At 45.2% G+C, this 72,089-nt stretch overlaps 2 protein-coding genes and 1 pseudogene across 3 annotated transcripts; 2 read left to right on the top strand and 1 right to left on the bottom strand.

Annotated features, from left to right (window-relative positions):
• The first annotated feature begins 17,152 nt into the window (after positions 1-17,152).
• On the top strand, positions 17,153-19,870 carry LOC123080729 (6-phosphogluconate dehydrogenase, decarboxylating 1). 2 transcript variants are annotated; one of them, XM_044503667.1, is made up of 2 exons: positions 17,153-17,303; positions 18,162-19,870. In XM_044503667.1, the coding sequence occupies exon 2, from the start codon at positions 18,169-18,171 to the stop codon at positions 19,606-19,608; it is 1,440 nt and encodes a 479-aa protein (XP_044359602.1). In that variant the 5' UTR covers positions 17,153-17,303; positions 18,162-18,168; the 3' UTR covers positions 19,609-19,870. The 2 variants fall into 2 exon arrangements, with proteins under 2 accessions (XP_044359602.1, XP_044359601.1); XM_044503666.1 differs by having other exon boundaries at positions 17,174-17,307.
• A 128-nt stretch (positions 19,871-19,998) lies between these two features.
• LOC123080728 (membrane protein of ER body-like protein) lies at positions 19,999-23,328 on the top strand. Its single transcript, XM_044503665.1, has 9 exons — positions 19,999-20,270; positions 20,360-20,528; positions 20,722-20,874; positions 20,966-21,229; positions 21,556-21,651; positions 21,743-21,841; positions 21,999-22,220; positions 22,338-22,399; positions 22,524-23,328. The coding sequence occupies exons 1-9, from the start codon at positions 20,145-20,147 to the stop codon at positions 22,995-22,997; spliced, it is 1,665 nt and encodes a 554-aa protein (XP_044359600.1). The 5' UTR covers positions 19,999-20,144; the 3' UTR covers positions 22,998-23,328.
• A 1,855-nt stretch (positions 23,329-25,183) lies between these two features.
• On the bottom strand, positions 25,184-38,957 carry LOC123080727 (disease resistance protein RGA5-like; annotated as a pseudogene).
• Between the last annotated feature and the right edge of the window lie 33,132 nt (positions 38,958-72,089).

Genomic DNA, 72,089 nt, shown 5'->3' on the forward strand with positions numbered 1-72,089 from the left:
AAGCCCACAAGATTAAGCGCTACCTCGCAGAAGGAAAGCCCTCATTCTTCACCATTGCTGAAGATGGCACCCTATACTTCAAGGGCCGCCTAGTGGTGCCATGTGCAGAGAAAAACCTGGATATGCCTCAGGAAGTTATGAAAGAAGCTCATGATACGCCTCTATGTATCCATCCTGGTAGTACAAAGATGTACCAAGACATCCGTCAGAGATTCTGGTGGTCTAATATGAAGCAAGAAATTGCTCGATATGTTGCTGAGTGTGACATTTGCCGTCGTATCAAAGCAGAACATCAAAGGCCTGCTGGAACTCTGCAACCTATCTCTATTCCTGAATGGAAATGGGACCATGTTGAGATGGACTTCGTCACTGGATTTCCCAAGTCACAGAAAGGTAATGATGCTATTCTTGTCGTCATTGACCGGCTTTCCAAAGTTGCACATTTTCTGGCGGTCAAAGAAACGATCACTGCTAGTCAGTTGGCAACGCTCTATATGTCCAGGATTGTTTCACTCCACGGTATTCCATTGGTTATCAGCTCAGACCGTGGCAGCTTATTCACTTCAAGATTCTGGGCAAGTTTCCAAGAAGCTATGGGAACTCATCTGTCATTCAGTACCGCGTTTCATCCTCAATCGCAAGGGCAAGTTGAACGCGTCAACCAAGTTCTCGAAGACATGCTTCGAGCTTGTGTTATTTCCTTCGGCAAGAAATGGGAGGAATCTCTCCCGTATGCTGAGTTCTCTTATAATAATAGCTATCAAGCTAGTCTGAAGATGGCCCCCTTCGAAGTGTTATATGGACGAAAGTGCCGAACCCCTCTGAACTGGTCAGAAACTGGGGAACGTCCACTCTTTGGTCCGGATATTATCCAAGATGCCGAAGAACAAGTCCGCATTATCCGTGAGAATCTCAAGACTGCTCAGTCACGTCAAAAGAGTCAGTATGACCGTCATCATAAAGACATGGTCTATCAACCTGGCGAAAAGGCTTATCTTCGAGTCACACCTATGAAGGGTGCTCACCGCTTCGGGATCAAGGGCAAACTAGCTCCTCGCTATATTGGCTCATTCACTATTCTCGAAAGGCGTGGAAAAGTGGCATACCAACTGGAGCTACCGCCGAACCTTTCTCAGGTTCACGATGTGTTCCATGTGTCACAGCTCCGCCGTTGCTTCAAGGACCCAATCCGAGCTGTGGATCACGAAGTGCTCGAATTGCAGCAAGACCTCTCCTATAAGGAGCATCCGGTCCGCATTCTCGACCAAGCTGAACGCCGCACACGTCAGAAGGCGATCAAGTTTCTCAAAGTCCAGTGGTCGCACCATTCTGAAGATGAGGCCACTTGGGAACGAGAGGATCGTCTGCGCGAAGAATACCCCGCACTGTTTCCTTCTACCTCCTAAATCTCGGGACGAGATTTCTTGTAGTGGAGGAGATTTGTAACGCCCGGATAATCATGCTACAGTAATCTCACGCTAATCTTGCCACGTCACCTCCGTTACTGTTGCTAACCTCGCAGCATTTCGAAACGGAGTCAAATTCAAATTTAAAATTAAATCAAACGATAAAAGTTTTCAAACATCAAAACAAAAATGTTCGGTGGGTGCCAAATAATACACTTGTAATTATTGTGGAGAAAACTCCTTTTTGGAAAATGCCTAAGTATTTTAAAATGGATTAAAAGGTGAAAGAAAATAAATAAAAGAAAATGCAAAACAAAACAGAAAACAAAAAAAGGAAACAAAAGCCCCCCCCACTGGACCTGGCCCAACTGGGCCAAACCCCAGCCGCCCGAATGGGCCGGCCCACCCCTCTCCCCTTATCTACCCCCACCCCCGCCGACACCCCCACCCCCGAAATATCCCCCCCTCCTCTGCCTCCCCCGATCTGGATCGAGGAGGCGCTCGACCCCGCCGCCACTGGAGGCCGTCGCCGTCGCGCTCGACCCCGCGCCGCCTCGCCCTCGCCGGAGCACGCCCCCGCCGGCCTGCTTCCCCCTTCTCCGCCTCGCCCGTCATCCCCGTCACCCTCCCCGCGCCCCGCTGCCAGACCCCCTACGGCCACAGTGAGCACCGCCGCGCCTCGCCCCTCCTCTCTCTCCCTCGCCCCCTCTCCTCTTGGTCACCGCCGCCCCGCTCGCGCTCCGGTGCGCCCAGACGCGCCCCCGCCACGCCTGGCCACGCACCGCGCTTGCCCCGACCGCGCGCCCGCGACGACCTCGCGCCGCAAGCCCCCCCTTTCCCCCGTGCGCCCCGCGCCCGAGCTCCGGACGGGCTCGCGTTCGCCGCGCTCCTCTCCGTGCCGCCCTGCCCGCGGGCTGTGCCGCCGCCGTCCCGCTCCAGCCACTCCGGCCCCGACGCCCTTCCCTCCTTCGGCGACCCCGCCCGCACGCCCGCAGCCTCGCCTCCGCCGTTCGCCTCTGCTCTGCCCGCGCTGCTCCGCCGCTCCGGTGGCTCGTCGGAGTCCCGCCTCCCCTGGCCCTGGCCGCTGGCGCCGGCGTGCGCCGTGCGCGCCCAGCGCCCCGCCCCGTTGCTCGCCCGTAACCCGCAGTGCCCCCTGGGCCACTGCCAGTGGGCCTCGCCCCCTCTGGGCCACTGCCAGGTGGGCCTCGCCCCACCTGAGCCACTGCCCACTGGGCCTGACCCCCCTGGCCCAATGACAAACGGGCCCCAGCGCCCCAGAACGTTTACAAAATAATAATAATAATAATAATAATAATAATAATAAATAATAAAATAAAAATAAAAATAAATAAATAATAATAATAATAAATAAATTAATAAAAATTAATAAATAAAGAATATAAAAATAAAACTAATTTTAATTAATTAATTAATTAATTAACTAAACTAATTAAGTTAATTAATCCTGTTTAAATTAATTAAACAGTAATTATTTAGCTAAACACTAATTAACCTAAACAGAGAATGACAGGTGGGTCCCACTGGACCCACATGTCAGTTTGACTTAGTCAACCCCTGTTGACTGCTGATGTAAGCATGACATCATGCTGATGTCATAAATCCAAATTTCGAATTAAATTAAATAATTAATTAAATTCCAGAAATTAATAAAATCTTTAGAAAATCATATCTTTTAATCCGTAACTCGGATTAAAATGTTTTCAACATGAAAGTTGCTCAGAACGACGAGATGAATCCGAATACGGAGTCCGTTCGTCCACCACACCTCCCTAACCTATCGAACTAGCAACTTTCCCCCTTCGGTCCGTCTGTCCGAAAACGCGAAACATCGGGAATACTTCCCGGATGTCCCCCCCCCCTTCGCCGGTACCACCTACTGTCGCGTTAGGACACACCTAGCACCGCTCATTGTCATGTCACGCATCGCATGCTTATGTTTGCATTGTATTTACTGTTTCTTCCCCCTCTTCCCTCCGGTAGACTACGAGACCGACACTGCTGCTGCCCAGTTCGACTACGGAGTCGACGACCCCTCCTACTTGCCAGAGCAACCAGGCAAGCCCCCCCCCCTTGATCACCAGATATCGCCTATTCTTCTCTATACTGCTTGCATTAGAGTAGTGAAGCATGTTACTGCTTTTCGATATCCTATCCTGATGCATAGCCTATCCTTGCTACTACTGTTGATACCTTTACCTGCAATCCTACATGCTTAGTATAGGATGCTAGATTTCCATCAGTGGCCCTACATTCTTGTCCGTCTGCTGTGCTATACTATCGGGCCGTGATCACCTGGGCGGTGATCACGGGTATATACTTATATACTACATACATGACACATGTGATGACTAAAGTCGGGTCGGCTCGTAGGAGTACCCGCAAGTGGATCTTTGTGGTGGAGCGACAGGGCAGGTTGAGACCGCCTAGGTGAGAGGTGGGCCTGGCCCTGGTCGGCGTTCGCGGATACTTAACACGCTTAACGAGATCTTGGTATTTGATCTGAGTCTGCCCATTTGGTCTATACGCACTAACCATCTACGCGGGAGTAGTTATGGGTATCCCGGCGTCGTGGTATCAGCCGAAGCCTTCTTGACGTCAGCGACTGAGTGGCGTGCGCCGGATTGGACTGGAACGCCACTAGGCTAGGTCTGCTTCCGGCCGCGTACGCAACGTGCAGGTGTGCATAGGGCGATGGGCCCAGACCCCTGCGCGCTTAGGATTAGACCGGCGTGCTGACCGCTCTGTTGTGCTTAGGTGGGGCTGCGACACGTTGATCTTACGAGGCCGGGCATGACCCAGAAAAGTGTGTCCGGCCAAATGGGATCGAGCGTGTTGGGTTATGTGGTGCACCCCTGCAGGGAAGTTTATCTATTCGAATAGCCGTGTCCCTCGGTAAAAGGACGACCCGGAGTTGTACCTTGACCTTATGACAACTAGAACTGGATACTGAATAAAATACACCCTTCCAAGTGCCAGATACAACCCGGTGATCGCTCTCTAACAGGGCGACGAGGAGGGGATCGCCGGGTAGGATTATGCTATGCGATGCTACTTGGAGGACTTCAATCTACTCTCTTCTACATGCTGCCAGATGGAGATGTCCAGAAGCGTAGTCTTCGACAGGACTAGCTATCCCCCTTTTATTCTGGCATTCTGCAGTTCAGTCCACTGATATGCCCCTTTACACATATACCCATGCATATGTAGTGTAGCTCCTTGCTTGTGAGTACTTTGGATGAGTACGCTCCTTGCTTGCGAGTACTTTGGATGAGTACTCACGGTTGCTTCTCTCCCTCTTTGCCCCCTTTCCTTTCTATCTGGTTGTCACAACCAGATGCTGGAGTCCCGGAGCCAGACGCCACCGTCGACGAAGACACCTACGACACTAGAGGTGCCTACTACTACGTGCAGCCCGCTGACGACGATCAGGAGTAGTTAGGAGGATCCCAGGCAGGAGGCCTGCGCCTCGTTCGATCTGTATCCCAGTTTGTGCTAGCCTTCTTAAGGCAAACTTGTTTAACTTATGTCTGTACTCAGATATTGTTGCTTCCGCTGACTCGTCTGTGATCGAGCACTTGTATTCGAGCCCTCGAGGCCCCTGGCTTGTATTATGATGCTTGTATGACTTATTTATGCATTAGAGTTGTGTTGTGATATCTTCCCGTGAGTCCCTGATCTTGATCGTACACATTTGCGTGCATGATTAGTGTACGGTCAAATTGGGGGCATCACAGAATGAAACTCAACATAAATGATGGTAATAAAATAAAATTGTGAATATTATTGCTTACGCACTTCATATTGTTTGTTAGAGTAGCCCCGCTCACAGGTCGTGTGGTGGATGGACTCGCAAACGTAGTATCCACAGTAACTATTCCCGGCTTCCTGCCACAACCACTTTACAAGAAATAAAGGTCAATCAAACTGATAAGCAAGCATGCTAAATGGTATTGGTGAAACTAGCGCTTGAATCACTAGGAGATGCGCGGAACTAGCTAGTAGTACTTACTTTCGGGTGTGTAAATTGCAGCTTCTTCGGCAGTCCCGGAGCTTTTGAGGTGAATTTTTTCCAAACCCTGCCAGAAAAAAAAACAATTACTTGATATCAGGAAATGAACAAAGTTGCCAATATGGTGCGAGAATGATCGATTTAACTTACTTCTCGAGCACTTCAGTCATGTCCGCATACTCCTGGGGATCTTTTCGTCTCGAGTCTAAGACGGTTACTAGTCCCTGCTCAAGCTTAATCTCTAGGAGAATATAGTGGAACCTGCACACGCGTGCATAACTCATCAATTACATTACTATAACCTCGACTAATAAGGGAAACCGAATATGCAAAAGACAGTAACACTCACTTGAAGTTGTAAGGAAAGAGTATTATAGCTTTGTTTTGATTTAATACCAACGATCGTAGCAAGTTGGCCTCGGTTTCTTTGGCATGAAATTCAATCGTATATGCATCTATGAGATTTGTGTTCATGAACCCAATATCACCGATTTGTCTTTTCTTCAATTCGGCGATCTTCAACCTACATAATATAGTGAGGATAATTATATATACATGCAATGAAAGAGCTGACCTATATATAGAGACTTAATGACAGAAGTAGTACTTACAGACAGTAGCAAGTGACCGTTAATTTTCCGAGGGCCTTTTGATTGAAAAACTGGAAGAACTCCTCAAATGGAACAGACAATAGTTCAATTCCAACGAGGTCATGCTCCTCTCTAACTCTCAGCGTCAAAGTATTCGTCCCCCCAGACTCTCTGCAGGTTTTCATGTACCAATCATGGAATCTTCGCATCATCGTTGTTAGAGATCTTTCATCTTTGACAAGAGGCTTCCCGTAATGGTATTTGTGTTCGTCCACCTCCAAGAAATCATAATGTACATCGTCGGGCATGTAATCTCCAAGATTGGTATTGGGCAAAATATTCGGATGATTAGCGACGATATTGCTGGACACCTTGAGCGGGGGGCACGATTGGTTCGCTTGTTCGCCAAGCTGGGCAATTTTTTCCCAGCTCGTCGTTCTGCTACCTTCGATCACTGATAGTACTTCCCGACAGCTCCGCTTCGATATATGACCTTTCAATAATGCGATCATAGTTGTTTTTCGGCAGAGACAGTGGTGGTTTCTTCAGGGCATCGATAGTGCACTTTGCTTTGACCAGATCTATCTTCTCCTCCGGAGGTGGATGTTTCTTTGCTTTCAACCCTTCAAAGAAGTCCCTCACTTCTTTTTCCACGATCTTCGCGTTTTCCTCCACGGTCCTCTCGTATGGTAACTTCTCTAGAGGCTTGAGAGATGGACCGAATCTGTATTGCCTCCCGCCTCTGGCTGTACTGCTAGATGCCGGAGCAGACGGAGCGGCTGGGGCTGTCTTCTTTCGTGCTTGCTTACGAGGCGGAGGCGAAGGACTACGACGCACCGGAGCAGCCGGAGCGGCGGCGAGTCTCTTCCGCCCTTGCTGCCAAGGCGAAGAAGGAGGAGGCTGGCTGCTCGGGCGCGCCTGGAGCTCCACCTTTAGTCCCGGTTGGTGTCCCGGTTGGTAACACCAACCGGGACTAAAGGACATTTTTTGAAAAAATTTTGAATTTTTTCCGATTTATAAATTTTTGAATTTTTTTACAATTTAATCTCTAATCACCCCTCATCCTTCCTCAATTTAACTTCTAATCTCTAATCACCCCTCATCATTTCAAATCATCTAACTTCCCGGCCGGTCACCCATCCTCTCACTACCCTAGCCTGAGCACGCTTAACTTTCGGGTTCTATTCTCTCTCGTTTCCAAGTCTGCGCTTGTTGTTTTCCTGACAATAGTAAGATGTCAATCCTATTAACCCTCAGGAGTTTAGCTTGAGCATTAAGTCACACATTTCACTGTTTGAGTTCGGAACTATTATTCTAAAAAACAATAATTATTTAGTAACACTAATATTTTTTGAATAAGTAGTTTGACCATGATTTGACCACAGTTTGACCAGATTTGACCAAAATTCAAAAAAAATGAAATAATTATTTAGTAACACTAATATTCTTGAATAATTATTTAGTAACACTAATACTTCTTGAATAAGTAGTTTGATCATAGTTTGACCAGATTTAACCAAAATTCAAAAAAAACTGAAATTTGAGCATAACTTTTTTTCCTTTTAGACTTTGAGGATTCTAAAAATTTGCAAACAGGCCTACGGCGGTCGACATTGGATGCGGATTTTCGTGCTGAACATTTTGATATATTATACATTTTTGTCGAGATTGTATGCAAAAGTTATAGGCGTTTTACTTTTTCATAACACTTTTTTGCAAAACATGTCCAAATTTATGTTTTTTAATTTTCCTAACTAGTAGATGTAGTAACATAACTACATCTCGAAGAATTTTAATTTTTGAAGTTTTTATCATTTTCTTTTGTTTTTTTCAAAACTGAAATGGCAATACACAGGGGGGTAGAATTTGAAAATTGCACCATTAGTACCGGTTCGTGGCACCAACCGGTACTAAAGGTTAGACCTTTAGTACCGGTTGGTGCCACGAACCCGTACTAATGCCTCAACCCCATTAGTCCCGGTTGGTGGCTCGAACCGGTACTAAAGGTTAGAACCGGTACTAATGGGCATCGCACCCTTTAGTCCCGGTTCGTGGCACCAACCGGGACTAAAGGTCCCATTTGAACCGGGACTAATGCCTGTAAGGTGCCCTAGCCGCTCGAACCGAGACTAATGCTCACATTAGTCCCGATTCGTAATGCAACCGGGATTAATGCTCTTTCCTGGCCGAACCAAAGCCCTGTTTTCTACTAGTGTTCCGCCATAGGCATGGAGTCTTCAGAGAAGAACCCAGCCGAGTCTCCCCTTCACCCGTAGGGTGGTCAAGCTCGAGGTCCTCAAATCCATCCGTTATTTCATCCACCATCACCCTAGCATATCCTTCTGGAATCGGCCAGCAGTGAAAAGTTGCGCCAGGTTCAGGAGGTGCAACAGAGCCAACAGCCGCCTTGACTTTCAATTTGAGCCATTGCGTCATAAGGTGGCAATGTTGAGACTCCGTGATAGCATCCACGGGGTAGCTAGCAGGAGCCGTGAAGACAGGCTCCTGAAGCAGCTCGGTGGAAGCCACGCTGCTTCTCCGCTGAGATGGCGGGGTAGCTTCGGGGGTAGTTTCGGCAGGTCGCTTGCTGCGAACTGTGTCTCGTTCCTCTGGCGCTTGTACCCTTGCGTGCAGCGCCTGTAGTTGGGTCAACTCCACTTTCTTCTTCCTCTCCCGGTGTTTGTAACCGCCTGCGCCGGGAAACCCAGCCTTCCACTAAATGGAGCCTGGCGTGCCTCGTGCCCATCCGGGGTGCTCAGGATTCCCGAGGGCCTCTGTGAGCTCGTCGTTCTCTCTGTCCGGAACGAGCGTCCCTTCCTGCGTTTTTTCGATATACTCCTGAAGCTTCGTGATGGGTGTATTCAGCTGCTCGTCCGTCCAAACGCACTTCCCTGTTACAGGGTCCAATGTTCCCCCAACCCCGAAGAACCAAGTCCTGCAACGGTCTGGCCAGCACAATGTCTCTGGTTCGATCCCTTTATCAAGCAGGTCATTCTCAGCCTTGTCCCACAACGGTCGGGCTTTCAGGTAGCCACCTGACCCCGTGCGATGGTGATGCTTCTTCTTTGCAGCATTTATCTTGTTTGTCGCTGACATCTTCTTGGCCTTCTCAGGTTTCTTTTGGGTGACAAATGCGTCCCAGTGATCTTTGATCTTCTCAAATCGGCCGATGAATTCTGGAGTCTTGTCATGCTCGACAAACGTTGATTTCAGCTCATTCTTCCTCCTCCTGAATAGCTCAGCCATCTTCTTAAGAGCATAAGCCTTGATCAATGGCTCTTTAACTGGCTTCTCCGGATCCTCCTCTGGCGGTAGGCTGAAATTTGCCTTCAGCGCGGTCCAAAGATCAGCTTTCTACCTATCGTTGACATAAGACACCTCAGAGTCTTCGTCCTTAGGCTTAAACCATTGCTCGATGCTGATCGGGATCATGTCCCTAACAAGAACCCCGCACTGAGCAGTAAATGATTGCTTGGTCCGGAGGGGTTCAATTGGTTGGCCAGCGCGATCGATTTCGGTGATCGTGTACCTTTCATCCGAGCGCAACTTCCTCTTCGGGCCTCGTCTCGTTACCGAAGTGTTGCTCGATCTGGAGGGCTAGAAAAGAAGAAAGAAGAGAGTTAATATGTTTACATACCAAAAACAATTAATGCATCAATTAGCTATAGTCAGCACATGCTTAATTAATATATATACCTGGCCGGACTCCGTTCGGTCACTGGAGCCGTCTTCACGGTGTCCTTCTTCCACCGGCATTCGGTCACCGGAGCTGTCATCACGGTGTCCTTCTTTCACCGGCATTCGGTCACCGGAGCCATCATAATCATGTCCTTCCTCCTCCATTGTTCGATCACCGTAGCCTGCTTCTTCACCCTGTCCTTCCAGACCATCGGTGTCGTTCAGAAACGACAGGACGGCATCACTTCCGGCTGCGATTATCACCCCCAACACCGCTTCTGTTGCTTCGTCTCGGGGGTGCTCCATAGTTTCTGCAAATATTTACAACATGGCAATTATTATTCAAACATGACAGATGGATATATTAGTGGCAAATGTAGAACTAGCTAGCTAATCACAATAAGGAATCATATTAGTGGCCTCGACACTTCTCTAGGGTTTGGGGTGGCCTCTGCAACGCTTCAAGGTTTTGGGGTGGCCTCGACAACGCTTCAAGGGTTTGGGGTGGCCTCGACGACAACGCTCTTTTAACTTGGTAAATTTGGGTGGCCTCTGATACGTCTCCAACGTATCTATAATTTTTGAATGTTCCATGCTATTATATTATCTGTTTTGGATGTTTAATGGGCTTATTTATACACTTTTATATTATTTTTGGGACTAACCTATTAACCGGAGGCCCAGCCCAAATTGCTGTTTTTTTGCCTATTTCAGTGTTTCACAGAAAAGGAATATCAAACGGAGTCCAAATGGAATGAAACCTCCGGGAGCATGATTTTTGGAACAAACGTGATCCAGGGGACTTGGAGTGGACGTCAAGGAACGAACGAGGGAGCCACGAGGCAGGGAGGCATGCCCCAGGGGGGTGGGCGCGCCCCCCACCCTCGTGGGCCCCTCGTTCCTCTCCTGATTGACTTCCTTCGCCTATATATACTCATATACCCTGAAAACATCCAGGAGCACCACGAAACCCTATTTCCACCGCCACAACCTTCTGTACCCGTGAGATCCCATCTTGGGGCCTTTTCCGGCGCTCCGCCGGAGGGGGAATCGATCACGGAGGGCTTCTACATCAACACCATAGCCTCTCTGATGATGTGTGAGTACTTTACCTCAGACATTCGGGTCCATAGTTATTAGCTAGATGGCTTCTTCTCTCTCTTTGGATCTCAATACAAAGTTCTCCTCGATTCTCTTGGAGATCTATTCGATGTAATCTTCTTTTGCGGTGTGTTTGTCGAGATCCGATGAATTGTGGGTTTATGATCAAGTTTATCTATGAACAATATTTGAATCTTCTCTGAATTCTTTTATGTATGATTGGTTATCTTTGCAAGTCTCTTCAAATTATCAGTTCGGTTTGGCCTACTAGATTGATCTTTCTTGCAATGGGAGAAGTGCTTAGCTTTGGGTTCAATCTTGCGGTGTCCTTTCCCAATGACAGCAGGGGCAGCAAGGCACGTATTGTATTGTTGTCATCGAGGATAAAAATATGGGGTTTATATCATATTGCTTGAGTTTATCCCTCTACATCATGTCATCTTGCCTAATGCGTTACTCTGTTCTTATGAACTTAATACTCTAGATGCATGCTGGATAGTGGTCGATGTGTGGAGTAATAGTAGTAGATGCAGAATCGTTTCGGTCTACTTGTTGCAGATGTGATGCCTATATACATGATCATCCCTAGATATTCTCATAAGTATTCGCTTTTCTATCAATTGCTCGACAGTAATTTGTTCACCCACCGTAATACTTATGCTATCTTGAGAGAAGCCGCTAGTGAAACATATGGCCCCCAGGTCTATTTTCCATCATATAAGTTTCCGATCTACTTTTATTTTGCAATCTTTACTATCAATCTATATCATAAAAATACCAAAAATATTTATATTATCTCTATCAGATCTCACTCTTGCAAGTGTCCGTGAAGGGATTGACAACCCCTTTATCGCGTTGGTTGCAAGGTTCTTATTTGTTTGTGTAGGTACGAGGCGACTTGCGTGTGGTCTCCTACTATATTGATACCTTGGTTCTCAAAAACTGAGGGAAATACTTATGCTACTATGCTGCATCACCCTTTCCTCTTCAAGGGAAAAACCCAACGCAAGCTCAAGAGGTAGCAGCCTCAAGAGAGTTTGTCGGGTAGGGGCGCGGCGGGAGGAGGGTAGGAGACCGACATCGTTATCGGGGAGGGGGTTATATATATCGACCGCCCCTCATGTTGAAGTTATCGGGGAGGGGGTTATATCGGCAACGACGACATACATACATGGGAAAATGATGTTATCGAGGAGGGGGTATATCGACCCCCCCCCTCATGTTGAAGTTATCGGGAGGGGCTATATCGACAACGACATACCCGATAAAAAATAAGAAGACGAAGAAGAAATAAAAAGAGGAGAAGAAGAAAGGAATAGAGGCTTTCTTCTCCTCTATTCCTTTCTTCTTCTCCTCTTCTTTTTCTTCTTTTTTCCTCTTCTTATTTATTTCTCCTCTTCTTCCTCTCCTCTTCTTCTCCTTTCTTCCTCTTCTTATTTCCCTTTTTCCTCTCCTTCTTTTCTTCTTCTTCCTTCTTCCTAGCTAGATATATAAAACTTTTCTAAAAATGTAACTTTTGCATATATAAAACTTTTTCTTCTTCTTCCTTCTTCCTTCTCTTCCTTCTTTTCCTAAATATATAGAACTTTTCTAAAAAATGAAACTAACCTAAAATGTACTAAATCAGAGAACATATATAGATAAAACTTTTCTAAAAATCTAACTTTTGCATATATGAACATACACAGAGAACATACATACATATATACATTTTTATAAAAAAGCAAAAAAAACAAATCATCATATATATGAACAAAAAATCTGAAAAAAACAGGACATATAATCATATATACACACATACATATAATCACACATATGCACATAATCTGAAGAAAAAAAACAGAGAGGAAGGCCGGCGGCCGGACCGAACGTGGCGGCGGCGTGTGGTCAGGGCAGAGAGCGTGGTCGGGGCAGGCCGGGGGCGTGGGGCGGCGTCAGTGCAGGGGCAGGGCCGCGGGCTCGGGGCAGGGGCGCGGGCGACGGCGACGGCGACGAGAGCGACGGCGACGGTGGGGGCGGGCCGGGGCAGGGGCGCGAGCGGGCGATGGCGACGGCAACGAGAGCGACGGCGATGGCGGGGGCGGGCCGGGGCAGGGGCGCGGGCGACGAGAGCGACGGCGATGGCGGGGCGGCGGACAGCGTCGGGGAAGCCTAGCGGCGTCGATGTGCTCGGCGTCGTCGGGGGCAACTGGTGATGAACTCTACAAAATTCTGAAGTGCCACTTATATACCAAGAGCATTGGTCCCGGTTGGTGGCATCAACTGGGACTAATGCACCCTTTAGTCCCGGTTGGTGCCACCAACCGGGACCAAAGGTCTCTTTTCAGCAGCCCAAAGGGCGGGAAGCAGAGGCTTTTGGTCCCGATTGGTGGCACCAACCGGGACTAAAGAGGGGGTATTGGTCCCGGTTGCTTCCACGAACTGGGACCAAAGCACCCGTTTAGCCCCGGTTGGTGCTACCAACCGGGACCAAAGGCCTTGTGCTGCCCCGCGTCAAAAGTTTAGTACCACCTCGCTAGCTGAGAGAGCTCGACAGTGGTTTATAAGCGCTGCTGCGCCCACCCTCTTGAGCTCCTCTCAATTGCAGGCTTTCGGGCCTAACGTACACTGTGTGCTTGTGGGCCTACAGGGCCTGTTGCGGGCATGCATCCTGGCCCATGATTGGGTTTCTAGTCGTATTCAGGCCGTGGTGGCCCAGTAGGTGGCACTTTTTTTTTGTTTTCCTTGTTGCTTTATTTATTTTGTTTTGTTTTCCACTTATTTATTAAACTTTATTTTGTTTCTACTTATTTATTTTATTTTGTTTCTACTTATTTATTTTATTTTGTTTCCACTTATTTATTAAAGTTGATTTTGTTTCTACTTATTTATTTTATTTTGTTTCTACTTATTTATTTTATTTTGTTTCTACTTATTTATTTTATTTTCTTTTTTGCTTATAATGTTTTGAACAGAAAATACTTTGATAATTTTAGTTTCATAAATTTTATTTATGTTATGAAAGTTATTTTTATTTTATTTTTTTCTACATATATATTTTATTAAAGTTTATTTTATTTTGTTTCTACTTACTTATTTTATTTTGTTTCTACTTATTTATTTCATTTTATGATAATTCTTTTTGCTATTAAAGTTTCTAACAAAAAAAGTTCTTTATGAAAATTCTTTTTGCTTTTAATGATTTTGAACAGAAAATACTTTGATAATTTTAGTTGCATAAATTTTATATAATTTTAGTTTCAATAATACTAGAGGTTTATAAAAGCTTTTTAGTTGATTCCTTGTGCTATTAGTGTTTTATAAAAGTTTTTTAGTTGATTTTATTTTTGCTATTAAAGAATATTATAGTTTTGTTTTAGTTGATCATAACAGAATATTTTAATTGATTATTTTTGAGCTAAATGATGTGGCTTTTTAGTTGATCAGGGTTTCGGACGAAAACTCATCTGTTACAAAGAGATTTCATTTCTTTGAACTTATTTGAACTCCAGACTTTTTGTGTGTTCAAAATGCACCATTCAAAGCCACATCATCAATTTTCAACTCTTTCTGACTTCATTTGTTATTTTTCATGCATTTACTGATCTTTTTTGAGCTATAAGACTTTGAAATTCAAAAGCATTTCAAATGAACTCTGAAAAGGTTGAAAGTTGGCATGGTATCATCATTTCACCCACATAGCATGTGCTAAAAAGTTGAGAGGGTTAGGGCATGGACAACACATAAAACCGTTCTGCTTGTTTGCCTCAGCCACTTCGAGAAACATAATTATGTGTGTCTGTCACTGTACATCCATTGTCGGTTCATCTGCGTGCATTATATATAATTATGTGTGCCAAAAACCGTTACAGATTCACACGGATAGGTAAGTGACCAAATTAATAGTAGTTCATCATCATATTAAAACCAAAGTATATACATAGTTCAAATTGAACAGCATATAGCTCTCCAGAGCATCTAGTTAAACCATACATTGAAACTATGTAAAACCTTTCAATGCAACAACAAATGCGATCATAATCACAACCAAGGTAACAATTGATCCAACGGCATAATGATACCAAGCCTCGATATGAATGGCATATTTTCTAATCTTTCTAATCTTCAACCGCATTGCATCCATCTTGATCTTGTGATCATCGACGACATCCGCAACATGCAACTCCAAATATCATCTTCTCCTCCTCAATTTTTTTTATTTTTTCCTTCAAGTAATTGTTTTCTTCTTCAACTAAATTTAACCTCTCGGCAATAGGGTCGGTTGGAATTTTCGGTTCAACCACCTCCTAGATAAATAAAATCTATGTCACGTTGGTCGGCATAATTTTCGTAAACAATAAATGAACCAAATAGTTATAAAAAGATAATACATACCACATTCGAATCATAGACAGGACGAGGGCCGACGGGGGCGGAGACCAAAACCATCGCACTATATAATAACAAGGAACAATAAAAGTAAGAAAATTAGACAAGTATCTATCTGGAGTAAGAATTTTTTTTCTTTCAGAAAGAAGATAAGAACAAGAGGCTCACCACGGTAGTGCTGGCGACGAGATCGGCGCGGGCGATCGACGGCGGTGAAGATGGGGACGGGACGTGACGGACCGCTAAACCTAAAAAAATCTCGGGGAAAATGGAGCTCGGAGTTCGAGTTTCGAGAGGAGAAAGATTAACTAGTGTGGCTCGGACATTTCATCGAACACCACATGTTCATAGGAGGTGAGCTAGAGCACCCAAATGCCCTTCCCTCGTCGGCCAGAAAAAATAGAGCACTATGGAGTGCTCTGCTGCGGCGATGGGGTATATATATGCAACTCATTTGTCCCGGTTCGTGGCTGGAACCGGGACTAAAGCTACCCCTTCTGTCCCGGTTCTATGCACGAACCGGGACCAATGTATGTGGGCCAGGAGCGAGGACCATTGGTCCCGGTTCGTGCCTAGAACCGGGACAAATGGGTCCAGACGAACCGGGACCAATGCCCCACGAGGCCCGGCCGGCCCCCTGGGCTCACGAACCGGGACGAATGCCCCCCATGGGTCCCGGTTCGTGAATGAACCGGGACTAATGGTCTGACCAGGCCCGAACAAAAGCCCTGTTTTCTACTAGTGCACCCAAGCTAGGACGTGTTGGCACCTGGCGGCCATTCGATGGGCCACCACGAGAATTTGATGGAGCGGTCACACCATAATGGTCAGGTGGTTGCTTCGCCGGTGGTGTGTGGAGGCCCCATTACTTCAAATCACACTTGTAGGACGAGTAGGAAGAAGCCGAAACTTGCATCATGTGGTGACAGTTTGGTTTGAAGGCTCCTAATTTGAAGTCTAGGAGACTAGATAAGTAGGGAGCTCCAAAAAATATGGCAATTGAGGGGGTGAATGGCGACTCTAGCAGAGTGGTTTTTAAAACTCCTAAGGCTATATTGAAAGTCATTATGTAGTTTGAGACGGTGTTGGCGACTCTGTTAGAGTTGCTCTTAAGAATCACATGCTACAACTCTTTCATACCCGCAAATACGTAGCCTCGATAAGGGAGATTGGGGGAGACATAACTATCATTACAGTGGCCATTTCTCGTGGATGACATTCAAACCGCCCATGACAGCCATTGCAATCACTAGGTAAAGCTTTGCCACACCATTGTACGAGAACATATCTTGTGATCTTCTCCTGTCATGCATAACAAGTAAGTTTATAGGAGAAGTACATATTAATAACATACATAAAACCGAATTGCATATGTTTGAGCTACATTAAATTAATCAGGAAATAAATCTTGAAGAAGGCGTGTTTGTTGTCATGAACAGAACTGAAGCCGACGATGATAGTAAGTTTTCTCGGGAAGGTCGGTGGAAAACGCAAAGGCCGCAACACCAAAGTGTAAGGTTAAAAGATTTGATCCACCGCTCAGGGAACATTAAAAAGATAGAATGGGGCGGTGAACATCGGCAAGGCAAAACACTCGCTGTCTGCTGTGTGTCTGAGACTCTGGACCATATACTATCCCCTCCGTCGCATGCTAACTTGAAAAATGTTGTTATATTATGGCACGGCACGGCACGGCGACGGGCGTAGAAGAGACCTTTTTGGGGTGACGTCCTGCTGAGGCAGAGCAGAGGCCAAGTCGGACCCGTGAGCAGAGCGCACGGCACAGGCTGCTCCTCTTTGTTTCCCACTCACCAGATGTCGCGTGGGCCAGGGTTGACGAGAGACCGGGCCCCAGCCGTCAGCCACATCCGTCCGGACCCGGCCACCCACCCTCCACCAACCCACCCGCGGCGGCCTGGTGCGCGCGCGCTTGGAAGCCGCCAGCGCCGGGCCCACCCGTCGGCCAACGGCGACGAAAGAACGGGGGCGGCTATCTCCACGGACGCTATTCTATTTAACCGGGCGCGAGGGGGGTCGAGGAGGGGTAGGTGGTCGCTCTCGCATCCGCATCGCACCGCAATTGTCTTCCTTCCTCGACGGACGCACGCACGCAGATCTCATCCAAGGCAGGCAGGTCGTCTCTCCCCCTCCCTCTCCCCCCCGAATCTCCTCCCGTCGTTTGCCCCCGCCGCGAGCCCGCCGGCCCGCCCGGGCGAGGCGGCTACCGGCGGGGCGGAGGAACCGACCGAGGCGACGCCGTCGGCGAGGCAGGCAGTGGCTAGATATTCTATTCTACCTGGGCGGGCGGGCCGCCGGATTTCCTGCTCTCCGGGCCGGCGCTGCGCATTCCCAGATAGTCAGATCCATGGGTGGGCTGGGGCTTGTGAAGGGAGGGCGCGATAGTTGACTCACTCATCATGCCATGCCACCGACCGACTACTGGACGGGCCGGCCAAGCTACATATACTAGATTATAGAAGCGGCCACGGTAGTCGAATTTGGCCCCCAAGTACGCGTGCCGGCTGATCCGATTCGATTCTTGCCGGACTGACACACAGCCAACGCCGACCACCTGTCCTGCGCAGCTGCGCTTCTGCTGTATTGTTATCATCCTCTGTTTGCAGTGCTACTCGCAGCAGCTCTAGTCCAAGACGCAGGGTGGCCTCTTCATCTATCTTCTTTTCTGTTTGTTTTTCTTTCTATACATACATGGTCGATGAAGCTGGAGCCATGCCGTCTGATGCTGGATGGTGATTGCCTTTGTGTTCCTGTGCATGTTGCTAGTACTAGCAGCACTATGGTCCTGAGCAGCTACCCAGCATAGGATAGGATCTGTGCCTGCGCCTGTGCTCTGCTTCTTCTTGTGTCTAGTTCATAGCATGATTATTTGTTCTTTAAAGGCTGGCTTTTAACCTTTTTCAGTCAGATATGCATAAATTACTTTGATATTTGTTATGTACATGACATTTTTGGTGCATTCCTTCTCAGGTACAAGATGGCTCTCACCAGAATTGGTCTTGCTGGCCTCGCCGTCATGGGGCAGAACCTTGCCCTCAACATTGCAGAGAAAGGCTTCCCCATCTCTGTCTACAACAGGACCACCTCCAAGGTCGATGAGACTGTCCAGCGCGCCAAGCTAGAAGGAAACCTTCCCCTGTACGGTTTCCATGACCCTGCATCCTTCGTCAACTCCATTCAGAAGCCACGCGTCGTCATCATGCTTGTCAAGGCTGGCGCACCAGTTGACCAGACCATCGCCACGCTCGCAGCACACCTGGAGCAGGGCGACTGCATCGTTGATGGAGGAAACGAGTGGTATGAGAACACAGAAAGGAGGGAGAAGGCGATGGAGGAGCGTGGACTCCTCTACCTCGGGATGGGTGTTTCCGGAGGAGAGGAGGGTGCCCGCCATGGCCCCTCCATGATGCCTGGAGGCTCGCTGGAGGCGTACCAGTACATTGAAGACATTCTTCTCAAGGTGTCTGCTCAGGTCCCTGACAGCGGCCCGTGTGTCACATACATTGGGAAGGGTGGATCCGGAAACTTTGTCAAGATGGTTCACAATGGTATTGAGTACGGTGACATGCAGCTGATCGCTGAGGCGTATGACGTTCTCAAGTCGGTTGGCAAGCTCACAAACGGTGAGCTGCAGCAGGTTTTCACCGAGTGGAACAAGGGTGAGCTCCTCAGTTTCTTGGTCGAGATCACTGCTGATATATTCAGCATCAAGGATGACCAGGGTGAAGGCTACTTGGTCGACAAGGTCCTGGACAAGACCGGGATGAAGGGAACTGGGAAGTGGACAGTGCAGCAGGCTGCTGAGCTCTCTGTGGCTGCTCCTACCATTGAGGCGTCCTTGGATTCCAGGTTCCTCAGCGGGCTGAAGGATGAGCGTGTCGCGGCTTCCAAGATCTTCCAGGGTGACTACTCCAGTGGTGAAACTGTCGACAAGGCACAGCTGATCGAGGATGTGAGGAAAGCCCTCTACGCCTCCAAGATCTGCAGCTACGCCCAGGGCATGAACATCATCAAGGCCAAGAGCACGGAGAAGGGATGGGGCCTCAACCTCGGCGAGCTGGCCAGGATCTGGAAGGGCGGGTGCATCATCCGCGCCAGCTTCCTCGACCGCATCAAGAAGGCCTATGACAGGAACGGTGAGCTCGCCAACCTCCTCATCGACCCCGAGTTCGCGCAGGAGATCATGGACAGGCAAGCCGCATGGAGGAGGGTCGTCTGCCTCGCCATCAACAACGGCGTCAGCACCCCTGGCATGTCCGCGAGTCTGGCCTACTTTGACTCCTACCGGAGGGACAGGCTTCCTGCAAACCTTGTCCAGGCCCAGAGGGACTACTTCGGGGCGCACACCTACGAGAGGGTTGACATGCCCGGCTCCTTCCACACCGAGTGGTACAAGATCGCCAACTCGAAGATCTAAGATGCTGCTGCTGCTCTACCAAGAGACGGCCCATCACGTTTCGTCTTCTTGGTATCCTTTGTTGCTGCCAGTCATGAGTCCTTTTCCTGTAGGGGAGGAACCGCTGTTTAATTTTTATCATTTGAGTAACGAGTCCTGTATTTATTTTCTACAAGGAGATCACATATTCTCTCCAGTCTCCACTACTTCCATGTGATTGATGAACCCTGGTGGGAAGACATTGCCATTCTGAATTAGTTTGAATAAAATGTGTTTTTACCTACCTGTGTTTGATAGCCAATGGTCCTGCTTTCTCAAGTTTGCTTTATGAGCAGAACCACTGCTTGTTGCTTGTTTGTTGTGTCATGATTCTCACAAAAATTTGTTGCACTTTAGTCCTTTTTTGTTGCACAAAAATTTGTTGCACTTTAGTCCTTTTTTGTTGTGTCATGATTCTCACAAAACTTATGAACTGTTCTGTCCCAACTGCACCTCGTGCATAACCCGGAGGGTCATCCTGAAGAAGAGGAAAAGGACAGTAAGAACAACACCCACCGATGAACCGTCAAAGAGACCGTATATTGAAGGACAGGTGTCTCCTGTTACTTTGCCTGATAGGGTTGAGGAAGAATCACCGGACGTATTCAGATGTTTGTCATGCTTCTCCTTCTTCATTCCAACAGGTATCAGTAACATTCCTAATTCAGTTTTATTGCTTTAATATTTTGTTGCAAATGGGACTGCCTTAACTTTATATTGTTCTTGTCACCAGGATGCAGTTTCAACATGTTCCGCATATTTGGGAGGAGAGGTGGACGGACAACCTGATGTTCTGCCTCCTCCTGCATCAGAGGACACGCCTCCTCGCTCTGAAAATTGCACAAGCTGGCTTCTGTCTTGTTTCCAGACAGGAGATAGCCCATACCAACCTCATCCTGCTGGTATGCTTGTAACCTACTCCCTCCGTTCCAAAATAGATGACTCAACTTTATACTAACCTTAATACAAAATTAGTACAAAGTTGGGTCATCTATTTTGGAACGGAGGGAGTACCTATGTTCTGCAGACCAACTTAAAGGAAGAAATATGCATAGATATTCCACTTCATCAGCTGAACAATTCAACATATTGCAGATCCAATGACGGTGCCACTGCTGCCCGGGAACACAACCACAGTAACTGAATCTCAATCTAGCACATCACATGTTTATCATAGTCAAGGCACAGTTGTAAAACCAGAGCATCCGACAGTCGAATCACCTTCGGAGAACCAAGCTGATCCTGCAGGTATGTAACGTGTGTTGAAAAATATTATGCATCTCCGTTGATGAGCTTGCAATTGATGCTTAACGTGAGTTGAACGTTGAACATATTGCAGATTCACCAAGGACTCCATCGTTACCTGGTATGGCGACTCCCGGTGGTGTAACCACAACGACAACTGAAACCAACGAATCACATGTTCAGCATAGTCATGGCACACAGCAGTTGACAGTTGACTCATCTTCCCAACATCAGAAAACCACCACTACAGTTGAAGACAACGAGACTACAACTACAGTCACATCAGAAAAGAATACCACATCTTCTAAAACCACAACAGGAGCACCTAGCGCATCACCTCAAACATCATCCTCTACAGGTACTACCGGGAATCATATTTATATTTGCAACTTAGTGATCATCAGTTAGCAAGACCATAAAACAACAGTTTTTTTTTTTGAAATAATGGCGAAGGCACCACATTCGTTTGACATCTGTACTTGCAAATTCTGAAATTTTGTTGAAACACTAAATATGCCAAAAAATTGCTAGTATATAGTTTCATAGAGTATAGCAACCAGGTAAGAGATCAGAAAGCTATACACATAACTTACCCATACTTTAACTACTGCATCATATTTTATTTAGGATCAGTATGCCAAAGTATTGGACTAGAGTAACAGACAATAGAAACATCACATGCAGAATATTTCAGGCAAGACGTATCAGAAGTGGTGACCGGTAAAATGCCTTCTGGTGGAGCTATCATGGATCCAACTCACCCCCAAATTAGCTACAAAGGTATGTCTGATTAAGTGATCAGCATGCGTGCATGAGCTATGTACTGTTTATTCAGAGGTGCAGCCTGACAGTAGTAACTTCATTTCCTCAGATACTCACGGAACTTCAGAGAATGGCTCATTTCCCAGCTATGCAATTCACACACCAGACTTCAAGTTCGATAGCCCCATTGCGACAAATATCACACAAGGTGTGGGGTATTTTCCTTTTAGATTTGTAATTATCCCACACTGCCTATCATCATAACGTTACGTACTGAACAAACAAATCTCTGAGAGCAACCAACTCTGCGAAACTTGCTGCCTCTCTTTTGTATCTGACCGCCAAGTTGTTTCCCCCTGTACCAGGTTTCACCCCGAGGGGCGATATACCAACTTCGTCGAATCCTCAACCAGCAAACCCATATCATGTTGTGGTGCCAGTCTTGGGAGGTGTGAATCAGGTTGCTCCTAGACAGCAACAGAGGGATGATTGGGATATACTGAAAGCGATAGTGTATGGAGGCTTAGTGGAGTCAGTCACCAGCCTCTCCGTTGTTTCGGCAGCAGCGTCAAGCGGCGCCAAAACATGTCAGTTACTATCCTCTTGCTACCACATGCTTGCTTGTATTAATTAATGACACTATTTTTACACTGATATGTTACATTGTTTCATCAAATGAAATTATGTTCTTCTCTTGCCTGCAGTGGACATATTCATCCTGGGAATAGCCAACCTTATTGGAGGCCTTCCTCTCATTTTCCACAATGTAACAAGTTCTCTCTCTGGCTGAATTTCACTCTGTTCTTACTGATCACTACAGAAAAAGACTTGACACACCGAGCTTCATCGAAATGCTAACATGTCCTTGATTTGCTCGACGATAATAACAGATCACTGATCTGAGAGACATCCGAGACGTGGACGGGAACGACGAGCAGGTCGGCCACTACTGGCTGCAGCTCGGGAAGCGGTCGAAAGCCCGGCTCCACATGGTCATGGCCCTGCTCTCATACATGGTGTTCGGGCTGCTCCCGCCGGTCCTCTACGGGTTGTCGTTCCGCGAGAGCAACGACCAGGAGAACAAGATGATGGCGGTCGCCGGTGCTTCGCTAGCCTGCATCGCTCTGCTGGCGCTCGGAAAGGCACACGTCCACACCAGGACCTACTTCAAGACCCTCATGTACTACCTGATGATCGCCGTGAGCTCATCGGGTCTGTCGTACGTCGCCGGCGTGCTGATCACGCGGCTACTGGTGCAGTACGGAATCATTGAGCAAGGCGGCTCGGCTCGTTCTCCTCCCGGGCTGTCGTTGCGGTTCGCTTATGCTGCTGGTGCAGAGTCGTCTGCATGGGCCTCATTCTGAAAAGTCTGAAGTTCCTTGGAGCACGTCCTGGTGGTATAAAAAGGGAAGAAATGAGCGAGCTCGAGAGAAAGTGCCTGCAACTGCACGAAGAAACATCTGAAGGCTCTTTGAGTTGCTGCTACCTGCTAGCTGTTTTGTTGTAGTTTTGGTGTACACTTGAAGCTTTGATGCTTCTCATGGTACTCTGGTGATCTTTGTCAGCATGTTTTTGAGCAGGAAGAAGAAGAAGTTCAGTGTCACATACTCTGAAAATATGCCATGTTGTAACTCACCTGTTCTTGATGAAGCAGAATATGCCATGTTTTCAGGAGTTATAATTATACTTTGGGTACATGAACTTGCACGGTGGTACAGATAGCATATTCATACATAAAGTAGAAAATGACACAAACGGTCACTGAAAAATACACCGCACCAGTTAAAATCGGGGTTTTTGATACATTTTCCGTCAAAACTAATGGGTTGGTAACTTTGTTGCTACTTGCTGTTGGTATCATTCGGAATTTCGGATGATGGGCTCTACTCCTGCTACAGGTGCTTAGAAACGGGTCGATCGAGTCCTCGCTAGTCAGAGATAAACACAACTGTCCGTTGTTGTGCTTTCGCTGCTGCAGTGTGAGCAGGTTGAACAAGGGACAGACAGACATGGCTGCTACACTTACCAAGTGCTATAAAAAACCAATAACAACAGAAGGCGAATTCAGATGTCGATACGCGAATTAATCCAAACCAAATTTACCAAGTTCAAGTTCAAGTTCAGTCTTTGCCCTCTCTTGTGCACCTACTCTGAATGAAGTACGTACTACATAGACACACAGCTCACTGGCAAATACTAGTACATATTACTAGTATGCTTACAGTTGTTTGTTTCCTAAGACATACTACTAATGTAAGAGAGAGCAGAGTCACCTGCGTGTCCGTTCGATCTGCGCCGCGATTGGTGCCAATTGCATAGGCTGGCTAGGGGGTTCTCTGCTTCAGCCTTCCTTCCAGTTCGTGCCCGGAGCAGAGGAGTCGAAAGTGCGGAGACCACAAATGCTGCGGGAGAGGCGAATGATTCCGCCGGCGGTGGCACGCCTCGATCGGAGGCTGCCAGCCGCGCTGGCGTCGGCATCCTGTGTCAGCAGGCAGAGTTGCTGTCATGTCGGCTTGATCCGTAAGTGCTCGTGCTCTGTTCTGTAACTAGCCCAGGGGTTTCAGGTTTCTCATGTTTCTGAATTCGTTTTTAGGAGGAGTTCATTACACTTTTTGGTGCATGAACTTGCACGGTGGTCACTGAACTAGGATTTCAGCTACATTTTGATGAGTTTTCCGTCAACAGTCAAAACTAATGGGTTGGCAACTTGTTGCTACTTGCTGTTGGTTTCATTCGGACGATGGACTCTTGTTACTCCTTGCTAGTTACTTCTTTTCCTGTCTAGCCATGCAAGGGAAGCGCCTCACACAACAACTGATAATTTTTCCAAGCGCAAGTGGCCTCATATTTCGTGACAAATGGACAGAGTACATACTACTATTATCATAAGACTACCCACACTGAGTAACATAGGTGGTAACATCACACTTATCTAGGCAAAATAGATGATGTGGCATGTAATTAATGAAGAAAGAGAGGCATGTGGTAACATAGCTAGTTACTGTAACATCACACATATCAAGAAAAGATGAGTCTACAATGTAATAAATGAAGTGATGCATGACACAACACATATGTTACTACCCATTGTGGAGGTAGTAACATTGACTAGTAACATATGCATGTTACTAGTCTAAGTTACTACCCATTGTGACTAGTCTAAAGCATAGCACGTGCATGGTGTGTTAGAACTCAAACATAGAGATGATCAGGGAGCTTGGGCTCGGCGACAAGCTGCAGCGGGTGACCGATACATCGGACCTTTCTTGGCCCATATCCCCCTAGCCCTTACTCCCTTGTTTCGGTGGTTGGTCTCTACCTTTTTCTGTCTCTTGGCTAGTTTGTCTTCCTCTTCTTTTTGACGGTAACGTAGTAAAAATCCTTTATTTCAGGGGATTTCCCTTTTCTTTCCAAATGAATTTATGCTTAGTCTAAAATTGATAAATACCAAATAATATATATATATATATATATTATTATTATTATTATTATTATTATTATTTGAAATATGTACCAGTTTCCTGAAACTAACAAATAGAGTTATAGCTTTGATTGACTTACTAGCTTACGGGAACGCTTTGAATCTCAACTTACTTTGAACGAGTGCTTCCCACATAGATTGCTGGAAAGAGGAGTGAGCCGGGGCAGAAGTGCTCAGATCATCTTTCCTCACCCCCTCCGGCAGTCTCCAGGTGAACCCGTGCAGCAGGTTCGCCAAGCTCAGGTGCACCACCTTCAGCCCGAGGTTGTAGCCGGGGCACATCCGTCTACCGGTCCCAAACGGCAGCAGCTCAAGATCCTGCCCTATCACACCCATCTTGCTCCCCAGGAACCTCTCCGGCATGAAGTCCTCCGGTGCGTCCCACAGCTCCGGGTCCCGGCCCATGGCCCACACGTTGATGAGCACACGCGCACCCTTGGGGACGTCGTAGCCATCAATGGTGGCGTCCTCTCGGGCCATGCGCGGGATGAGGAGCGGCACGATGGGGTGCATGCGCATGGATTCTTTCACGATTGCCTCAATGTAGGGCAGGTTCGGCATGTCCTTCTCAGTCACCCAACGGGCACGACCAACAACGCGGTCGAGCTCCTCGGTGGCTGCATCGAAGGCGGCGGGCCTCCTCATGAGCTCTGACATGGCCCATTCCACGGTGACGGCGGAGCTCTCGGTGCCCCCTGCGATGAGGTCCTGCGTGAAGGCCTTCACACCGATACGGCCGTACTTGACCTCGAGGGTGGGGTCATCGGCGATGTCCATGAGCACGTCCACCATGTCCCTCGCCGCCTCGCCTTCATGGCGGCGCTGCTTGCCTAGGATGTGCTCATCGAGTATGTGTTCCATGAATGTGTCGAACACCTTCCCCACCTTTTTCATCCGCCGCACGTAACCCTGGAGGTCCATCCAGTCCAGCCACGGTATCCAGTCGCCGATGTTGAGGACGCCATTGAGCAGGAAGAGCTCATCCAACATCCGCCGGAACACCTCCATCGACGGCATCGGCCCCTCGGACGCGCCGTCGGCGAACAACCGCTTCCCCATCACCATCCGCGTGATCACGTTCAAGCTCAGCGTCCACATGTGGTCCCTACCGAGATGCACAACACGCATGGGCCCAGAGGCCGCATATATGCCCCGCACCAGCGCGCCCACCTCGTCAGCACGGATGTGCTCCATCGATGCGAGGCGGCGTGTGCTGAAGAGTTGGGCGAGGCAGATGCGGCGCGCCTGGCGCCAGTAGGCTCCATAAGGGGACCACGTCATTTCACGGTAGTTGTAGGTTGTGTGCTTGCCGGAGGCTGTCTTGGGGCGGTCGACGTAGAGGATGGCCTGGGTCTTGAGGAAGAACCTGGCCATGTCGACCGAGGAGCCGACGATGACGGGGAAGGAGCCAAAGCGGAAGTGCATGAGCGGGCCGCGCGCCGATGAGGTCGAAGTTGCCGATGATGGGCCAAGGTTTCGGACCTGGCGGGAGGTTGTAGTGTTTGTGGCCACACCAGGAGGTGGCTCCGAGGAAAAGGAAGAGGGCGGCGATCACCATTGTAGGGACGATGGCGGCCTCCATTTTGAATGGCTAAGGAAGGGTAGCTAGTGATGGAGGAAGGGCTAGTTTCAGTGACTGGGCATTTGGAGATGGATGCAATGTTATGCAACTGAATGTGTATACTTATACGAGGAGAAGGAGATAATGACTGTATCAAGTCAAGTATGACTCGAGGCATTGGGCTGGATTGTATTGCTGCATGATTGCTGTATGTAACTTAATTAATTACCGGGGTCTCTTTAACAAGTATCAAGTCAAATCTGTCTTGACAACTCCCTATGTATTTCTCTCTCTCCTGCAGGCTTATGGGGTACATTATTTTGTGTCCTCAGATCTCAGTCAGGTCATCGCACCGAAAGACGGGAACGTCAACTTAGCAGATTTCTTAGGGTTCGGGCCATGTCAACATCGATCTACTGCATCTCTAGCTTCTTCCTGATTTGTTTTACGAAAATGATCAGATGATCTACATCTGTAGCTTCTTCCAAATTTTCTTGACACGTCGCTAGCGTCACGATACATACAGACAAAATATTTCTTGTGCGAAAATGATCCAAATCTATTATTAAAGTTCATATGAAGTCCAAAGCATCTCAAACATAATACTTTGATATTAGCTCACTACGCATACACATTGTTAGTTGGAAATGCAGTGCAAGTGAATAATGGATATATATACGTTTACTTATAGGAGGATACACGCAGGATTATTGTGCGTGTTCAGGCTTCAGTGACATCATTGCACGCCGACGCAATTTCTGCATGGATGTTTCGTATGTGACTTCATCACTTCAAGTCTTCAACTAAATTAGCAAGCCAAGTCTTCCGTATTTTCCTCAAGTTGTTAATTTTACCGCGGCTGAGCCCCATTTCCCAGCCATGTCTTCGCTATGTCTGGCAGGCCAACTCATCCGACAGCCGTGAGCCCCGGAGGTGAGGGGAAGAGTGGCTCCGGCCTCGCGAAGCACGAATCAGGATTGGTTTTCGAACGAGGGAAGACGGTGAGGCTGGTCACCGGCTGTGTGACACGGCGACGCGGTGGTGGTGGCCTTCATGGGACCCAAGTGGCGATGGCCTCCCATGGTCTACTTTTCCTTACCGTCGGTGGCTTCAGCACATGTGCCGGCCGCCTCGTTCTAGTAGTTGGTCTCTCCCATATCCCCGTTCCAGCGATCATTCAGTACCCTCTCTGTATTAGTAAGCGGACCCACACCTTACTTCTGGAAGGGAATAGAATGGAACACTGGATCAAAGAAAGGGGGTGAGTTTGCACCCACCTTCTCTCACGGAGTAGCGGTCAGAATGACAAATTAGCCTGGTCAGACAGGCTTGCTTGACGACTTTCTCTCTCGCTATCTTTCTTGGGAGTAAATTGCATAAAACCACCATTTTGAAGGCTAGGTTTGTGAAAAACACTACAATACATTTTTTTTTGCAAAAAACATCACGTCTACGGTAATCTTTTTGCAAAAAACACTGATCGGTGGATCGGGCTCAGTTAAGTGCGTTTATGACAGACGGGGCCCGCCAGTCAGGCTGACGTGGCACAAATTTCTCACAGCTAGACATGGGACCCGCTTGTCAGCGTCACACTCCTCTCTTCAACATTGGGGTCGAGCAGCTTCTGTGAGTTGCAGCGGGGGCGAGGCGCGACCGGTGACGAGGAACGCGCAGGCGAAGCCGAGCAGCGCGGCCGCTGTCCTGGTGCGGGATTCCTGCCCGAGTTGGAGCTGCTGCTGCGGTCGCCGGCCGGTGGCATTCGCAGGTTGGGCGGCGGCGCCGCGATGCGTCTCTTGCACCAGGCCCTCGTGCGGGGTCGTGAGGATAACAAGAGTAGGAGGCAGATTTTTTTTCTTTTTTTCTTTGGATGACAGGTGGATCCCCATAGGCCCCCACATGAGAATAACGTTATCAAACATCGCCGTTATATCTGAGAGGTTAAGTGGTGCCACGTAAGCCTGACTGGCGGGCCCCGTCTGTCATAAACGCACTTAACCGAGGCAAAGCCGCGATCAGTGTTTTTTGCAAAAAGATTACCGTAGACGTTGTGTTTTCTAGAAAAATATATATATTATAGTGTTTTTCGCAAACCTAGCCTTCAAAGTGGTGGTTTTGTGCAATTTACTCCTTTCTTGGATAGTTCAGGGTTTCCTTCCCCATTCACCAATCTATCATTGCCAGGCCAACTTCTAAGTGTGGTTTCGTTTCCACAATCTTAAACCGTGCAGTGCCGCTAATAGCACACTATAACGTTCTAAACTATTCTTGCTAAATTAATTAGTGTAAAATGTCTCGTTAATAGCACACTATAGCTCGATATAGCATGTTAATCGGACGCGGCTAATCTGCACCCGAGCTCAAATGAGCTCGGGTGAACAATAAAATCGAAAAAAATTCAAAAAATTCAAATTTTTTTGAGAGAAACATTGACAAAAGTTCGAAGTGCCTGCAAAAATTCGTCATGAAATCACATTCCTAGAAGGCGTGGCAAAAAAAAAACAGTACTTTGAAAAAAGCTACTTTCAAACGCATTTTGAAGCACTGAATTTGTTTTTTTTGTCACGCCTTACAGGAATGTGATTTCATGATGAATTTTTGCAGGCACTTAGAACTTTTGTCAATGTTTCTCTAAAAAAAATGAATTTTTTTTTGATTTTTTTTCGATTTTACTGTTCATGCGGGAGCATATGAGCTCGGGTGCAGAATGGACTTTTCGATGTTAATCGCATATTTTAAGGGCCATGCTATTTTATCATAGCATGCTATTTTTTTTTCAATTGGCTAGTACCCCTGCATTATCTAATTTTTTTTCAATTGGCTAGTACCCCTGCATTATCTTCTGGCGAACCATGTCTGCTACTAACTAGACTTGTATAAAGATGTTCGTAAGATCCAATTTTCTTTGGAAAAAACAGATAAGAAGCATAAATATCAGCTGACTGTTTGTCAAGAACATAACAACTCACACGAACAACAACATGCAGATGATGATGTGTATCAAGTTACAACAGGCAATATGCCTAGGAGGATTCAAGACATTTCCCCAACATGCTTCACAAACTCAATGCAAGCGAAAGCCAGGACAGCAATTTCTGCGCCACCAGATTATCTGCTCTTTACTTATAGCACCTGAAACCGACCTGTGCTGGTACTCGTAGCTACAAGCAGATTGAATCACCTCATTTGGTTGTTATTTCTGTCTCTGTGCTTTTGTTGCTATAGGAACCAGAATCTGCTAATTGCATGTCAATTATAGGGTTGCTCGGATGATTGCTAACTACGCCAATCATCGAGACATACTCCAGATCAGCAGCTGCACCCCTAAATTTTGTGAATATCTCTCTAAGGCCTGGCATATAATCGATGTTGATTAATGCCGTACTATGTGCATATGTTTTCCACTGTTGGTCCAGTGGGGGGATGGCGTCGAAAACCAGCTTGAGCTTCCAGAGACTAGGCATTGCATCCGCCTCAAATTTTACCCAAGCTATACCCCGCATGAACGTAAGCTTGAAGTACTTGAGAACTGAGAAACCGGCCTTGTCAAAGATGATCTTGTCATCAGGCGGCGTCTCCACGTACAGCGACAGGGCAGCGAGTGCCGGCAATCCTCTGAGAATATCAGCACAATGTGCTGGCAGTCCCTTCACAGCAATCTTCAAAATGCATAGGTAGCCAACTTTTCCAACCCACGAAGGTACCTGTGAGAATATGCAGCTGCTGTGGGGCGAGAATTCAAATCTCTGGAGAAGGGGGGGAGGTTCCATGCAATCCCATGAAATGTATGTTTTCGAAGCCGCGGTATTTTTAACTGATGAGGCCTGAGCCACTGCTATAGTTTTCAGGTTGCCATGACCTCCGATTAAAGAACCCAGAGCTTCCATGTTTTTCGCCACATGCTGGAAAGTAGACAGTGAAGAAAAGGTAAGATGAAGCTCCTGCAAGTGGTTTAGCTTGCCAAGGCTCATTAAACTGGGGGGCCTTGTTCTGTCTATCCAATCCAGCAGATCTCTCTCGACAGGAAGACTAAGGTGCAAGTGCAGCAAGCGTGGGAAATTCACATCCCATGGAACAGGAGCAAATCTTGCATCGGTAATATCCAATGTACCCAGGCACTGTAGTACATGGTCCGGCAGTTTGATGCAGACATCGCTTGCAATCTTCAAATATCTCAGCTGAAACATTTCTGAAATCCCAGTGAGGTCTGCCATATCATTATCACGGCGGCCTTGACCACTTAGTTGAAGGTTTAGGACACGAACAAGCTTGAACTCTGTAAGACAAGGCATAGACTCAAGCAATCCAGAGAATCTAACTGACCGAACTAGCGATTTTCGGATGTTTGCTGGTGTCTTGGCATATCTCGCATCACCAAATATGAGCGAGAGTCGACGGGCCTTATGAGAAAGTGACACATTCTTTTGACATCTGTAGTCTATTGCCACCATGAAATTCTCTTCTGCAGATTTGTGTGCAATAAGATCATGTACCATGTCATGCACTTGACAGGACAACACCTCATTGTAGTAGTTGACACACATCGGCTGGATGAAGCTTCTACCAATAAGCTGATATAAATAGCTTTCTGCAACTTTCTCAATGTCTTGCCCTTCTGTTGTATAAATCAGACCTTCAGCCACCCATTGCTTAACCAAATCACCCTTTAAGAATGTGTAGCCCTCTGGATACATATTAAGGTAGAGCAGGCATGTCTTCAAATAACGAGGAAGATTATTGTAGCTCAGATTCAGTGCTTGTCTAGTTCTTTCAGAAGTAGGCACTGCAGAGAAACAAGAGATTAACGACTGATGGATGTATGTGAAGAAGTCATTTGACATGGCAGGCTGGCATAGTAGAAGACTAGCTATGCTGATTGTGGCAAGCGGCAAACCATCACATATTTCAGCAATTTCATCACAAACTTGTTTCAATTCATCAGGACACTCACTTTCAGAGCCAAAGAGTCTGTTAAAAAATAGCTTTCTTGAGTGTTCATCATCCAGAGGTTTCATTTCAAAGACATGCCCTGACTGATAACAGCTACATGCTACTGCAACGTCTTCGATCTGTGTAGTTGTTACTATTGTGCTGCCTCGACTACCCTCAGGAAAAGCATGACTAATAATATCCCATACTGATGTTTCCCATAGATCGTCAATAATAATCAGATACCTGCAGCATGCCAAAATTAAGGTTGCATATTAATTAGGGTTTTATGGCGACATTTTGTATGAAGAAAAACAGTTGTACCTTTTGTTTCGTAGATATATCTTGATATTATCAATGAGGTCAGTCTCCTTAAAATCCTGTGGGGGGTCCGGATGCTGGAGTTGCGAGAGAATGTCACGGAAAATCCTCTTCATATCGGGTTTCTTGGACACCCGAATGAAAGCTCGACAATGGTATTGCTTCCCAATTCTACTGTACAACAGTTTGGCAAGTGTAGTTTTACCGAGACTTGAAGGTCCAAGAATAGCTATCACCTTGAGCTGCTGCTGCCGCTGCTGCTCTTGATCCTCCCCCAGTGAGTTGATAAACTCACTCATCCAACCATCGACTACAATGTGTGCCGCTTCTTCATCATACCGCACTGAAACTGGAACCGTAGGGCCAACGGGCACAAACCACCGCTTCAGTGTGCTGCAAGAATGGAGACTGTATCTCTGGTGCCGTTCAATCGCCTCCTGAACATACATCCTGAATTCTGATAGCGTTTCCGCAATACTAACAACCTGAGTCTTGGTAGTCTTGGCATGACTGAAGAATTTGAGGAAGAATCTGAATTTGAGGCCGGATCTGGTTGTCTTGATGTTGTTGGGAACAAGGGAGGGATGCTCAGGCTGCGCAAATATTAAGCTGTCAATATAATCCTCCATGTCGTAAGACAGGTTGCGCGCCTCATTCATCCAGCAATTGGCCGCCATGGGAGGGTCGTCCACCTCTGACAGTTGATCAAGGTAGGAGTCCATCTTTTCAACGTCATCTTTGAGGAGGCGCATCACCTCCATGAGCTTCTTGACCCTCTTGGAGTTGGAGCATCCTTGTAAAAGAGGAGCTTGCAGCAGCATATCCAGCTTCCCAACAAGGGGTCTCATGGCGCCCAGTGAAGCACTGATTGGGGACCCAATCTCTGTGCCTCGGATCGAAACATCTAAACACACACAAACAAAGGTAGAATTGATTAACAAACAATGCATGTTACAGCAAAAAAAATAATGAGCGACATCAGCTGTGGTCGAGAGACAGCATTGACCATCCTTAGATCAAGTAAAGACTCCATACAAGAAGGGGAGAGGTTAGAAGATGTGTCCTCGTTTTCATGGAAATGGTTGCCCAAATCGCGTTACAGATTAGAAAGGAAAACATAGTTTGCAGGATCTCGGGCTCACCTCTTCTGGTAGAAGGACCTGGATCGGAGAAGACATTGTTGGGCACTTGAGGAGATTCCTTGGCCTCCTCCGCATCATCAATAGGTGGAGATCGTACCTGCTGCTCGAGGAGAGGTACGATCTGCCCCTCCTCCTTGAACTCTCGCAGCATCAATCAATCAGGAACCTGCAGCCCCCTCTTCTCACCGCTAGCTCGTGATCCCTCTTCCACCCTGCATCAGATTAGCGCATGTGAGAGGCAGAGGGACAGAGTCCTGGGGAACTGAGTTGTAGTTAGGAGGTAATATTCTTGAGCTGAATAAACTATTCAAGTGACAAGTGATACCAAAGCTGGTAGATCGGTGTTTTTTTTTGTTAGCGCGGAGAAGTCTGACAGTGTGCTAAGAAAGTTTTGGTTATAGGGCTATTCAGGAGCTGCTCTGAGATGATAATGGGGATGTAGATATAGTTGTGTTAAGTGCTTAGCTTCTGTAAGTAGACCTAATTAGTTGTTTCCCCTGGTAGAAATAGACTCAAATCTATGTTTTGTATTGCTTTCGAAACAGTGGGCCACTTATTCTTTTTGTGCCCTGTTTCTAAATGTTTGTGTGGTTCAATTTCTGAAGTTTGCAACAAATGTTTGAAATTTGATGGTTGTTGGAGTACCATCGCCTTGCGGGTCCGATGCAGGAGGGGAGAGGGGAGGAGTCCAATAAGGCCAACATCTCTATGATTTATCTTATCCTAGCCTTTCCGGTCCCCTCGTCTCGATCTCCATTTTTTTTTCTGTCTTCCTCCATTGCGTGGCTCAAGTAAGTGTCGACACAGAATCTGCTTCCAGTATTGATTGTGGATCCTTGATAGCAAGCCCATAGGATCAACGCTCCGTTTCCCATCCATGGTTATACTTTTGAATGTTTTGAAATTAGGTGCAACCATAATTACCCTATGATGAGTCATGGCAGTTAAATCTGTTGCACTCTTTGCTACGTAATGCTTTTTCCAATCCTGTCACTCTAGAAATGAAATGTTCAAGCTGGATCAGCTTAAATAAACAAGGCTGAGATGCCACATTGGGAGTGCAGAAAAATAGCATCGGATGCGGCCGGCATCGTCAATCTTCACGTACCTTCATAAGATGCCTCTGTATTTCTTCTCCACTGCTACCGCGCGTGTCCATAGGTTTTTAAGCATCACGAAACACAATGTGGTGCCCAGCCACCTGGTGCTTGAATTGTTAAGCTTATCTCCCATCGATCCAAGCAGCTGGCGGTGCATTAGTTTACTTCAACTTTGCATTCACTCAAAGCAGACACTGGATGGACTAATGGACTCACATAAGTCTTACATGCTACACTTACCAAAACAACATTTTTACCGCAATCTTCAAGAAGAAGAAAAAAAATCATGCGCCCACAGATCAGGAGTGGAGGAGGATCATAAACAAGGGAGCTTGAAGGAGAAATAACAGCGCAGAAAACTGAACAACAGGCGACCCCCGAGGGCTTACGGACGGCATGCAAACTTAGAGTGATGCATGATCGTCGGATGCAAGCACCACTCCTCGTGTCAGCAGACAATATATAGTGACAGCGGAGGATATCTTGAGGAGTTGGTGGAACAAAAATTAAGAAATGTAACGTGAGCAATTATGTCGCTCTCAGTGTTTCTAAAAAGTGTAGAATTTGATCAATCTTGCAACATTTTTAGTATTGATGAAATGGATGCTCGAAAGTAACTAACTGTAACACAGTACGTGTATACGGACAAAAAACTAAAAACAGAATGGACTCCAAAATACAACAAGTACGACAAAATTTGAACAACATATTTTAAGCAGGCAAAGACTGAGATGGGACCTTGGGAATAGATTCAGATGCGGCTTAGAGTACTGTGTCGTGGTTAATTAACCTCTATATACTAACTAAAGCACTACAACAGTCCTCAATCTCCATACATTAACAAGACAAAGATGGCTCCACTGGCATGGTTCCGTAGGTGTTCAAGTATTTTAAATTTTAAGCAAGCATCGGGAAGTACACTCCATCGTAACCTAGTGCCTGCTCTGCGCATTGTTAAGCTTATATCTCCTCGTCTACAAAGCAGAGGACGGTGATTGACAGTATCGTGCGGGGTGTGGGTCGACTTTGCATTGACTCGAAAAGGGTAGTGTTACCGTTTGGATGTACTGGTACTCAGTTATATTTTCACACCACACCTACCAAAACAACATGTAAATGATTTTTTTTTTTGAAGGAGCACATGAATTTAGCTCTGTCTGTGAGTGCTCTTATGTAGGCCGGCCCAAGAAGATTTGAAAGGCTTGTATTCTGAAGTTTATTTTTACTTAATATTTTAAAGAAAACATATATAAAACCCATTTAAAGTGAAAAAATAGGGAGAAATAAAAAATAAACTTGTCCTATTCGTCAATGAACAGGTTCATATTAAAAAAATACTAGTCTCATATTTCTAAACGTTCATGTTTACAAAAAAAATAGAATAAAATGAACATGCTTGGCTACAATCATGTATATATTGCGACAATATGGTGATACGCCTGAAAAAATGTTGTCCTATGTTAAGATAGGTGTTCATGTGTTGAGATAAAAATGTTGTCCTATACTCCGATGTACTTTGAAAAAATGTTCACATTTAAATAAAATCATATTTACAATAAAAATAATTCAAATTTACAGAAAAGTTTAGTGGTTTCCAAAAAGGGTTCATGTGCGACTGATTTATGTTCATGCACTTTGTAAGAAAATTCACATATTTCCCAAAGAAAATGAAAGAACAAAACCAGGAAATGGAAAAGGAGAAAGGGGAAAACAAAAAAACACAAAGAAAAAGAAACCCGGAAGAAAAATTAAATGGGGAAAAAGGTACATGGGCCAACCCATATGCGTGCTCAGAAGCATGCAACGCCTATTCATCATGGGCAGAAGCTGGAAATAGAAGGGGGCCTCTGTCACACATTTAGTCACTGCAGCTGCTATGTAAGGATCTCAGCGGCATGACGATCCAGTCCTTGCCATTTCTTAAGGAGATCGCTCTCCATTATGGATTAGGCGACCAAAAAATAGGACTGGAAAGAAGCAGTAAAGAAGCACCCAAGAGGCCAAAGTGTTCAAGCTCTTGTTTGTCACCAAAGAAATGATAACCATTTGTACTACTAGGAAGTGAGCCCGCGAAGATATGTGTGGAATGCGGAAAAGTGAACTTGCGGAGAATTTTATTGTATTAAGAAGAAAATGCATAGAACTTTGAGAGCCCCAAAAGACCGATAGGACGTTATTCTGAAGGCCCAAGAGTCATGTAAGCAAGCTTGTATGTGCATCTTATCCTACTTTGGTAATTTCTTGGGGTGTGTTGAGCTTCAGCCTGGACGTGACGAGCAGGCTTCACGTTTTCAGTTAGTTCAGTTAGCACTTTGGTTTTTCGTCAGGTTAGGCTCGAACACTTTCCTTCTGTTAGCTAGTTTAGCTCGCGGGTCTAACTGCCTGGAGCCAGACTCGCGCCTCGTCGGTCTGCTCGTGGAACGGCACCAGTGTTGTGGATCACGACGCGACGACGCAAAGTCAGGGGCCACGAAGCCTTGTTTCCCGTTCTGTAAGTCTGACTAATAGAACAGAAAAGGTCTGAAGTTTGTGCAGCGCAAAACACCTGTATCTTCCTTTTTTTCTTCAGCAATCTCTCGTTCGCGTGGGTTCATTCCAAGGGCACCTCTGGTGCAGACAAACACGTCGGAGAACACACACACGTTGGTGTGCCCCGTCTTGTTCCCCATGAACTGGAAGTTGATCTCGTCATGATTGTCCCAATGTCTGAATTTGGCAATTAATTGATGCACATACAGTTAGAATTGCATGCAGTACAAGCTGATTAGCAATCTGAAACTGGAAGCGCCAATGTACATACCTCTTGAAAGCACTTACTTGACGCCGTCCTGCAGTACAAGCTGATTAGCAATCTGAAACTGGAAGCGCCGATGTGCTGACGGTAACGGTGCCGACGGGCGGCGGACTTCTCCAGGACGAGCTTGATGTTGGCAGAGATGCTACCATAGATGAACTGCCTCTTCGTCTGCAGCAAGCAACCGGAGTAGTTGATCTTTAGGACAGGGCACGACACAGACCAACGCAGGCCTGCGCAAGGCACACACGCAGCTCACGTTCCCCCTCCATCGCTCGGTCCCTCGGTCCTGACCAAGCTTTCTCCTCGCCGGTCCGGTCCAGGGAAACAGGCCCGCTGGGCACTTCGGTCCGGTCCAAAGCACGGCTCGGTCAGGGACCGGACCGTGTCCACCCTGAGTTGAGCTACATATATATAAGCTCTCTCTTCACATAGGCATATGGCATTTTTTATTCTTTACTGTGCAGTACCGGTTGATATTTCTGAAATGGGAAGTGAGCTTGCTGCGGAAATCCCTATGGCACCAGCTAGTATATATACTCTCTTTAGAGATGGCAAGGGCAGTGGTTGCAAAAATCAATGTGGCGCTGGCTACTACTGATATAATACAACGTTGTCGGCGAACCACGACGGCTTTGCTAGTGCACAACAAGAATATGGTCTGATCACCAACATTCAAATTCTTTAAAAACAAGGTGGAAGGGGTGGCAGTTTGAGAGGATCAGCAGATGGATAGAGGTAATTTACACAAGCTAATAACTGTCTTATATTCCCGCAAAAAAAATTGTCTTACATTCTTCCAGTGCTCTCTTATTAGCATAATTAGTAGAACCGAGGTGAAGTTAGGAGGTAATATTCTTGAGGTGAATAAATCTATTCAAGTGATAAGTGATATGGTAGTTGGTAGATGAGTCATTTTTTGGGTCTAGCACGGAGAAGTCTGACAATGTGATACTGATTTTTTTATAAGGCTAATCAGGAGCTGCTCTGAGATGATAATGGGGATCTAGATAGTTGTGTTAAGTGTTCAGCTTCTGTAAGTAGTCCTACTTAGTTATGTTTCCCCTGTTAGAAGTAGAGCACTTATTCCTTTTGCACCCTGTTTCTGAATATTTGTCGAGTGTAACTAAGTAGTACACACCGAACATTCAGGTTGGTTCCTGTTTCTTTCAACCGTTTGTGTGGTTCAGTTTCTGAAGGTTACTGGAGATGTTGGAAATTTGATGTTCGTTGTACTTGCTTTAGTTTGGACCATCAGTAACCTGGTTTCATCAGTTTCCAATGATGAATTGGATCCTCTGCTGGTGCTGGGAATACAAAACCGACTGCTATATGGTCCTAGATTTTGGTGTGTCTGAATTTCACAGAACTTTTACCATGGCCCTTCATTCAGTTAAGAGGATGGTCTATTCGTATGCTCCTGACAATCCTATATGGCCCTAGATTTTGCAGAGTTTTTATTTTTCTTTTACTCCTACTATGCCCGTGGTCTGAAGAATGAACTCAGAATTTGCAGAGCAAGTGGATGTCTGTAAGAAAAATTATAATGCAGACTCCTCTGCTCCAGCAACCCAATCTTCCTCCTGAGCAGGGAGTGCTATGGCCTATGAGTACATCACGCTAAAAATTAAATGCCTGAACTATGCCGCTGTGCGCTGCTATCCTCTTGTGGGAGCATGGACTGCGCGGCATCAGACTACCCCTAATAAGGAACAAGCATCAGGAACCCTAGCTAGCTAGCTACAGATCCAAATCGAACACTTACAGATCAAGCCGCGGTGAGTGCCTCCACCCGAGCTAAGGGACAGGATGCCGCTGGCGCCGGCTACGGCTGAGGATGACCTCCGCGTCACCGGCCGCCAGCAGAAACACTGGCTCGCCGCCTCTCCGCCATTTTTCTCGCACGCCTCCTCTGCTCCGGAGAGACACCCCAGGCCGCCGTTCGGGTGAGGGGTGACTGACTGCTCCCGTAAATCCTTTTAGACGAAAAAAAGGGCTTCCCCCTTATAAAGCAATCAACACCACAAACATCTGAGCAAGCTGATACAAACACATACCACCACACATCTAAAATAAGATACAAAGGTGTCGGACACCGACACACCACCTCAACAACAACCAAGCTAACTAAAACTACTTGACGTGGATGGAGGCATCCACGGAGCGCAAGTCACCGTGAAGAAGTCAAACCGGACACGGACAAAGCATGGGGTCCTCGACCGTGCCTCCAAGAAGAGCACGGCACCAAGATCAAGTTTTCACCCAGAGCAACATGAAAAGGACGAGAAGCCGCAACGGAGCCTTCACGAAGGAAACCACACTCGCCGACACTGCCACCATCGGCCAGGCAAGTAATGAACTCCGGCACTCACATCCGTCCTCCATGCTCCACCGAACACCAACAACCATGCCACCCGCGTGACCATGATTGCCCGCCCGCACCCAAGACACTCTCTCCGCCCACAAGCAACGTGTCTCCCGCCGCCAAGGCCGCCACCCTACAACCAGACACCCCCGGACCCGCCAAAGGCTGCGGCTTTGGCCTGCCCAGCAGCCCGTGAGCGACGGAGCCGCCAGTAGTCACTCTGCCCCGCACAACGCCAAATCGACCTAGCCGCACTTCGGCGAGGAAGTAGGGAGAGCGGACGCATCCACGACAGGCACAACCCCGTGCCGGCAACGGGTGGCCCGACCACATCGGCACCTCCCATCCCTCTGCCAACCTTCTTACCCGACACACACCTTGTCTCGCCTCATCACGACAGCTCGAGCAGAGCGGCGCGAAGCCACCAAGAACCACACGCTCATCGACGGGGGACACCAAACCGACCGAAAACCACCAGCCAGGAACGCTCACCTGAGGGTCTTCCCGCGCCGCCTGCCATCATCCGGAAGCCGCAACCAGAGGGTCCGGAGCAGAACCAGACCAACACGCCCTACCAGCGTCGCCGCATGCACCACCACACCTGCACCGCCACCTCCGCCGGCCAGGATGGCCACGGCTGCGCCACCCACGGCCCTCGTCGCCTGGAGGGCCAGATCCGGCTGAGCCGCCACCACATCCCGCCCCCAGGCATGCCCCCCGCCCCCTCTAGGCACGACGCCCGTCACGCCGCCATCATGCCGCTACACTGCTCCCGCACGTTGCCGTGCCCGTCGTCAAGCGCGGCGCCCAGATCCGGCCACCACATCCCACCCCAGGCACGCCCCCCGGCATGATGCCCGTCACGTCGCCGCCATGCCGCCGAAAGCACTGGTTCAGCGGGTCGCCGCGCTACCGCGCTCGTTATCAAGCACGACGCCCAGACCCGTCAGCCCCGGCCCGCCCCGAGATCGACGCGTGAGGGGACAAGGACTCCCCGCAGCCACCGGCGTCCATTAAGCTTCGCCTGGCCGCCCCCTCCGGCGGCGGCGAGGGAGGGAGGAGGAGAAGGAGGAGGGATCCGGCCGGATCAATTAAAGGGCCAGTTAATCGCTACTCATAGCGTGGCCGAATCGAATAACACCTATTCGTCGTGTTAACTTGTCAGGCCGATTAATTGGCCGGTTAAACCTATATTAATCAGTTGTCACGCCAATTAATCCATGCTGGCCTATTATCGAGTTTGCAAACAAAGCCCAAATTTTTGGCCCGTAACCTCTTCCAGCCCCTTTCCTGTTCCTTAATAGCTAGGTTTTAATAATTTTACCTCCTCTCTATGCTTTTCATATCTGTATGGCAACATATTTTGCTATGCTACATAGCTGGGAGCATGAGAGTATGGTACAATACATAAAAAGATATAGATATATGTTGGCAAGTTCCTATTCAATGTACCGATTATGGTCGAACGATTAATCCAGTTAATAGGCAGATTCACCGATTAATCGCTACTCCTAAACCGACCGAGCAGCTACCAGTTAACAATTTCTTAAACATTGACAAAAACCAAAAATATGTTGCTGCAATTTACGTACTTTTATTTCACTTTGCAATTTATCATTTTACCAACCGTCCGCCCCATCGACTGGTTAAAACCAAAAACCAAATTTTTTATTTTACCAGATTTAATCCTTGCAAGTAACAAGTTCAAGGCTCCTCGGCGAAGGAGGAGATCGTCTTCTCCTCTCGCGACGAGGAGGACCAACCGCCACGGCGGCCAGCGACACAGGACGCAGTTGAAGGAAATATGCCCTAGAGGCAATAATAAAGTTGTTATTTTATATTTCCTTATTCATGATAAATATCTATTATTCATGCTAGAATTGTATTAACCAGAAACTTGATACATGTGTGGATACATAGACAAAATACAATGTCCCTAGTAAGCCTCTACTAGACAAGCTCGTTAATCAAAGATGGTTAAGTTTCCTAACCATAGGCATGTGTTGTCATTTGATAAACGGGATCACATCATTCGAAGAATGATGTGATGGACAAGACCCATCCGTTAGCTTAGCATATTGATCGTTCAGTTTTATTGCTACTGCTTTCTTCATGTCTGAAAGTGCTAGTTATCAACTAGGGGGGGGGGGGGTGAATAGGCGATTTTTATGAAAGTCTTCAAAACACGAGGTCTTTGAAAACAAACAGTAGAAATGAACCTATTGATATGCAGCGGAAGGTAGACTACACTAGACAAGCCATAGTCAAGTAGGCAATGAAGCGAAAGCACGAAGACTATCAGCAGCTAGGTAATATGGATCAAGATGGAAGACAGTATGAAGCCAAATAGTAAATAGTCTTCACTTAGTGAAGTCAATCAGATCAGACAGACAGGCAATGACTTCACGAAGGCAAACTGTAAAGTAAAAGGGAAGTGGAGGATAGAACTAGTTGCTTGGTGAAGACAAGGATTTGGTAGACCAGTTCTAGTTGTTGTGACAACTGTACGTCTGGTTTGGGAGGCTAAGATTTAACTCAGAAGACCACGTCTTCACATTATTCCCCTTGAGCCAAGGACACCCAGTTCTCGCCCAATTACTCTGGTAAGTCTTCAAGGTAGACTTCCAAACCTTCACAGACTTCGTTCACCGGCAATCCACAATGGCTCTTGGATGCTTAGAACGCGACGCCTAACCGGCTAGAGGATTCACAGTCCTCAAGTGTAACAAGTCTTCAGGTCACGCGGACAAAAAGACTTCAGTGATGCCTAACACTCTTTGGCTCTGGGTGTTTTGGGCTTTGTCCTCGCAAAGATCTCTCTCTTTCTCTCTCTCTCTCTCTCTCTCTGTCTCAAATGCTTCGGAGGTGGGTTGCTCTCAAACGACAAAAGCCGTGCACTAATGATAACCCACAAGTATAGGGGATCGCAACAGTTTTCGAGGGTAGAGTATTCAACCCAAATTTATTGATTCAACACAAGGGGAGCCAAAGAATATTCTCAAGTATTAGTAGTTGAGTTGTCAATTCAACCACACCTGGATAACTTAATATCTGCAGCAAAGTATTTAGTAGCAAAGTAGTATGATAGTAGCGGTAACGGTGGCAAAAGTAACAGTGATAGTTTTGTAGTGATTGTAACAGTAGCAACGGAAAAGTAAATAAGCGAAGAACAATATGTGAAAAGCTCATAGGCATTGGATCGGTGATGGATAATTATGTTGGATGCGGTCATTCATGCAACAGTTATAACATAGGGTGACACATAACTAGCTCCAATTCATCAATGTAATGTAGGCATGTATTCCGGATATAGTCATACATGCTTATGGGAAAGAACTTGCATGACATCTTTTGTCCTACCCTCCCGTGGCAGCGGGGTCCTATTGGAAACTAAAGGATATTAAGGCCTCCTTTTAATAGAGTACCGGACCAAAGCATTAACACATAGTGAATACATGAACTCCTCAAATTATGGTCATCACCGGGAGTGGTCCCGATTATTGTCACTTCGGGGTTGCCGGATCATAACACATAGTAGGTGACTATTGACTTGCAAGATAGGATCAAGAACTCACATATATTCATGAAAACATAATAGGTTCAGATCTGAAATCATGGCACTCGGGCCCTAGTGACAAGCATTAAGCATAGCAAAGTCATAGCAACATCAATCTCAGAACATAGTGGATACTAGGGATCAAACCCTAACAAAACTAACTCGATTACGTGATAAATCTTATCCAACCCATCACCGTCCAGCAAGCCTACGATGGAATTACTCACGGACGGCCGTGAGCATCATGAAATTGGTGATGGAGGATGGTTGATGATGACGACAGCGACGGGGTCCCCTCTCCGGAGCCCCGAACGGACTCCAGATCAGCCCTCCCGAGAGAGATTAGGGCTTGGCGGCGGCTCCGTATCGTAAAACCCGATGAATCCCTCTTTCTGATTTTTTCTCCCCGAACACGAATATATAGAGTTGGAGTTGAGGTCGGTGGAGCACCAGGGGGCCCATGAGGCAGGGGCGCGCGCCCAGGGGGTAGGCGCGCCCCCACCCTCATGGACAGGGTGTGGCCCCCCTGGCCTTGATTCTTTCGCCAGTATTTTTTATTATTTCCAAAAATAATCTCCGTGAAGTTTCAGGTCTGCACAAAAATAACACCATGGCAATTCTGCTGAAAACAGCGCCAGTCCGGGTTAGTTCCATTCAAATCATGCAAGTTAGAGTCCAAAACAAGGGAAAAGGTGTTTGGAAAAGTAGATACGACGAAGACGTATCAACTCCCCCAAGCTTAAACCTTTGCTTGTCCTTAAGCAATTCAGTTGATAAACTGAAAGTGATAAAGAAAAACTTTTACAAACTTGTTGTTGTAAATATGTAAAGCCAACATTCAAGTTTTCAGCAAAGATTATGACTAACCATATTCACAATAACACTTAGGTCTCATGTTTACTCATATCAATGGCATAATCAACTAGCGAGCAATAATAATAAATCTCGAATGACAACACTTTCTCAAAACAATCATAATATGATATAACAAGATAGTATCTCGCTAGTCCTTTCTGAGGCTGCAAAACATAAATGCAGAGCACCTTTAAAGATCAAGGACTGACTAAATATTGTAATTCATGGTAAAAAAGATCCAGTCATAGTCATACTCAATATAAATTAATAGTAATGGATGCAAATGACAACAGTGCTCTCCAACTGGTGCTTTTTAATAAGAGGGTGATGACTCAACATAAAAGTAAATGGATAGGCCCTTCGCAGAGGGAAGCAGGGATTTGTAGAGGTGCCAGAGCTCGATTTTTGAAATAGAGATAAATAATATTTTGAGTGGTATACTTTCATTGTCAACATAACAACCGAGAGATCTCGATATCTTCCATGCTACACACATTATAGACGGTTCCCAAATAGAATGGTAAAGTTTATACTCCCCCTCCACCAACAAACATCAGTCCATGGCTTGTCCGAAACAACGGGTGCCTCCAACTAACAACAATCCTGGGGGAGTTTTGTTTGCAATTATTTTTATTTGATTTGCTTAGAGCATGGGACTGGGCATCCCGGTGACCAGCCATTTTCTCGTGAGTGAGGAGCGGAGTCCACCCTTCTTGAGAATAACCCGCCTAACATGGAAGACACAGACAACCCTAATTGATACATGATCTATTCGATCATACAAAACATAATTTCATTTGAAGATTTAGAGTTTGGCACATACAAATTTACTTGGAACGGCAGGTAGATACCGCATATAGGAAGGTATGGTGGACTCATATGGAATAACTTTGGGGTTTAAGGGATTGGATGCACAAGTAGTATTCCCGCTTAGTACAAGTGAAGGCTAGAAAAAGACTGGGAAGCGACCAGCTAGAGAGCGACAACAATCATGAACATGCATTAAAATTAATAAACATTGAGTGCAAGCATGAGTAGGATATAATCCACCATGAACATAAATATCGTGGAGGCTATGTTGATTTTGTTTCAACTACATGTGTGAACATGTGCCAAGTCGAGTCACTCGAATCATTCAAAGGAGGATACCACCCTACCATACCACATCACAATTATTTTAATAGCATGTTGGCACGCAAGATAAACCATTATAAACTCCTAGCTAATTAAGCATGGCATAAGCAACTATAATCTCTAATTGTCATTGCAAATATGTTTATTCATAATAGGCTGAATCAGGAACGATGAACTAATCATATTTACAAAAACAAGAGAGGTCGAGTTCATACCAACTTCTCTCATCTCAATCAGTTCATCATATCTCGTCATTATTGCCTTTCACTTGCACGACCGAACGATGTGTATAATAATAGTAGTGCACGTGCATTGGACTAAGCTGGAATCTGCAGGCATTCAATTCAAGGGAGAAGACAAGGTAATATGGGCTCTTGGTTAAATCAACAATAATGCATATAAGAGCCACTTCAATATTTTCATTATGGTCTTCTCCTATCGACCCCCAAAGGAAAGAAAAGAAATAAAACTATTTATACGGGAAAGCTCCCAACAAACAAAAGAAGAACATGAAATCTTTTTGGGTTTTCTTTTAATTACTACTACTACAAGCAAGAAAGTAAACTAGCTAAAAGCTACAACTAATTTTTTTGGTTTTTCTTAAGGTTTTTCAAACACACAAGGAGAAAGCATAAAAAGGGAAAATAAACTACCATGGATAGTACAATGAAAAAGTATGAGCACCGACAACTAGCATGAGTGTGTGAACATGAATGTAATGTCGGTGAGAAATACGTACTCCCCAGGCTTTTGGCCGAAGTTGGTCTATTGCCACGGCTAGCCTGGCGGATATGTAAAGTTGTAATTGGGGTCATACTGAGAAGGAGCCTCGGGTTGCCACTGGTTGGCAACCTCCTCCGGATCCCACTGGTAAACAGACTGTCGTGAAAATCAAATTGTGGTTCCGGCTCTATAGCTGGTGTGGGGTTTTGGTAGGCGTGAATGACCTCCGGCGGAACAAGGTACTTGCCTATAGATAAGTCAAACAAAGAAGGAGCCGACAAAGTAATAATCTCAGGGGGAATTTTATCAAATATCAGTTTGTACTTAAGCGTCTTTTCCCTATTCTTAATGATAAAATCATGTGCTACCATACTCTTATAGTCTAGAAAAACTGGGGGCAACAACTTTTCTTCTTTCTCATAATGCCTAATAGGTATGTTAAAATGTGAAGCGAGGCGCGAGGCGAAAATACCTCCCAAGATGGGACCCTTCGTGCGGTTGAGATTTAACCGCTTCGCAACCATAGCGCCCATACTAAATGTGTCATCACGGAACAAGGCATGGCACAAAATGACAATATTAGGGGCACTAAGGTTGCCACAGCTCCTGCGACCAATTAAGCATCTACTAGAAAATATTGCAAAGTAACGTAGAACAGGAAAGTGTATGCTAGTAATTCTTGCGTCGGAAACCTTCCTCGTTTCCCCTACAGCAATTGTATCAATAAACCCCTCCACATCGTTACGATGTGGTTCCTCTACGCTGCCCGAAAAGGGCAACTTGCAAATCTCACAAAATTCATAGAGGGACATCTCCTTATACTCATCATATAAATAGAAATCCACCAAAGGTGGTGACCTCCTAGCATGGAAATGAAATTTTTGCACAAAAATATTAGTGAGTAGGAGATACTGTTTGCGTTGGTCGCGGAGGAAGTCGGTGAGGCCTGCATTCTCAGCCAACTCATAAAAATCATCATAAATCCCGGCTGCTCTCAAGAAATCATCACAAGGCCATTCACACGGCCGAACCTCCGTGGTGCGAGGGAGATTATATTTGGGCCTCTTGTCTTCTTCACTTTGCTTATCCTTCGAGCTTCGGCTCGAAGAGCCCCTCAAAAATTCTTCATCATTTCTGAAATTTCTGAAATTTTAATAACTTCAAATAAAAGCGAACCAAACTCAACAAAATTGATAGCAACTACTCCCACAAGTGCCTGGAGACTATATCATGCATTAGAACTACTTGGGACCAAATAAATTTGACATGCAAGCTCAAGAACAGGGTCACCTAAGCAGCAAAAATTTGCAATAAATAAAGCACTAGAACAAAAACTAATTGGACCATTGGAGGAGTCACATACCATAGAACAATCCCCCAAAGCAGTTTTGTGAGTGGAGCTTTGGGCTAGGAGATCGAAGATGGTAGCAAGATGAGCTAGAACTCGTGCTTGAGCTGGCTGGTGATTTTTTGGGAGGAAGAAGAAGTGTGTGGGTGCAGGAATAAGTGGAGGGGGGCCACCAGGGGCCCACGAGGCAGGGGGCGCGCCCTGGACCCTCGTGGCCAGGTGCTTTCTCCCCCTGCTATGTTCTTAGTGCCAGATATTCTCAAATATTCCAAAAAAAATCATGTTCCACTTTCGGGGCATTTGGAGAACTTTTATTTTTGGGGTATTTTTTTATTGCACGGATAAATGAGAAAACTGATAGAATATACTATTTTTTCTTTACTTAATCTAAATAACAGAAAGTAAAAGGAGGGTACAGAAGGTTGTGCCTTCTAACTTCATCCATCTCATGCTCATCAAAAGGAATCCACTAACAAGGTTGATCAAGTCTTGTTAACAAACTCATTCCGAATAACATGGAACCGGAGAAATTTTGAAAACACTATGTTACCTCAACGGGGATATGCACATCCCCAACAATAAGAACATCATATCTCTTTTTGACAGTAGGAAGAGGAAATTCAAAACCTCCAATAGTAATAGTTGAAAATTTTCCAATAGAATTGATACTGTGGACTTGAGGTTGTTTCCTCGGAAAGTGTACCGTATGCTCATTACCATTGACATGAAAAGTGACATTGCCTTTGTTGCAATCGATAACAGCCCCTGTAGTATTCAAAAAGGGTCTTCCAAGAATAATAGACATACTATCGTCCTCGGGAATATCAAGAATAATAAAGTCCGTTAAAATGGTGACGTTTGCAACCACAACAGGCACGTCCTCACAAATACCGACATGTATAGCAGTTGATTTATCGGCCATTTGCAAAGAAATTTCAGTAGGTGTCAACTTATTTAAATCAAGTCTACGATACAAAGAGAGAGGCATAACACTAACACCGGCTCCAAGATCACATAAAGCAGTTCTAACATAGTTTCTTTTAATGGAGCATGGTATAGTTGGTACTCCTGGATCTCCAAGTTTCTTTGGTATTCCACCCTTAAAAGTATAATTAGCAAGCATGGTGGAAATTTCATCTTTCGGTATGTTTCTTTTATTTGTAACAATATCCTTCATATACTTGGCATAAGGATTCATTTTAAGCATATCAGTCAAACGCATACGCAAAAAGATAGGTCTAATCATTTCAGCAAAGCGCTCAAAATCCTCATCATCATTTTTCTTGGATGGTTTAGGAGGAAAAGGCACGGGTTTCCGAACCCATGGCTCTCTTTCTTTACCGTGCTTCCTAGCAACAAAGTCTCTCTTATCATAACGTTGATTCTTTGATTGTGGGTTATCAAGATCAACAACAGGTTCAATCTCTACATCATTATCATTGCTAGATTGAGCATCAACATGAACATCATCATTAACATTATCACTAGGTTCATGTTCATTACCAGATTGTGTTTCAGCATCAGAAATAGAAATATCATTGGGATTCTCAGGTGTGTCAACAACAGGTTCACTAGCAGCATGCAAAGTCCTATCATTTTTCTTTTTCTTCTTCTTAGAAGGACTAGGTGCATCTATATTAGTTCTCTGAGAATCTTGCTCAATTCTCTTAAGGTGGCCTTCAGGATACAAAGGTTCCTGAGTCATTTTACCCCCTCTAGTCATAATTCTAACAGCATTATCATTTTTCTTACTATTTAATTCATTGAGCAAATCATTCTGAGCTTTAAGTACTTGTTCTACTTGAGTGGTAACCATAGAAGCATGTTTACTAATGAGTTTAAGTTCACCTTTAGCTCTAGACATATAATCACTCAAGTGTTCAATCATATAAGCATTGTGTTTCAGTTGTCTACCAAATAAGCATTAAAATCTTCTTGCTTAACCATAAAATTATCAAACTCATCTAAGCATTGGCTAGCAAACTTAGTAGGAGGGATTTCAGCTTTATCATATCTATAGAGAGAATTTACCTTTACTACCCGTGTCGGGTTATCAACACCATGTATTTCTTCAACAGGCGGTAAATTAAGACCATGTATTTCTTCAACAGGAGGTAAATTCTTAACATCTTCAACTTTTATACCTTTTTCTTTCATATATTTCTTTGCCTCTTGCATATCTTCAGGACTGAGAAATAGAACACCCCTTTTCTTCCGAGTTGGCTTAGGAGTTGGTTCCGGAAGTGTCCAACTATTTTCATTAGTCAACATATTATTCAATAGCAATTCAGCCTGATCGACAGTTCTTTCCCTGAAAACACAACCAGCACAACTGTCCAGGTGGTCTCTGGAAGCATCGGTTAGTCCATTATAAAAGATATCAAGTATTTCATTTTTCTTGAGAGGATGATCAGGCAAAGCATTAAGTAATTGGAGAAGCCTCCCCCAAGCTTGTGGGAGACTCTCTTCTTCAATTTGCACAAAATTATATATTTCCCTTAAAGCAGCTTGTTTCTTCTGAGCGGGGAAATATTTAGCAGAGAAGTAATAAATCATATCCTGGGGACTAAGCACACAACCGGGATCAAGAGAATTAAACCATGTCTTAGCATCACCCTTTAATGAGAACGGAAATAATTTAAGGATATAGTAGTAACGAGTTTTCTCATCATTAGTGAATAGGGTGGCTATATCATTTAATTTAGTAAGATGTGCCACAATAGTTTCAGATTCATAGCCATAGAAAGGATCAGATTCAACCAAAGTAATTATCTCAGGATCGACAGAGAAATCATAATCCTTATCGGTAACAAAGATAGGTGAAGTAGCATAAGCAGAATCATATTTCATTCTAGCATTCAGAGATTTTTCTTTCAGCTTAGCTAATAATTTCTTAAGATCGCTCCTATCATTGCAAGCAAGAAAGTCTCTAGCAGTTTCTTCATCCATAACATAACCCTCAGGCACAACAGGCAATTCAAATCTAGGAGGAGAATCTTCATCATCACTTTCATCAATATTATCAGTTTCAATAATTTCATTCTCTCTAGCCCTAGCAAGTTGTTCATCCAGAAATTCACCTAGTGGCACAGTAGTATCAAGCATAGAAGTAGTTTCATCATAAGTATCATGCATAGCAGAAGTGGCATCATCAATAACATGCGACATATTAGAATTAATAACAGAAGCATGTTTAGGTGTCGCAAGCTTACTCAAAACAGAAGGTGAATCAAGTGCAAAGCTAGATGGCAGTTCGTTACCTCCCCTCGTAGTTGAGGGATAAATTTTGGTTTTCTCGTCTTTCCAGTTCCTCATAGTGATCAGCAGATATAAATCCCAAGTGACTCAAAGAATAGAGCTATGCTCCCCGGCAACGGTGCCAGAAAATAGTCTTGATAACCCACAAGTATAGGGGATCGCAACAGTTTTCAAGGGTAGAGTATTCAACCCAAATTTATTGATTCGACACAAGGGGAGCCAAAGAATATTCTCAAGTATTAGCAGTTGAGTTGTCAATTCAACCACACCTGGATAACTTAATATCTGCAACAAAGTATTTAGTAGCAAAGTAGTATGATAGTAGCGGTAACGGTGGCAAAAGTAACAGTGATAGTTTTGTAGTGATTGTAACAGTAGCAACGGAAAAGTAAATAAGCGAAGAACAATATGTGAAAAGCTCATATGCATTGGATCGGTGATGGATAATTATGTCGGATGCGATCATTCATGCAACAGTTATAACATAGGGTGACACAGAACTAGCTCCAATTCATCAATGTAATGTAGGCATGTATTCCGAATATAGTCATACGTGCTTATGGGAAAGAACTTGCATGACATCTTTTGTCCTACCCTCCCGTGGCAGCGGGGTCCTATTGGAAACTAAGGGATATTAAGGCCTCCTTGATACGTCTCCAACGTATCTATAATTTTTGATTGTTCCATGCTATATTATATTCTGTTTTGGACATTATTTGGCTTTATTATACACTTTTATATTATTTTTGGGACTAACCTATTAACCGGAGGCCCAACCCATAATTGCTGTTTTTTGCCTATTTCCGAGTTTCGCAGAAAAAGAATATTAAACGGAGTCCAAACGGAATGAAACCTTCGGGAACGTGATTTTCGGAACGAACGTGATCCAGAGGACTTGGACCCTACGTCAAGACATCAACCAGGAGGGCACGAGGTAGGGGGGCGCGCCTACCCCCCAGGCGCGCCCTCCACCCTCATGGGCCCCACGTTGCTCCACCGACGTACTCCTTCCTCCTATATATACCTATGTACCCCCAAACTACCAGATACGGAGCCAAAAACCTAATTCCACCACCGCAACCTTCTGTACACGTGAGATCCCATCTTGGGGCCTTTTCCGGAGCTCCGCCGGAGGGGGCATCGATCACGGAGGGCTTCTACATCAACACAATAGCCTCTCCGATGATGTGTGAGTAGTTTACCTCAGACCTTCGGGTCCATAGTTATTAGCTAGATGGCTTCTTCTCTCTTTATGGCAACCCAATTTTATTTTCAGTTTTTTGCTTTTTGCTTCTGTTTAGGAATAAATCTTTGATCTAGCCTCTGGTTAGATGTCTTTTTATGTTTTAATTAGTGTTTGTGCCAATTTGAACCTATAGGATCTTCTTGGATGATAGTTATTTGATCTTGCTGAAAATTCCAGAAACTTTCTGTTCACGAAAATAATTGTTAAAAATCACCAGAACGTGATAAAATATTGATTCCAATTGCTGCTGATCAATAAATAAATTGTCTAGGTCTTTCTATTTTGGTAGATTTTTTGGAGTTCCATAAGTTTGCGTTAGTTACAGATTACTACGGACTGTTCTGTTTTTGACAGATTCTGTTTTTCGTGTGTTGTTTGCTTATTTTGATGAATCTATGGCTAGTAAAAGAGTTTATAAACCATAGAGAAGTTGGAATACAGTAGGTTTAACACCAATATAAATAAATAATGAGTTCATTACAGTACTTTGAAGTGGTCTTTTGTTTTCTTTCGCTAACGGAGCTCACGAGATTTTCCGCTGAGTTTTGTGTTGTGAAGTTTTCAAGTTTTGGGTGAAAGATTTGATGAATTATGGAACAAGGAGTGGAAAGAGACTAAGCTTGGGGATGCCCATGGCACCCCCAAGATAATCTAAGGATACCTAAAAGCCAAAGCTTGGGGATGCCCCGGAAGGCATCCCCTCTTTCGTCTACTTCCATCGGTAACTTTACTTGGAGCTATATTTTTATTCACCACATGATATGTGTTTTGCTTGGAGCGTCTTGTATGATTTGAGTCTTTGATTTTTAGTTTACCACAATCATCTTTGCTGTACACACCTTTTGAGAGAGACACACGTGATTCGGAAATTATTAGAATACTCTATGTGCTTCACTTATATCTTTTGAGTTATATAGTTTTTGCTCTAGTACTTCACTTATATCTTTTAGAGAACGGTGGTGGTTTTGTTCTATAGAAACTATTATTCTCTCATGCTTCACTTAGATTATTTTAAGAGTCTTGAACAGCATGGTAATTTGCTTAAATAATCCTAATATGCTAGGTATTCAAGACTAGTAAAAACTTTCTTATGAGTGTGTTGAATACTAAGAGAAGTTTGATGGTTGATGATTGTTTTGAGACATGGAGGTAGTGATATCAAAGTTGTGCTAGTTGAGTAGTTGTGAATTTGAGAAATACTTGTGTTGAAGTTTGCAAGTCCCGTAGCATGCACGTATGGTCAACGTTATGTAACAAATTTGAAACATGAGGTGTTCTTTGATTGTCCTCCTTATGAGTGGCGGTCGGGGACGGGCGATGGTCTTTTCCTACCAATCTATCCCCCTAGGAGCATGCGCGTAGTGCTTGGTTTTTGATGACTTGTAGATTTTTGCAATAAATATGTGAGTTCTTTATGACTAATGTTGAGTCCATGGATTATACGCACTCTCACCTTTCCATCATTGCTAGCCTCTTCGGTACCGTGCATTGCCCTTTCTCACATTGAGAGTTGGTGCAAACTTCGCCGGTGCATACAAACCCCGTGATATGATACGCTCTTTCACACATAAACCTCCTTATATCTTCCTCAAAACAGCCACCATACCTACCTATTATGGCATTTCCATAGCCATTCCGAGATCCGTTTATCATGACACGTTCATCATTGTCATATTGCTTTGCATGATCATGTAGTTGACATAGTATTTGTGGCAAAGCCACCATTCATAATTCTTTCATACATGTCACTCTTGGTTCATTGCATATCCCGGTACACCGCCGGAGGCATCCATATAGATTCATACTTTGTTCTAGTATCGATTTGTAATCATTGAGTTGTAAATAAATAGAAGTGTGATGATCATCATTTTCTAGAGCATTGTCCCAAGTGAGGAAAAAAAAGAGAAAGGCCATAAAAAAAAGAAGAAGGCCCCAAAAAAAATGAGAGAAAAAGAGAGAAGGGACAATGTTACTATCCTTTTTTTACCACACTTGTGCTTCAAAGTAGCACCATGATCTTCATGATAGAGAGTCTCTTGTTTTGTCACTTTCATATACTATTGGGAATTTTTCATTATAGAACTTGGCTTGTATATTCCAACAATGGGCTTCCTCAAGTACCCTAGGTCTTCGTGAGCAAGCAAGTTGGATGCACACCCACTTAGTTTCTTTTGTTGAGCTTTCATATATTTATAGCTCTAGTGCATCCGTTGCATGGCAATCCCTACTCCTTGCATTAACATCAATCGATGGGCATCTCCATAGCTCATTGATTAGCCTCATTGATGTGAGACTTTCTCCCTTTTTTTCTTCTCCACATAACCCCCATCATTATATTCTATTCCTTCCATAGTGCTATATCCATGGCTCACCCTCATGTATTGCGTGAAAGTTGAAAAGGTTTGAGATTACTAAAGTATGAAACAATTGCTTGGCTTGTCATCGGGGTTGTGCATGATGAGAGCATTCTTGTGTGATGAAAATGGAGCATGACTAAACTATATGATTTTGTAGGGATGAACTTTCTTTGGCCATGTTATTTTTAGAGGACATAATTGCTTATAGTATGCTTGAAGTATTATTATTTTTATGTCAATATTGAACTTTTATCTTGAATCTTTCGGATCTGAATATTGATACCCCAATTAAGAAGAATTACATTGAAATTATGCCAAGTAGCATTCACATCAAAAATTCTGTTTTTATCATTTACCTACTCGAGGACGAGCAAGAATTAAGCTTGGGGATGCTTGATACGTCTCCAACGTATCTATAATTTTTTATTGTTCCATGCTATATTATATTCTGTTTTGGACATTATTGGGCTTTATTATACACTTTTATATTATTTTTGGGACTAACCTATTAACCGGAGGCCCAGCCCAGAATTGCTGTTTTTTTGCCTATTTCAGAGTTTCGTAGAAAAAGAATATCAAACGGAGTCCAAACAGAATGAAACCTTCGGGAACATGATTTTCGGAACGAACGTGATCCAGAGACTTGGACCCTACGTCAAGACATCAACCAGGAGGGCACGAGGTAGGGGGGCGCGCCTACCCCCCAGGCGCGCCCTCCACCCTCGTGGGCCCCACGTTGCTCCACCAACGTACTCCTTCCTCCTATATATACCTACGTACCCCCAAACTACCAGATACGGAGCCAAAAACGTAATTCCACGTTCGCAACCTTCTGTACCCGTGAGATCCCATCTTGGGGCCTTTTCCGGAGCTCCGCTGGAGGGGGCATCGATCACGGAGGGCTTCTACATCAACACCATAGCCTCTCCGATGATGTGTGAGTAGTTTACCTCAGACCTTCGGGTCCATAATTATTAGCTAGATGGCTTCTTCTCTATTTTTGGATCTCAATACAATGTTCTCCCCCTCTCTCGTGGAGATCTAATCGATGTAACCTTCTTTTGCGGTGTGTTTGTTGAGACCGATGAATTGTGGGTTTATGATCAAGTTTATCTATGAACAATACTTGAATCTTCTCTGAATTCTTTTATGTATGATTGGTTATCTTTGCAAGTCTCTTTGAATTATTAGTTTGGTTTGGCCTACTAGATTGATCTTTCTTGCAATGGGAGAAGTGCTTAGCTTTGGGTTCAATCTTGCGGTGTCCTTTCCCAGTGACAGTAGGGGCAGCAAGGCACGTATTGTATTGTTGCCATCGAGGATAACAAGATGGGGTTTATATTATATTGCATGAGTTTACCCCTCTACATCATGTCATCTTGCTTAAAGCGTTACTCTGTTCTTATGAACTTAATACTCTAGATGCATGCTGGATAGCGGTCGATGTGTGGAGTAATAGTAGTAGATGCACGCAGGAGTCGGTCTACTTGTCTCGGACGTGATGCCTATATACATGATCATACCTAGATATTCTCATAACTATGCTCAATTCTATCAATTGCTCAACAGTAATTTGTTCACCCACCGTAATACTTATGCTCTTGAGAGAAGCCACTAGTGAAATCTATGGCCCCCGGGTCTATTTTCCATCATATTAATCTTCCAACACTTAGTTATTTTTATTGCTTTCTATTTTACTTTGCATCTTTATCATAAAAATACCAAAAATATTATCTTATCATATCTATCAGATCTCACTCTCGTAAGTGACCGTGTAGGGATTGACAACCCCTTATCGCGTTGGTTGCGAGGATTTATTTGTTTGTGTAGGTGCGAGGGACTCATGCGTGGCCTCCTACTGGATTGATACCTTGGTTCTCAAAAACTGAGGGAAATACTTACGCTGCTTTACTGCATCACCCTTTCCTCTTCAAGGGAAAACCAACGCAGTGCTCAAGAGGTAGCACTCCTTTTAATAGAGTACCGGACCAAAGCATTAACACATAGTGAATACTTGAACTCCTCAAACTATGGTGATCACCGGGAGTGGTCCCGGTTATTGTCACTTCGGGGTTGCCGGATCATAACACATAGTAGGTGACTATTGACTTGCAAGATAGGATCAAGAACCCACATATATTCATGAAAACATAATAGGTTCAGATCTGAAATCGTGGCACTCGGGCCCTAGTGACAAGCATTAAGCATAGCAAAGTCATAGCAACATCAATCTCAGAACATAGTGGATACTAGGGATCAAACCCTAACAAAACTAACTCGATTACATGATAAATCTCATCCAACCCATCACCGTCCAGCAAGCCTATGATGGAATTACTCACACACGGCGGTGAGCATCATGAAATTGGTGATGGAGGATGGTTGATGATGACGACGGCGACGGATTCCCCTCTCTGAAGCCCCGAATGGACTCCAGATCAGCCCTCCCGAGAGAGATTAGGGCTTGGCGGAGGCTCCGTATCGTAAAACGCGATGAATCCCTCTTTCTGATTTTTTCTCCCCGAATACGAATATATATAGTTGGAGTTGAGGTTGATGGAGCACTAGGGGGCCCACAAGGCAGGGGGCGCGCCCAGGGGGGTAGGCGCGCCCCCCACCCTCGTGGATAGGGTGTGGGCCCCCTGGCCTTGATTCTTTCGCCAGTATTTTTTATTATTTCCAAAAATAATCTCCGTGAAGTTTCAGGTCATTCCGAGAACGTTTGTTTCTGCACAAAAATAACACCATGGAAATTCTGCTGAAAACAGCGTCAGTCCGGGTTAGTTCCATTCAAATCATGCAAGTTAGAGTCAAAAACAAGGGCAAAAGTGTTTGGAAAAGTAGATACGACGGAGACGTATCAACTAACTCTGAGCAGCCACCAATTTATGGTGTAGGGGGTGGGCTATTTATAGCCAGGAGGCAACCCGTCCTGATTTGTCCGAAATGTCGCTGGGTCACTAAGGAACAGACGCGTGTCCAATGGTCGGATTTCAAACATAAGCGACAGCTTGACTTGGGGTACAACTAAAGCTGACTTATCCAACTCTGGATAAGATTTGCTCTCATTGTCTTCGCTCGAAGACATAAGATTTAGTTGAGCATCACTTCAGTCACTCTGACTTTGTTCACTTGGACCCCACTTAATAGTACGGTGGTTCCTATGACTCAACAAAGAAGAAAAGGAGACTACGAAACAACTATGTCTTTGCACTCCATAGTCTTCACATGAATGTCTTCTCATGTCATAATCTTCACTGTGAATGTCTTCATGAACTACCATTGTCTTCAATGTCTTCACACATTTTTAGGGGTCATCTCTGGTAGGTAAACTAAATCAATAAGGGACTACTACCTATGTTATCCTGCAATTCTCACAAACACATTAGTCCCTCAACCAAGTTTGTCGTCAATACTCCAAAACCAACTAGGGGTGGCACTAGATGCACTTACAATGTCAAATACATATTCCTCTGACTAGAGATTATGCAACTCCCGGATACTGGAGGAATGCCTTGTGTGCTATCAAACGTCACAATGTAACTGGGTGATTATAAAGATGCTCTACAGGTATCTCCGAAGGTGTTTGTTGGGTTGGCATAGATCAAGATTAGGATTTGTCCCTCCAAGTATCAGAGAGGTATCTCTGGGCCCTCTCGGTAATGCACATCATAAGAAGCCTTGCAAGCAATGTGACTAATGAGTTAGTTGCGGGATGATCCATTACGGAATGAGTAAAGAGACTTGCCGGTAATGAGATTGAAGTAGGTATGTAGATACCGACGATCAAATCTCGGTCAAGTAACATACCGATGACAAAGGGAATAACATATGTTGTCATAACGGTTCGATCGATAAAGATCTTCGTAGAATATGTGGGAGCCAATATGAGCATCCAGGTTCCGCTATTGGTTATTGACCAGAGAGGTGTCTCGGTCATGTCTACATAGTTCTCGAACCCGTAGGGTCCGCACGCTTAACGTTTTATGACGATTTGTATTATGAGTTATGTGATTTGGTGACCGAATGTTGTTCGGAGTCCCGGATGAGATCACGAACATGACATGGATCTCGAAATGGTCGAGAAGTAAAGATTGATATATTGGATGATAGTATTCGGACACCGGAAGTGTTCCGGAATGTATCGGGTACATATCGGAGTACCGAGGGGGTTACCAGAGATATGGGCCATATGGGCCATAGGAGGGAGGCAAACCAGCCCACTTAGGGGTGGCGCCCCCCCAAGGGAGGAGTCCGAATTGGATTAGGGGAGGGGGCGGCTCCCCCCTTCCTTCTCCCTCTCCTTCTCCTTCCCCCTTTCACCCTCCGATAAAAGGAAGGGGGGGGGGGCGAATCCTACTAAGAGCCCAAGTGGGACTCCTCCCACTTGGGGCGCGCCTAGGGCCGGCCTCCTCCCCTCTCCCTCCTTTATTTACGGGGGTGGGTGCGCCTCGAATACACACAATTATTCTAAGCCGTGTGTGGCGCCCCCTCCATAGTCGTTTACGCCTCCGGTCGTATTCACATAGTGCTTAGGCGAAGCCCTGCGCAGATAACTTCACCATCACCGTCACCACGCCGTTGTGCTGACGGAACTCTCCTTCGACACTTTGCTGGATCAAGAGTTCGAGGGACGTCATCGAGCTGAACGTGTGCATTACTCGGAGGTGCCGTACGTTTGGTGCTTGATCGGTCGGAACGAGAAGAAGTTTGACTACATCAACCGCGTTAACAAACCCTTCCGCTTTCGGTCTACGAGGTTACGTGGACACACTCTCCCCCTCTCGTTGCTATGCATCTCCTAGATAGATCTTGCGTGATCGTAGGATTTTTTTTTGAAATTGCATGCTATGTTCCCAATAGTGGCATCATGAGCTAGGTCTATGCGTAGATGATATGCACGAGTAGAACACAAAGAGTTGATTCGGCGGTATTGTGGGATGAAGCGGCCCGAACCAACCTTACATGACCACGTTCATGAGACCAGTTCCACCGATAGACATGCAACTAGTTTTGCGTAAAGGTGGCTGGCGGGTGTCTGTTTCTCCTATTTTAGTTGAATCGAATTTGACTGCGGCCGGTCCTTGTTGAAGGTTAAAACAACAAACTTGATGAAACCGTTGTGGTTTTGATGCGTAGGTAAGAAGGGTTCTTGCTAGAAGCCCATAGCAGCCACGTAAAACTTGCAACAACAAAGTAGAGGACGTCTAACTTGTTTTTGCAGGGCAAGTTGTGATGTGATATGGTCAAGACGTGATGAGTTATATGTTATTATATGAGATGATCATGTTTTGTAAGATATCTGACAACCGGCAGGAGCCTTATGGTTGTCTCTTTATTGTATGAAATGCAAACGCCATGCAATTGCTTTACTTTATCGCTATGAGTTAGCAATAGTTGTAGAAGCAATAGTTGGCCAGATGACCACGACGCTACGATGGGGATCAAGGTGTCAAGCCGGTGACGATGGAGATCATGACGATGCTTTGGAGATGGAGATCAAAAGCACAAGATGATGATGGCCATATCATGTCACATATTTTTATTTCATGTGATGTTTATCTTTTATGCATCTTATTTTGGTTAGTACGGCGGTACCATTATAAGATGATCCCTCACTAAAATTTCAAGGTATAAGTGTTCTCCCTGAGTATGCCCCATTGCGACAGTTCGTCGTGCTGAGACACCATGTGATGATCGGGTGTGATAAGCTCTACGTTCACATACAACGGGTGCAAGACAATTTTGCGCATGCGGAATACTCGGGTTAAACTTGACGAGCCTAGCATGTACAGCCATGGCCTCGGAACACTGGAGACCGAAAGGTCGAACGTGAATCATATAGTAGATATGATCAACATAGAGTTGTTCACCATTGAAGACTACTCCATCTCACGTGATGATCGAACATGGTTTAGTTGATATGGATCACGTATCATTTAGATGACTTGAGGGATGTCTATCTAAGTGGGAGTTCTTAAGTAATATGATTATTGAACTTAATTTATCATGAACTTAGTCCTGATAGTTTTTGCATATCTATGTTGTAGATCAATGGCCCGTGCTACCGTTCCCTTGAATTTTAATGCGTTCCTAGAGAAAGCTAAGTTGAAAGATGATGGTAGCAACTACACAAACTGGGTCTGTAACTTGAGGATTATCCTCATTGCTGCATAGAAGAATAATGTCCTTGATGCACCGCTAGGTGACAAGCCCCCTCCCGCTAATGTGGAGGCTTAGAACGTCTGGCAGACACGATATGATGACTACTCTATAGTTCAGTGTGCCATGCTTTACAGCTTAGAATCGGGACTTCAAAGACATTTTGCACGTCATGGAGCATATGAGATGTTCCAAGAGTTGAAGTTAATATTTCTAGCAAATGCCCGAGTTGAGAGATATGAAGTCTCCAACAAGTTCTATAGCTGCAAAGATGGAGAAGAATAGTTCTGTTAGTGAACACATACTCAGAATGTCTGGATATCATAATCACTTGACTCAGCTGGGAGTTAATCTTCCAGATGATAGTGTCATTGACAGAGTTCTCCAATCACTGCCACCTAGCTACAAAGGCTTCGTGATGAACTATAATATGCAAGGGATGGAGAAGACAATTCCCGAGCTCTTCAAAATGCTCAAAGCTATGGAGGTAGAAATGCAAAAGGAGCATCCAGTGTTGATGGTTAACAAGACCACTAGTTTCAAGAAAAAGGGAAAGGGAAGGAAGGGGAACTTCAAGAAGAATGGCAAGCAAGTTGCCACTCCCGGGAAGAAGCCCAAGTCTGGACCCAAGCCTGAAATGGGGTGCTTCTACTGCAAAAGGACTGGTCATTGGAAGTGGAACTGCCCCAAGTATTTGGCGGATAAAAAGGATGGCAAAGTGAACAAAGGTATATGTGATATACATGTTATTGATGTGTACCTTACTAATGCTCGTATTAGCGCCTGGGTATTTGATACTGGTTCGGTTGCTCATATTTGTAACTCGAAACAGGGGCTACGGATTAAAAGAAGATTAGCTAAGGACGAGGTGACGATGCGCGTGGGAAATGGTTCCAAAGTCGACGTGATCGCAGTCGGCACGCTACCTCTACATCTACCTTCGGGATTAGTTTTAGACCTGAATAATTGTTATTTGGTGCCAGCGTTGAGCATGAACATTATATCTGGATCTTGTTTAATGCGAGACGGTTATTCATTTAAATCAGAGAATAATGATTGTTCTGTTTATATGAGTAATATCTTTTATGGTCATGCACCCTTGAAGAGTGGTCTATTTTTTGTTGAATCTCGATTGTGGTGATACACATATTCATAATATTGATGCCCAAAGATGCAAAGTTGATAATGATAGTGCAACATATTTGTGGCACTGCCGTTTAGGTCATATTGGTGTAAAGCGCATGAAGAAACTCCATGCAGATGGGCTTTTGGAATCACTCCATACAGATGAGTGTTGAGGCTCGCGGGGGGTATTGTTATTTTCTGACCTTCACAGATGATTTGAGCAGATATGGGTATATCTACTTAATGAAACATAAGTCTGAAACATTTGAAAAGTTCATAGAATTTCATAGTGAAGTGGAAAATCATCGTAACAAGAAAAGAAAGTTTCTACGATCTGACCGCGGAGGCGAATATTTGAGTTACGAGTTTGGTCTTCATTTGAAACAATGTGGAATAGTTTCACAACTCACGCCACCTGGAACACCACAGTGTAATGGTGTGTCCAAATGTCGTAACCGTACTTTATTAGATATGGTGCGATCTATGATGTCTCTTACTGATTTACCACTATCGTGTTGGGGTTATGCTTTAGAGACAACTGCATTCACGTTAAATAGGGCACTGTCTAAATCTGTTGAGACGACACCGTATGAACTGTGGTTTGGCAAGAAACCTAAGATGTCGTTTCTTAAAGTTTGGGGTTGCGATGCTTATGTGAAAAAGCTTCAGCCTGATAAGTGTAGGGGAATGTAGTAATTTCAAAAAAATTCCTACGCACTGTTGGAAATATGCCCTAGAGGCAATAATAAAATGGTTATTATTGTATTTCCTTGTTCATGATAATTGTCTATTGTTCATGCTATAATTGTATTAACTAGAAACCGTAATACATGTGTGAATACATAGACCACAACATGTCCCTAGTAAGCCTCTAGTTGACTAGCTCATTGATCAATAGATGGTTATGGTTTCCTGACCATGGACATTGGATGTCATTGATAATGGGATCACATCATTAGGAGAATGATGTGATGGACAAGACCCAATCCTAAGCGTAGCACAAGATCGTGTAGTTCGTTTGCTAAGAGCTTTTCTAATGTCAAGTAACATTTCCATAGACCATGAGATTGTGCAACTCCCGGATACCGTAGGAATGCTTTGGGTGTACCAAACGTCACAACATAACTGGGTGACTATAAAGGTGCACTATAGGTATCTTCGAAAGTGTCTGTTGGGTTGGCACGAATCGAGACTGGGATTTGTCACTCCGTATGACGGAGAGGTATCTCTGGGCCCACTCGGCAATGCATCATCATAATGAGCTCAATGTGACTAAGGAGTTAGCCACGGGATCATGCGTTACGGTACGAGTAAAGTGACTTGTCGGTAACGAGATTGAACGAGGTATTGGGATACCGACGATCGAATCTCGGGCGAGTAACATACCGATGACAAAGGGAATTGTATACAAGATTGATTGAATCCTCGACATCGTGGTTCATCTGATGAGATCATCGAGGAGCATGTGGGAGCCAACATGGGTATCCAGATCCCGCTGTTGGTTATTGGCCGGAGAGTCGTCTCGGTCATGTCTACGTGTCTCCCGAACCCGTAGGGTCTACACACTTAAGGTTCGGTGACGCTAGGGTTGTAGAGATATTAGTATGCGGTAACCCGAAAGTTGTTCGGAGTCCCGGATGAGATCCCGGACGTCACGAAGAGTTCCGGAATGGTCCGGAGGTAAAGATTTATATATGGGAAGTCTTATTTTGGTCGCCGAAAAAGTTTCGCGCATTATCGGTATTGTACCGGGAGTGCCGAAAGGGGTCATGGGGTCCACCAAGGGGGTCCACCTGCCCCGGGGGGCCACATGGGCTGTAGGGGTGTGCGCCTTGGCCTAATGGGCCAAGGGCACCAGCCCCAAGAGGCCCATGCGCCAAGAGATAAGGGAAAGGGAGAGTCCTAAAAGGGGAAGGCACCTCCTAGGTGCCTTGGGGAGGATGGACTCCTCCCTGGCCGCACCCTTCCTTGGAGGAAGGGCCAAGGCTGTGCCCCCCCTCTCCCTTGCCCCTATATATATGTGGGGGGGGGGGGAAGCAATACCCCAAGCCCTAGCGCCTCCCTCTCCCTCCCGTGACACATCTCCCTCCTCCCGCAGCGCTTGGCGAAGCCCTGTTGGAATCCCGCTACTTCCACCACCACGCCGTCGTGCTGCTGGATCCCCATCAACCTCTCCTCCCCCCTTGCTGGATCAAGAAGGAGGAGACGTCGCTGCTCCGTACGTGTGTTGAACACGGAGGTGCCGTCCGTTCGGCGCTAGGATCATCGGTGATTTGGATCACGACGAGTACGACTCCATCAACCCCGTTCTCTTGAACGCTTCCGCTCGCGATCTACAAGGGTATGTAGATGCACTCTTTCCCTCTCGTTGCTAGTAAACTCCATAGATTGATCTTGGTGATGCGTAGAAAATTTTGAATTTCTGCTACGTTCCCCAACAGTGGCATCATGAGCCAGGTCTATGCGTAGATTCTATGCACGAGTAGAACACAAAGTAGTTGTGGGCGATGATTTGTTCAATTTGCTTGCCGTTACTAGTCTTATCTTGATTCGGCGGCATTGTGGGGTGAAGCGGCCCGGACCGACCTTACACGTACTCTTACGTGAGACAGGTTCCACCGACTGACATGCACTTAATGCATAAGGTGGCTAGCGGGTGTCTGTCTCTCCCACTTTAGTTGGATCAGATTCGATGAAAAGGGTCGTTATGAAGGGTAAATAGCAATTGGCATATCACCGTTGTGGCTTTTGCGTAGGTAAGAAACGTTCTTGCTAGAAACCCATAGCAGCCACGTAAAACATGCAACAACAATTAGAGGACGTCTAACTTGTTTTTGCAGGGTATGCTATGTGATGTGATATGGCCAAAAGGATGTGATGAATGATATATGTGATGTATGAGATTGATCATGTTCTTGTAATAGGAATCACGACTTGCATGTCGATGAGTATGACAACCGGCAGGAGCCATAGGAGTTGTCTTAATTTATTGTATGACCTGCGCGTCAATGAAAAACGCCATGTAATTACTTTACTTTATTGCTAACCGTTAGCCATAGTAGTAGAAGTAATAGTTGGCGAGAAAACTTCATGAAGACACGATGATGGAGATCATGATGATGGAGATCATGGTGTCATGCCGGTGACGAAGGTGATCATGCCGCGCCTCGAAGATGGAGATCAAAAGGCGCAAGATGATATTGGCCATATCATGTCACTTTATGATTTGCATGTGATGTTTGTCATGTTTACATCTTATTTGCTTAGAACGACGGTAGCATAAATAAGATGATCCCGCACTAAAATTTCAAGAGATGTGTTCCCCCTAACTGTGCACCGTTGCGAAGGTTCATTCTTTCGAAGCACCACGTGATGATCGGGTGTGATAGATTCTAACGTTCGCATACAACGGGTGTTGACGAGCCTAGCATGTACAGACATGGCCTCGGAACACAAGCAAAACACTTAGGTTGACTTGACGAGCCTAGCATGTACAGACATGGCCTCGGAACACAAGAGACCGAAAGGTCGAACATGAGTCGTATAGTAGATACGATCAACACGGAGATGTTCACCGATGATGACTAGTCCGTCTCACGTGATGATCGGACACGGCCTAGTCGATTCGGATCATGTATCACTTAGATGACTAGAGGGATGTCTATCTAAGTGGGAGTTCATTAAATAATCAGATGAACTTAATTATCATGAACATAGTCAAAAGGTCTTTGCAAATAATGTCGTAGCTTACGCTTTAGTTCTACTAAGATATGTTCCTAGAGAAAATTTAGTTGAAAGTTGATAGTAGCAATTATGCGGACTGCGTCCGTAAACTGAGGATTTTCCTCATTGCTGCATAGAAGGCTTATGTCCTTAATGCGACGCTCGGTGTGCTGAACCTCGAGTGTCGTCTGTAGATGTTACGAGACATCTGACATACACGTTTTGATGACTACGTGATAGTTCAGTGTGTGATGCTAACGGTTTAAAATTGTGGCACCAAAGACGGTTTTGAAACGTCGCAGAACATATGAGATGTTCCAAAGACTGAAATTGGGATTTCAGACTAATGCCCACGTCAAGAGGTATGAGACCTCTGACAAGTTTCTTAAGCCTGCAAACTAAGGGAGAAAAGCTCAATCGTTGAGCATGTGCTCAGATTGTCTGAGTACTACAATCACTTGAATCGAGTGGGAGTTAATCTTCCAGATGAGATAGTGATGATTCTCCATAGTCACTACCACCAAGCTATTAGAGCTTCGTGATGAACTATAACATATCAGGGATAGACATGATGATCCTTGAGCAACTCGCGATGTTTGACACCGCGAAAGTAGAAATCAAGAAGGAGCGTCAATTGTTGATGGTTAGTAAAACCACTAGTTTCTAGAAGGGCAAGGGCAAGAAGGGATACTTCATGAAGCGGCAAATCAGTTGCTGCTCTAGTGAAGAAACCCAAGGTTGAACCCAAACCCGAGACTAAGTGCTTTTGAAATGAGGGGAACGGTCACTCAAGCAGAACTACCCTAGATACTTCGTAGATGAGAAGGCTGGCAAGGTCGACAGAAGTATATTGGATATACATTATATTAATATGTACTTTACTAGTACTCCTAGTAGCACCAGGGTATTAGATACCAGTTCGGTTGCTAAGTGTTAGTAACTCGAAATAAAAGCTGCGGAATAAACGGAGACTAGATAAAGATGAGATGACGATATGTGTTGGAAGTGTTTCCAAGGTTGATGTGATCAAGCATCGCATGCTCCCTCTACCATCGAGATTGGGGTTAAATCTGAATAATTATTATTTGGTGTTTGCGTTGAGCATAGACATGATTGGATTATGTTTATCGCAATACAGTTATTCATTAAAGGAGAATAATGGTTACTCTGTCTATTTGAATAATACCTTCAATGGTCTTGCACCTAAAATGAATGGTTTATTGAATCTCGATCGTAGTGATACACATGTTCATGCCAAAAGATATAAGATAGTAATGATAGTACCACATACTTGTGGCACTGCCACTTGAGTCATATTGGTATAAAACGCATGAAGAAGCTCCATGTTGATGGATCTTTGGACTCACTCGTTTTTGAAAAGATTGAGACATGCGAACCATGTCTATTAGTATATATGCATGAAGAAAGTCCATACAGATGGATCATTTGGACTCACTTGATTTTGAATCACTGGAGACATGCAAATCATACCACATGGGTAGGATGACTGAAAGGCCTCGTTTTCAGTATGATGGAACAAGAGAGAAACTTGTTGGAAGTAATACATTTGATGTGTGCAGTCCAATGAGTGCTGACGCACGTAGTGGATATCGTTATGTTCTTACTTCACAGATGATTTGAGTAGATGCTGAGAATATTTACTTGATGAAACACAAGTCTGAATTATTGAAAGGTTCAAGTAATTTCAGAGTGAAGTTGAAGATCGTCGTGACAAGAGGATAAAATGTCTGTGATATGATCATAGAGATGAATATCTGAGTTACGAGTTTGTCACACAATTAAGAAATTGTGGAAATTGTTTCACGACTAATACCGCCTGGAACACCATATTGTGATGGTGTGTCCGAACATCATAACTGCACCCTATTGGATATGGTGCATACCATGATGTCTCTTATCGAATTACAACTATCGTTTATGGGTTAGGCATTAGAGACAACCGCATTCACTTTAAATAGGGCACCACGCAATTCCGTCGAGACGACAGCGTATGAACTATGGTTTAGAGAAACCTAAGCTGTTGTTTCTTAAAAGTTTGGGGCTGCAACGCTTATGTGAAAAAGTTTCAGGCTGATAAGCTCGAACCCAAAGCGGATAAATGCATCTTCATAGAATACCCAAAACAGTTGGGTATACCTCCTATTTCAGATCTGGAAGCAAAAGTGATTGTTTCTAGAAACGGGTCCTTTCTCGAGGAAAAGTTTCTCTCGAAAGAATTGAGTGGGAGGATGGTGGAGACTTGATGAGGTTATTGAACCGTCACTTCAACTAGTGGGTAGCAGGGCACAGGAAGTTGTTCCTGTGGCACCTATACCAATTGAAGTGGAAGCTTATGATGGTGATCATGAAACTTCGGATCAAGTCACTACCAAACCTCGTAGGTCGACAAGGATGCGTACTACTTCAGAGTGGTACGTAATCCTGTCTTGGAAGTCATGTTGCTAGACGACGATGAACCTACGAGCTATGGAGAAGCGATGGTGGGCCCGGATTCCGACGAATGGCTCGAGGCCATAAAATCCGAGAGGATCCATGTATGAAAACAAAGTATAGACTTTGAAAGAACTACTTGATAGTCATAAGGCTGTTGGGTACAGATGGATTTTAAAGGGAATACAGACAATGATGGTAAGTGTCACCATTAAGAAAGCTCGACTTGTCGTTAAGATGTTTTCCGGCAAGTTCATGGAGTTGACTACGATGAGACTTTCTCACTCGTAGCGATGCTAAGAGTCTGTTGGAATTATATTAGCAGTTACTGCATTATTTATGAAATCTTGCAGATTGGATGTCAAAAGATTGTTTCCTCAACGATTTTCTTGAGGAAAGGTTGTATGTGATACAACCAGAAGGTTTTGTCAATCCTGAAAGAAGCTAACAAGTATGCAAAGCTCCAGCAATCCTTCTAAGGATTGGAGTAAGCATCTCGGAGTTGGAATGAACGCTTTGATGAGATGATCAAAGATTTTGGGTTTATACAAAGTTCATGAGAAACTTGTATTTCCAAAGAAGTGAGTGGGAGCAATATAGAATTTTTGATGAGTATATGTTGTTAACATATTGTTGATCAGAAATGATGTAGAATTTCTGGAAAGCATCCAGGGTTATTTGAAAAGTGTTTTTTTAATGGAAAACCTGGATTAAGCTACTTGAACATTGAGCATCAAGATCTATAAGGATAGATCAAAAATGCTTAATAGTACTTTCAAATGAATACATACCGCGACAAGATTTTGAAGGAGTTCAAAATAGATCAGCAAAGGAGTTCTTGGCTGTGTTACAAGGTGTGAGTATTGAGTAAGACTCAAGACCTGACCACGGTAGAAGGAAGAGAAAGGATGAAGGTCGTCCCCTATGCTTTAGACGTAGGCTCTACAATATGCTATGCTGTGTACCGCACCTAAAGTGTGCCTTGCCATGAGTTAGTCAAGGGGTACAAGAGTGATCCAGGAATGGATCACATGACAGCGGTCGAACTTATCCTTAGTAACTAGTGGACTAAGGAATTTTCTCGATTATGGAGGTGGTAAAAGAGTTCGTCGTAAAGGGTTACGTCGATGCAAACTTTGACACTAATCCGGATGACTCTGAGTAGTAAACTGGATTCGTATAGTAGAGCAGTTATTTGGAATAGCTCCAAGTAGCGCGTGGTAGCTGCATCTACAAGATGACATAGAGATTTGTAAAGCACACACGGATCTGAAAGGTTCAGACCCGTTGACTAAAAACCTCTCTCGTAAGCATAACATGATCAAACTTTAGAACTCACTGAGTGTGAATCACATGGTGATGTGAACTAGATTATTGACTCTAGTAAACTCTTGGGTATTAGTCACATGGTGATGTGAACTTTGAGTATTAATCACATGGTGATGTGAACTAGATTATTGACTCTAGTGCAAGTGGGAGACTGTTGGAAATATGCCCTAGAGGCAATAATAAAATGGTTATTATTGTATTTCCTTGTTCATGATAATTGTCTATTGTTCATGCTATAATTGTATTAACTGGAAACCGTAATACATGTGTGAATACATAGACCACAACATGTCCCTAGTAAGCCTCTAGTTGACTAGCTCGTTGATCAATAAATGGTTATGGTTTCCTGACCATGGACATTGGATGTCATTGATGACGGGATCACATCATTAGGAGAATGATGTGATGGACAAGACCCAATCCTAAGCATAGCACAAGATCATGTAGTTCGTTTGCTAAGAGCTTTTCTAATGTCAAGTATCATTTCCTTAGACCATGAGATTGTGCAACTCCCGGATATCGTAGGAATGCTTTGGGTGTACCAAACGTCACAACGTAACTGGGTGACTATAAAGGTGCACTACAGGTATCTCTGAAAGTGTCTGTTGGGTTGGCACGAATCGAGACTGGGATTTGTCACTCCGTATGACGGAGAGGTATCTCTGGGCCCACTCGGAAATGCATCATCATAATGAGCTCAATGTGACTAAGGAGTTAGCCACAGGATCATGCGTTACGGTACGAGTAAAGTGACTTGTCGGTAACGAGATTGAACGAGGTATTGGGATACCGACGATCGAATCTCGGGCGAGTAACATACCGATGACAAGGGGAATTGTATACGGGATTGATTGAATCCTCGACATCGTGGTTCATCCGATGAGATCATCGAGGAGCATGTGGGAGCCAACATGGGTATCCCGATCCCGCTGTTGGTTATTGGCCGGAGAGTCGTCTCGGTCATGTCTACGTGTCTCCCGAACCCGTAGGGTCTACACACTTAAGGTTCGGTGACGCTAGGGTTGTAGAGATATTAGTTTGCGGTAACCTGAAAGTTGTTCGGAGTCCCGGATGAGATCTCGGACGTCACGAGGAGTTCCGGAATGGTCTGGAGGTAAATATTTATATATGGGAAGTCTTATTTTGGTCGCTGGAAAAGTTTCGCGCATTATCGGTATTGTACCGGGAGTGCCGAAAGGGGTCCGGGGGTCCACCGGCCCCGGGGGGCCACATGGGCTGTAGGGGTGTGCGTCTTGGCCTAATGGGCCAAGGGCACCAGCCCCAAGAGGCCCATGCGCCAAGAGATAAGGGAAAGGGAGAGTCCTAAAAGGGAAAGGCACCTCCTAGGTGCCTTGGGGAGGATGGACTCCTCCCTGGCCGCACCCTTCCTTGGAGGAAGGGCCAAGGCTGCGCCCCCCCTCTCCCTTGCCCTATATATGTGGGGGGGGGGGGAGTGCAGCAATACCCCAAGCCCTGGCGCCTCCCTCTCCCTCCCGTGACACATCTCCCTCCTCCCGCAGCGCTTGGCGAAGCCCTGTTGGAATCCCGCTACTTCCACCACCACGCCGTCGTGCTGCTGGATCTCCATCAACCTCTCCTCCCCCCTTGCTGGATCAAGAAGGAGGAGACGTCGCTGCTCCATACGTGTGTTGAACGCGGAGGTGCCGTCCATTCGGCGCTAGGATCATCGGTGATTTGGATCACGACGAGTACGACTCCATCAACCCCGTTCTCTTGAACGCTTCCGCTCGCGATCTACAAGGGTATGTAGATGCACTCCTTCCCTCTCGTTGCTAGTAAACTCCATAGATTGATCTTGGTGATGCGTAGAAAATTTTGAATTTCTGCTACGTTCCCCAACACGCACATGCAAGATTATGGTGATGCATAGCAATGAGAGGGGAGAGTGTTGTCCACGTACCCTCGTAGACCGTAAGCGGAAGCGTTATGACAACGTGGTTGATGTAGTCGTACGTCTTCATGACCGACCGATCCTAGCACCGAAAGTACGGCACCTCCACGATCTGCACACGTTCAGCTCGGTGACGTCCCACGAACTCACAATCCAGCAGAGTGTCGAGGGAGAGCTTCGTCAGCACGACGGTGATGATGAAGCTACCGGCGCAGGGCTTCGCCTAAGCACTGCAATGATATGGCCGAGCTGGATTATGGTGGAGGGGGACACCGCATATGGCTAAGTGATCAATTATCAACTTGTGTGTCTATGGGGTGCCCCCTGGCCACGTATATAAAGGAGCAAGGGGAGGGGGCCGGCGGCCTTATAGGGTGCGCCCCAAGGGGGGAATCCTACTCCTACTAGGAGTAGGTTCCCCCTTTCCTAGTCCAACTAGGAGGGGAAGGAAATAGGAGGAGGGGAGAAGGAAAGAGGGGGCCAGCCCCCAAAGCCCTAAACCAATTCGGTTTGGGCCTGGGGGGGGGGGGGCGCACCCCGCACTTCCTTGCTGCCCTCTATTTCCACTAAGGCCCATGAAGGCCCATTGACCCTCCCGGCGAATTCCCGTAACTCTTCGGTACTACGAAAAATACCCGAATCACTCGGAACCTTTCCGTTCGCCTTTTTCTCGCTCGCTTCTTGTTTGCTCGTGTGTTGGATTGCTTGCTTGTCACGATGGCTCAAGATAATACTAAATTGTGTGACTTTACCAATACCAACAACAATGATTTTCTTAGCACTCCGATTGCTCCTCTTACCGATGCTGAATCTTGTGAAATTAATGCTGCTTTGTTGAATCTTGTCATGAAAGATCAATTCGCCAGCCTTCCTAGTGAAGATGCCGCTACCCATATAAATAGCTTCGTTGACTTGTGTGATATGCAGAAGAAGAAAGATGTGGACAATGATATTGTTAAGTTAAAACTATTTCCGTTTTCACTTAGAGATCGTGCTAAAACTTGGTTTTCGTCTTTGCCTAAAAAAAGTATTGATTCATGGAATAAGTGCAAAGATGCTTTTATCTCTAAGTATTTTCCTCCCGCTAAAATCATCTCTCTTAGAAATGATATCATGAATTTTAAGCAACTTGATCATGAACATGTTGCACAAGCTTGGGAGAGAATGAAATTAATGATACGTAATTGCCCTACTCATGGTTTGAATTTGTGGATGATTATACAAAAAATTTATGCCGGATTGAATCTTGCTTCTAGAAATCTTTTAGATTCGGCCGCAGGAGGCACTTTTATGGAAATCACTTTAGGAGAAGCTACTAAACTCCTAGATAATATTATGGTTAATTATTCTCAATGGCACACCGAAAGATCTACTAGTAAAAATTTGCATGCGATAGAAGAAATTAATGTTTTGAGTGGAAAGAAGGATGAACTTACGAAATTATTTGCTAATAAGAGTGTTTCTTCTGATCCTAATGATATGCCTTTCTCTACTTTGATTGAGAATAATAATGAATCTATGGATGTGAATTTGGTTGGTAGGAATAATTTGAGTTACGATTTTGGCCTTCATTTAAAACAATGTGGA

This window comes from Triticum aestivum, chromosome 3D, assembly GCF_018294505.1.
Source record: "Triticum aestivum cultivar Chinese Spring chromosome 3D, IWGSC CS RefSeq v2.1, whole genome shotgun sequence".
Taxonomy (NCBI): Eukaryota; Viridiplantae; Streptophyta; class Magnoliopsida; order Poales; family Poaceae; genus Triticum; species Triticum aestivum.

Bases quoted from the DNA above. Each gene is read 5' to 3' on its own strand.
- LOC123080729 (XM_044503667.1), top strand. From the start codon at position 18,169: ATGGCTCTCACCAGAATTGGTCTTGCTGGCCTCGCCGTCATGGGGCAG.
- LOC123080728 (XM_044503665.1), top strand. From the start codon at position 20,145: ATGAACCGTCAAAGAGACCGTATATTGAAGGACAGGTGTCTCCTGTTA. The intron at 20,271-20,359 runs GTATCAGTAACA...TCTTGTCACCAG, and splicing joins CTCCTTCTTCATTCCAACAG to GATGCAGTTTCAACATGTTC. The intron at 21,230-21,555 runs GTACTACCGGGA...CATCACATGCAG, and splicing joins TCAAACATCATCCTCTACAG to AATATTTCAGGCAAGACGTA.